At 40.4% G+C, this 51,923-nt stretch overlaps 1 protein-coding gene across 1 annotated transcript; it reads right to left on the bottom strand.

The window, feature by feature from the left end:
- Positions 1–11,547: 11,547 nt before the first annotated feature.
- On the bottom strand, positions 11,548–40,938 carry PCSK1 (proprotein convertase subtilisin/kexin type 1). The gene is made up of 14 exons (XM_042866212.1): positions 40,759–40,938; positions 39,817–39,921; positions 36,616–36,726; positions 34,475–34,621; positions 33,962–34,038; positions 30,984–31,072; positions 26,778–26,950; positions 24,108–24,320; positions 22,821–22,921; positions 21,603–21,836; positions 20,089–20,246; positions 18,028–18,161; positions 16,088–16,249; positions 11,548–13,330 (listed from the first exon to the last, which is right to left on the bottom strand). The coding sequence occupies exons 1-14, from the start codon at positions 40,936–40,938 to the stop codon at positions 12,968–12,970; spliced, it is 2,247 nt and encodes a 748-aa protein (XP_042722146.1). The 3' UTR covers positions 11,548–12,967.
- Positions 40,939–51,923: the final 10,985 nt, after the last annotated feature.

Genomic DNA, 51,923 nt, shown 5'->3' with positions numbered 1-51,923 from the left:
TCCCTTCCCTTCCCTTCCCTTCCCTTCCCTTCCCTTCCCTTCCCTTCCCTTCCCTTTTCTTGTGCATGTGTGTGTGTGTGTGTCTGTTAAGTGGAATGGCAAGGGACATAGTTAAGGCTTATGCAGCTGAACATATTGAGAAGTGAGCAGCCATCCAAAAAACAGTGTAGAGCTTTCCTGCTCTACACTCCATTGGTGCGGCTTCACCACAAGTACTGTGTGTAGCTTTGGGCACCACAGTACAAAAGAAGCATAGAATGATTAAAGAGAGTCTGAAGCAGGGCAACAAAGGTGAGGAAGAGTTTGGAGGGCAAGGTGTGTGAGGAGCGGCTGAGGTCCCTGGGTGTGCTCAGTGCAGAGAGAGGAGCTGAGGGGAGCCCTCATGGCGGCTGCAGCTCCTCACAGGGAGCAGAGGGCAGCGCTGAGCTCTGCTGTGTGTGCCAGCGACAGGGCCGAGGGAACGGCATGGAGCTGTGTGAGGGGAGGGCAGCTGGGGGTCAGGGAAAGGGGCTGCACCACAGGGCGGTGGGCACGGAACGGGATGCACAGGACGGTGGGCACGGCCCCAGTGCTGGAGTTCAGGGAGTGTTGGGACACTGCTCTCAGATGTAGGTTTGAATTTTGGGTGGCACTGTGTGGAGCCAGGGGTTGGACTTGATCTTTGTGTGTTCTTTCCAACTCAGGATAATGGTTCTGTGAGTCTTTGATAAGCATTTTATCCTCCTCTGCCGGTTCCCTTACAGATATTATACCTATGCCAGGCTAAGGAGCAGCATGCTGCTGAACTCCAGCACAGGAGTGAAACACAGACTGTCCTCTGTGATTTGTACCACTGGCATTTCAGATAGTCACAAACCCCTGAGCAGCAAGAAACAAGTGTTGCTTGGTGGTATTATTGATTTTCTTATTTTGAGAGAGTTATCAAATTAGCACCAGAGGGCAAGGTAGGAGGGGATCAAAAAACAGCCAGATTTGTACTGCAGCAAAATACTTGTCACGTTAAGGAAATTTCCTTCTCACAAATTAATGTAAATCATGCTTAGAAGGAATGGTCTCATTTTAAAGGTGTCTGAAAGACCACAAAGAGAATCCTAAGTGACAATATAGCAAACCGAGATAGTTTGTTCAACAGAATAGCAAAGGGATAGGTGTCAGAACTTATTCTATTTAACATCCTCATTAATGATCCAGAAGAAAATAACAGTATGTAATGAAATTTGATACTTGGGAGCATTATTTAGCACTGGTGAAAGCTGCAAATTAATGCAAAGCAACAGACATCTGAATCACAGGCAGAGAACAACAAAAGGCATGGAGCACGTGGGTAGCAGACAAATCTAATAAAGGGAAATGTGAGGAAGCTGATGCCAGAGGAAATGCCGCTGCATCACAGGCCCGGGGGAAAGCCTGGCAGCTCCCCTGCCATCCTTTAGCTTGGCAAAGACAGGCTGAGTGTGGCTGTGGGGCACAGCCACCCCTGGTCAGAACAGGTCCAGAAAGGTGAAATGTGCCCAAACAGCTGAAACCATGGCTCTGCCTGCCAGGTCAGGAAAATGCAGCACAACACCTTCCAAAGGGTTTGGAAATAACAGCATTTGGGAAAGTGAGAACAATTTCAGCACATTCTAGTGAAGACAAAGCCCTACAAAATCTGATGTTCTTAATGAGATGGTAATAATGTAACATTAATAACTGCTTGAAAGTAATCAGCCAAGATATATATGATAAAACCCGGGTTCAGAAAGGCAGTGTGATACGACCTGGGGGGGGGGGGGGGGCGCTTACTCCTGTTTGTTTATGGCTGCCTAGAGTCTGGACATATAGCTCCAGAAATACAAAAGGCTTTCAGATGCCTTGCAAGCACTGCCTCAGCTGCTGTTATGAAACAGCACATATTAAATCTCTTGAGGAGCTGTGGATTTCAGCTGTGTTTCCTCTCTCATTGTTCAACCTCACACTCAGTTAGTCTGCAGCTCTCTACTCCATCCACTTTGCAACACTGCAAACCCTCCTTGGAAGAGTGGCTTTGAAAACACTGCTGAGCAGCACCCACAAACATATGGGACTGTGCTGGGAATAGGAGACTGCAGGTACAGGGTATCTGAAGTCTTCTGTGCAATTTGCTGGGTCAGCAGGGCGGAGACTTGAGATGAAGCAAGAATTAGGTGTTGCTATCCCATTTTATTAGGGCTATCCCATATTATTAGTGTTACCCAGGCCTGTTGGAGCATGTCCAGAGGAGAGCCTCAGAAATATTGGAGGAATGGAAAACCTCCCCTGTGAGTACAGGCTGAGAGAGCTGGGGCTGTTCAGCATGGAGAAGGCTCTGGGGAGACCTGATAGCCTTTCAGTGTCTAAAAGGAGGCCATAAGAAAGAAGGAAACAGACCGTTTAGCAGGGTCTGTGGCGATAGGACAAGGGGAAATGTTTTAAACTAAAAGAGAGCAGATTTAGCTTGGACATAAGGAAAAAGGCTTTTACAGTCAGGTTGGTGAGGCACTGGCACAGGTTGCTCAGAGATGTGGTGGATGCCCCGTTCCTGGAGACACTGAAGGTCAGGCTGGATGGGGCTCTGAGCACCTGATGAAACTGTAGGTGTCCCTGTTCATTGCCAGGGAATTGGACTAGATGGCCTTTAAAAGTCTTTTCCAACTTGAACGATTCTGTGATTCTATTCTGTGATTATATGTTCTCTTTGTTAGAAATGTCATTAAAAGAAGTCTTCCTGACAGCATTATCAGATAATTAAGGTGTATCATAAGTTCCTTTCTAGATATACACCTTAACTGACTCTGTTCTCCATTTCAACAGTACAGCAGCATGAAAGCCTCAGCAGATACTCCACATGCCCATGCACTTGCAACAAGATTAAAATGATTAAAAACTCTGACAGGAAGGCAGAAAACCCGTGAGGTATTTTTTATCTCAACAAGAAATAGAATTAGAAGCCTAATATGAAGTAATCCATTGATGTTCACAGCAGAAATTAAGTAATGCAGAGAGGTAATTCCCCCACCTAGTGTGGCCGTGCGGAACAGCTCTGAGCCAGTTATTTGCAGTGTCAGAAATGCATGTCTGCCAGCCGACTGTGCCATGGCATGGGTACAGATGCAATGGAGAGGATTGGGAGTCATGCCAACATGGAGCCAGGCCTCAGCCTGTCCCGAGCAGAGAACATTGCTATGTGGAGGAAATGCTGAGCAGCACCCAGGAACAGAATCCCTCTGGGAGCTAGCAGCTTCCTGTCAGTCTTTCAGTATTTCTACTTTGACCAGAAGAAAGCTGATAATTTCTGACCATATTCTGAAATAAAACTTCTCAGGCTGATTGTACTTCTTTGGAAAAGAAAAAATGTTTTCTCTGCATGTAAGGGATCATGACAAGAGTACCGAAAGTGAATGCCATAATCACAGACGTGGTCTTTGCCACCACAGATTGTAAAGAACAGCTGTTGGTTAATGGGACAAACAGGATGAACTGTGATTATTGTGATTATTGCCAGGCTGACTGGGGTCAATGTGCACAGAGAAATCTATGCCAGAGCATGCCAGTGTTCCCTGACACTTGCATCTCCCCTTTCCCTTTCATCTTGCTGCTTTTTGCTCCTGACTGCAATCTACGCAGCAGCATGACATAGCTGCTGGCTGTCTCCTGCAATACAGCTTTATCTTTGTCATTCTGTTTTTATCTCTACAAACCCAGAGTATTATTAAGCACAGAAAGTAGCTGCTGTGGCTTCACATAGTACCTAAACCTAAAAATACCACGAACACTTTAGAATCTGCTTGAAGGTTTTCCACATAACCTATTTGTTGACAGCAATAGTTGGAGCACATTAAGAATAATCCAGAACCAGAAGGTTTTGATTTGTGTATAGATGGCACAGCAGGTACTAAGCATGCCATGTTCCTGAAGATGAGTCGGCCATTCCTTCTTTCAGAGTAAACAAAAGGTGATCTTGGCTCCCCTGCAAAACTATTCCAGCTAGCTGTGGTGCTAGTGTTTACCTCTCTCCTCACCATCTTCGGACTGGAAAAATTTAAAACCTAAGCTGGTGGGCAGAATAGAGCTGTAGCCCTCTACCCTTCCATTGTTGTTTACAAACAAGTATAAAGCATTGTCAGTGAAGGAAAACTGATGCTACCCACAAGAGGAATTAGTGATGCTTATCTGCATAAGGTTTATATTGTTTATGCATTGATATGTCTGTGTTTGTATGTATATATTATCCAGTAATTCTAAAGGAGAATGGCCATTATCTTCTAGCTGGGCAGTACTGTTTCACATCTCAGCTCTTGGCAGACTGGCAGCTTTCTAGTCCTGAACATACCCTTATTTCAGGTTGTTACCATCTACAGTCCTCTTTGCCACTAATGAGTCTTGATTAGGAACTGATAAATTCCTACATGTTATGGGACCTGCAATCTTTCACACAATGTGTGGATTCCATTGACAGTAATGGGACATAAATGCATGAGATAGTGATCTTCGTAATTAAATTTACTGTATCAAATATGCACTGCAGGAGTAGAGAAGCAGAATACATTTGCAGGCTGAGCCTCATTCTTGTTAAGAGAAAATGGTCGTGCTCTTACTAGTCCATAATACTCTAGCCACATCTTGCATCCTACACAGGGATATTTGTGCCAGTGAGAAGCTGGCACAAATAGAGGTAGAAATAGAGGGGTTGAAAAAATTCCAAGAGATTAGAATACTCAGGGATTGGAACTGGGTACTCAGGTGCATTGAAAGATGAAGAGAGTTATGCCCCTTCCTCTCCGTGTCTCCTTTCAGAGTTTAAGCCATGACAGACTTCTTCATCAACTCATAAGAACAGTATGTTGAAGGCATGTTCCACGTACAGGCTTTCTGAACTGAGCATAGAATCATAGAATCATAGAAACATCTGGATTGGAAAAGACCTTCAAGATCATCAAGTCCAACCTGAACATATATAACTGTTACTAAAATCATCTCTAAAGACAAGAACATGTTGATGAGTGTCCCTAAAAATGGATAAAGGCTTGAACTCCCGGTTGATGAAAAATTACAGGCACGAAATCAAGGAACTAAGCTGATTAATACGAAGCAGATGAACCTTGAACATGTGGAATTGCTGTCCTTTGGATTCTAGAAACAGCAGCGGCTCCAAAAATAATGCCTTGTATTTTATTATGCTGGCCCACAGCATCAGAGGCAGATCTTGGTCATATGGTGGTAGAGTTTAAACCTTCCCACTGATATCCCATTACTTCATTCACCACTGGTGAAAAGTACAACTAACGGTAGTGACTGTATTGAAAAAGTGTGTTTGGTAGCTGAGAGTTTGCAGTATCCAACTGTGTCTTTGTATCTGTTGCAGTCTCCACGGAAATAAATATAAGGCATTATTTTTAGTCAGACTTATGTAGAATTCTGGTAGGGAGGGAGGGATGAAAGATCAAGAAAGCAATGAATTTTGTTACGAAACAAACCATATCTGACTCATCAGCATGAGTAGCACAAAGATCCTTATAATTTCTCCTTAGAATACAAGGTAATGCAATTGAAAACTGCTTGAATAAAGAAATTAGAAAAGCACAAAATTCAATCTTTCTTAACTTCCATTTCTCTTCCTTTCCACAGCTGTGGAGTAACACCTGACTCATATTATTTTTGTCTGGCTCACTTACATGAGACATTTGTAAAAAGCCTATAAAGACAGTGGAATTATTATAAACTTATGTCAGTGTAAGTAACAGGGCTCATCTTCAGACTCCTTTCCAACCCCAATGCACTTGAATAGCAATGTAATACAAAACTTTAATAAATAAACTTACCAAATAAAACTCAAATAAATTAACTGCGTGTTATAATACACACCAGTCTAGCTTCTTGTTAAAGGGATGGGATTCTCTGAATTTCTTAAGAATGCTAAGGTCACATAAGTCCTAAATTTCCAAACACTGGAAATATTTAGTGGCAACATGGGACTAACCTGCATAGAAAATGCCAAACACACAGGTCTTGCTTGGGGCTTTGTGAATATTATTTCCCTGATAAAGAAGGACTTGTATGCACTTCCCTAGAGGAGAGTGATTCACCATATTAGTTGAGAACCAGTACAGTGCAGTGCAAGCACACTGTATGGAAATCCAGGCATGACTCATGACACTCAATATAGAATCGCAAGCAGACATTTGCAGTAACTAAGGAGGTCTTTAAAACTGCATCCCTTTGCTCTGTGCAGAGGGGCCCTGACAGAGCAATCCTTTTGGATTCAGCAAGGTGCTCAGTAAGGTGCTCAATACTGTATGTATGCTTACACAGGACAGGAGAGCAGTTTAAGGGAGTTAAGTTGAAGCATGTGTTTAATGTTTTTACATCACCTACAGTATGCTCTTATACAACATGCTAAACTGGAGACAAAAATGGCCAGCATTCCCCTCCCAGACTTTTCCTTAAGCTTGAGGGTCACACAGGGTATTTACAGACAGCAATATTCGACTGAAATCTCATATCCCTGTGAAATTTTCATTAGTGATCACTAGATAGGAGCACATTGTTATCTGAACGGATGCTAAATCTGGCATAGCTTCAGTGTGGCTTCTCAAAAGCACTGAGCAGCTGCATTGAGACGTGCTCAGCACCACTCACTGACAGACTTGGGGGCAGGGGGTACATAGAGCTGAGGACAACTCTCACCCTGCCTAAGTTTAGATGTGGAAATGCAGTGCCTGGGGTAGGCTCATGATTCAGAAGGGAGCTGCTTATGTACCCATGAGACAGTCAGTCTCCTCCACAGCGTGATGCAGAGAAACCTCTGAATCTCACAGCAGCTCTAAAGGTGGCCATTTCTATTAGTTGTAAAGAAGTCGAAAAGGAACACTCATTCTACAAATAACTTTCCATAAAGAATTTCAGATATAAAGCCGTGAAGGAACTTTAACTGCAGTGTTTTCATGAGACACTAACACCCAGCTGTTACAGTGCCTCACACAGGTTTTACCCACTGTCTTACAAAAGCGGTGTTACTGAACTGTCTGAATTGCTCAAAACTCCCTGTACAATTATGACCATTTTTTGTCTAAGAGCAGGTTTATTTGTCCATTAATGCAAGTGCAGCCAAACAGGATTCTCTGGAAAACTGTACTCCAGATGTTTATTTTATAAATAAATAAAAATCCCTTCCTTCTCTGCCACTCTCCAAAAGAGCTTGCAGTATCTGTTCTACTTTGATGAAAAATCTGAGTAGAAATTTAAATTCTGCTCTAGCAAATAAAGTCTGCATCTTCTTTCATTCTGTCCTGCTCAGAGTTGCTAAGTTCTGCCTGTCATGGTTCTATTTTTTTTGTTTGTTTTTTGGTTTTTTTGCGGGGGGGGTTCAGTATTCCACATCAAAACATCATGTAGTGTGCGGGGCATTAAAGTGTTAATGCCCTAATTCCAGGTACCTATCCCTGTACATTACAAAATAGTACAAAATAGAACCATGACACTGCCATTAAGAAGCGTTTAGACAGAATCATGTAGAACATGTATGTAATCTTTCTTTATTAATTGGTTTCAGAAAGTCTGATATAATTACTGGTTAAACAATATTTTCAGTATTTACAAGTATTTTTGGACAAGCCTCATGGTGAAATTGCTCTAAGGCAGAGTAATTGAAATACTGGGTAAAAGAGGAAAAGCTGTGGGTTTTTCCTAGATGTATCTTTTTTAATGTCTCCTACAAACACACAACTGCACACAGGTAGCTGAGTTGCTTATTGAACCCTGGTACTGAGTGTTGCCTTTACTTTCTGGATGTTTGCGCTGCTCTGCATTGCACTATCGCTATTCTTCAATGTAGGACTAATTCACTGCAGCTAATGGAGCTGACATATGGCTTTGCTCTTTGTCTAACCTTTATAGGTCCATTTCACATCAGCACTTCATGGACTGGCATATGCAAAACTGCACTTTCTTAGCTCCAAGTTCATTTCCTTATCAGAATATATGGCGCTGCATTATGCCGTATGTTCATGATTTGAAGCACTGACTGATAACACAGGCACAGTCAAACAAAATGGTATGGGGAATAGCAAGCAATTCACTTGTTTTGGGGGAAGAATATGACATCAGAAATACAGCCATAGCCCAGCTAGATTTGATTGGATGTAGGCAATTAGCCAAAATTATAAAACCGTTAAGATATTTTTTTCCTGATAACTACCCATATTTAAGTATTATTTGTTTATTTTTTTTTCTGGTATCTTGGTGTAACTTGGAACACATTTGACATTATTTTCCAGTGTGCATTTACTGCATTGTTGGATGTAAAATTTCTCCTTTCTGGTTACACTATCCTCATAATTTGCAATAAGAGAAGCAATATTTTTAATGAGTACTCATGTCATTAACCATAGAAGTGTTTACTGAAATGATTTCTAGCAATGTCTGTTAGGGTTGGAGTTTGAACCTTTTCAGTCTGCAGTCAGAAATATTTGTTTGCTTAATAACTGATTCAGGGAAAAAATCCATTTTTTGGATTTAGAGATGTGCCTTTCTGAAACTCTGATACAGTGGGAGCTTTGGACACAGACTTTGTGAAAAAAAAAAAGGATGTGATCAAACACAACAGTTTCAGGTTGTGTAGATATTCTGTGTAACTGCATGAGTGCTGTTGCATAATTAGAAGCTGAAAGTTTTTCCTCTAAGTTTTGAATTTTCAGAACTGGAGTAACTGACTTGCCTTGTATTTGTAACATCTGAAAACCTGCGAAGGTAGCAGTTGGTTTGCTTTTGCAGGAAGCATTTAAAATACAGCACTACTGTGATATACAAGGATGTAAGCATGGCTGTCACTCTGGCAGGGTGCGATCTGTGCACAAGATATGTATTAGTTCATAAGCAGTGTACAGATGCTTTTTTATAAAGAGATTACATTCACTCCTAAATTCTAATACTAACAAAATTCCAAAGCCAGTAACATGTTCTTTACACTGAAGGTGCTTATGATTGTCTTCAAATGACTTTAGGAGAAGTAAGAGGACACATTTTCCAACACCTCATTTTCTGAGGTTAGGTTTACATCAGTCTGAACAGAAATTCTGCTTTGGTAACTCAGAACAACTAATGCTGGAAAGCTTAAATGCAACATGACTTTTAAAAATCATGCCATATTTTTGAGAGAAAACCCATTGTTTAGTGTGGAAATTAGTTAATATGGCTTGAATGTAGACTTTAAATTTATTTCATTTATGCTGCTTTGGAAATGTATTTTCTGCACACATTTACTTCAAAAAGATTTTTGCTGTGGAAGCGTAAGCTACTGAAAGCACAGAAAGTATTTTTATTTTGACAACATAGGAAGCATTTGATGAAGCACGATTTGCTCTGCAAGCTGTAGTTAAGCAAGACCCTGGGAACAAACCCAAGGTGAGAATGACTGGTAATGCTTTCAGAAGCCAAAACTCATTCCTCTCCATGCAGAGAAACATTGCCCCAGCACAATGTCCTCACATAATGGTCTTTGGTGGAGATAGCTGCACCTCTTTGGGCATCAGCACAGAGCTCAGTGCGGGCCAGCAAGCATCATCCTCAGAAGAGCAACTCTACTGCTTCCATATATGATTGATAGTACGTTAAAGGTTTTTTTCTTACTTTGTTGAAATGTGTGTGGTGGGGAAAAAAGGACACGTGTAACTGTTGAGGCTCTGATGCAAGAAAACGAAGATGTGAATACGACTCCATGACTGATTCTTCTGTACTATTTCATTGTAGTGCTTGTGACACATCTGTATGTGAAACATGCAGAATTTTGACTTTTTGGCACGCATCAGTAAGCACTGGTGCTGCTGCTGTCAAGCAGCAGTCCTCACTCCATTGCAGTCGTGAAAGACAGTGTTTCTCCTTGTGGAGAAATTCTCTGCAGTTCTTCTTACTCAAGTAAGGACACGCTTTCTGCACCCAACCCATTATTACTTTCTAATGCCAATGCTTTCAATTCTGAGCTATATTTCCTTGTCATTTTAAGTCAGTGGTTTGACGTGACCTCTTTGTTTTCTTTACAAATGTTAAGACCACACACTCTGATCTCTGCTAACACACTGTATTATGCTATTAGACAACTTTTAACATCACATCACATACATATTGCAGTTGCTGTTGGAACATGCCTTTAAAAAATACCTTTATTGGATGAAATTGTCTCTTCCCCAAGAAAAATCTGGTTCTTCAATATAATTTATTATGCCTTTTAAAATTCTGTCTGTTCAATAAAATCTTTGCTACAATATAAATGCCTGTAAAGAAAATATAATTTAAAATTCTGAGAGAAAACATTTTTTTCCTTCAACATTTTTCACAAAACCCACACAGGCACCAAGGAAAGACTAACAATAAAAATAATTTACTCCTGTACAACCTTCTCTGGGTTGGAAACATTCAAAAGAGAGACTTCAAAGTTGTCCTCTGATAAAACTTTGGCTACAACATAGGAAACATCTCAAAACAAAGGAGAGTCCTATGTTTTCCACCCGTTTAAATCTGAAAACATGTTTTCTGAAAGCTGATTTGAGTGTTTGTAGTACTTTCCTCACTTTAACATACTTGACTGACGACTGGTTAAAATCACTGTTATCTGACAGCCTCTGCGCAGGGCTAACAGTGGTCCATTATCACCAAATGGGATTATAATGGTAAAGATTACATTCCCAATTCTGACAATTAAATGTTAATAGATACAAGTTAGTGCTCTCACTAACTCCTACAGTAGCAGCAATTAGAAATTTTAACATTCTGCTTGTTCAGTAGTTATGTATCACCCAAAAGCTTGTGTATTAAAGGGACAACATAAAAAAGCTCTCTTATTGCAAACAATTAGCTTTTTTTTTTTTACTTCTCATTCCATTCAAATGCCTTAGTAGAGAGTAAACAATTTAAGTGTAAGATACATTTACTCTTGCAATTGTTATCTCTGAAGTATGGACAGAAATATGGAATAATTCTTCAAATCAACTACGCTACGTCTATCTAAAGCTAGCAAAAACACAGACTGAGCCACAGGTAGACATCAAACCACTAAAATCAAAGCAAAGGTTTTTAAATCTTAAGTTCAGTAAGATAATTTTTGAAGTTACTTTTAAGCAGTGATTACAGAATTTAGTGTGAAATTTGAAAAATCTCTATCCAAACAGATGAAATATGAACACAATGTTAAACTCCTCTTTTAGAGACACTTGGATCATTTCAAGAAATAGACAACAAAGGAGGAACACATTTTTCTAGAATACTTGGAAAATATTTCCAGTCTACGCTTCTACAGCAGATGACAGAGAGAAAAAAGTGAAACCTAGTCAGCACTTGTTTGGATTATGTTTAGCACTGCAACTAGACACTAGGAGCTTTCATTTCCTTGTACTAGATCATGCCCAATTTCAGAGCATCCAGCACTGCATTGTTTGTTGGTGTTTTTTTGGTTTTTGCTTGTTTCTTTGTTTTTTGTTTTGTTTTGTTTTAAATTATGAACAACAAAATATTTCAATCTTTACTCTGATTTTAAAGAAGTATATGCAGAAAACTACTTGTCTAATATGCTGCCATTCATACCACTCCACTGTGTATGACAGCACATATAATTTTTTCCACTTTAGATAGGGTGATAGATCTTTCTGACCAGTCCACTTCTCCCTTCACTACTTGTAATTATACTCCAGAGAAGCCTCACCACTATGAACTTTCCTTTTATCTTTTCATTCTTATTTTCCTATCACTGCTGCAGGTAAGCAGCAGCCTGTCCTTGCTGCTGATACTACTTTGTTCCCCACTCCATCACATTCTTCTTCCTTTCCTCTCCCTCTTCCACATCCTATTCTGTCCTTCCCTCTATTTATGACTCCCTTCTGGGTATTTTTTTTTATATTACACCTCCCTCCATTAATTTTGCCTTGACTTCCTAGATACTTGGGAGGTGTTAGAATTCACCAGACACTTGAAGATGCAGTCATAGGTTAAGGATGGGACAAAACAATCCCAGCTTTGTTGTCCTGGCTGCTGCGGACATGGACATCTCAGAATGCATTTATATCACTTAACTCTAGAAATCTGACAGAGGCTCCAAAGGCAGGAGGTTGGTTCTTCAAAGTTCACATAGTCAATAAAAATAGATAGGTACTCCACATTATGTAATTCTGAACCAGCGCAAAAACTGGTCAAGTGCTTTTAAGTGCTATCTGTCTTCATTAGCTACATACAGCCTAGAAAAACTAAGCTCATAATTCAGGCACTTCATTTAGGCAGTTTAAGTTAGGTGGTGAGAATCCCCATGGTCTGGAATGCTTTGTTTGGAGCTCTTTTATGTTAGAATATGACTGTCTCTAGTCTAAACCATTAATAACTTAGTGATGCTCCAATTCAATTCCAGTTTCCCAACTGCTCCTTTACAAGAGAACAGAAGGGTAAGAGTGCATTGTTGTTCAGAAAAAAAAAAAAAAAAGAAAAAAAAATACTATGAGGGAAGAGGTACTTGCTGCAGGTGTTAAATCTTCAGTAAATGCCAAATATAAGACTGCTCTACTCATTACGAACACAGAGATGAGAGTATCTCCCCATAGCTTCAGCTGTTGTGTTCAAAACTGCTTGGCAATTCAGATTTTGAATCCTACTGCAGGCTAAGGGAGTAGGGTAGAAGAATAAATAATGTGAAAATGTTTAAAATAGAGCATTAGTATTTTCAAGGGAATACTGCTGCATTTCACGCCTGAGGGGGCAAATCTACTCTGATGGTAATGAAGAAAGTCTTTGAAAAAAGCTATTACTAAAAAGCATCAGCTTACTGCCTTATCATCCCACATTCATTTTTTCTTCCTTGAAGTTTGTGTTAAATATGAAGCAAAGCAGCAATCACACAACTAGAGCATACAATAGAGTTCTGAAGAAAAACCCAAATAAAATGGAGGTGGGGTGGGATAATGAATATTTCCAACTCAATGTCATATCCTATAGTTTAGTTTCCTTCATTTATAATATCAACCAAGGCTTGCAGCAGTCTGTCATCTCTATGCTTGTATGGTTTGGCATTGTAAAAAAGATCAACATAGTCACTGTACAGACTTTCTTCTGAGTCTTTTAACTGGGAGGGCTTGTTTAATTTTTCGAGGGCTTGATAGAAGTGCTCATATGGAATGCTTAACTTCTCACTTGCAGTCTTCTTCGGCAGTCGCTTCTGAGCCATCTGTCTGCTAAAAGCACTTCGCAGTAAATGCAGCATAGCCTCTGATGGGAACTTATCTTCTGCTTTGTTCCTGGTGCTACCGATATCTTGTGTTCCTTTGTTTTTTGCACTCAAATTTTCCTGTGTGGTACGATCCTGGAATGCAGATTGGCATAAAGGAGATTAGGCATCACTGGAATAAGAGTTGCTCTGATTAGTAATTTTCATGTACATGTTTGTAGATGCTATTTTTTTCAGTTAGGAGCCACTAGCATCTAAAAAAGAACTAAATCACTACATGTCAAAAAGGACTTCAAAAGGACTTTACTGCATAAAGAACCAAATCTCTCCACAAGTTATGAAGATCCCACAGTGGAAGGATGCAATTTCTAATTTTACAGCGACATTTGTCTCAGTCTCAAAATACTCCTAACGGTGCTATGAAAGACAGTTCCATGGCCATCCATCTGGAGGAAGTACGCACTGTGGTGATGGCAACTCCAGATGTGCCATATACCCTTTGTGGAAAGGACTGAACTAATGTTTCCATGTTATCTGCTCCACAGTTGCTCTTGCCTGAGAAGACAGTGAACTTTGGCTTATCTGTGGCCATGACAGGTAACTCAGTAAACTTTGGAAGGCTAGTGCCAAGTACAGATGTACAGAGAAATCAGTCATGCACAGCCTCATTTGAACACTGTTATGGCTCAAATGCTGTAGAATGAGCCTGTATGATGTCTTTCTATTGGAACATTCACTTCATCTTGAGCTGATTTTTATACATGTTTCCACCAAGTTTCTTCTACAACACCACCTGAATCCAGTTTTATTTTTCTTCAATTTTATTTTACTGCATGTGGCTGCCACTATGGACACTTAATTTTATGCCTTTAAAGTCCATAATCATGTTTCCCTCAATCTTCTTTGTAACCTCGCTGAAGAAGGTTAATCTTTTTATACGTTATGGACGTTCTAATTAAAGGGGAGATGAATAGATGGGATGTAATTAAGTATTCTGCAGACACTGACATAATCAACAGTACAAGGGCTGCTTCAAAAATAATGCCTCCTCTTTTATGATGTTGGCCCACTACATCAGAGACAGACAGCGGTGCAGTCATAGAGGCTGAATTTCCAACCAGTATCCCTTCACATGTTGTTGCTGTGTGACAGATGGCAGCAAAGGGGCAGTCTGACAGAATGGCAGCTGAAGTGGAAGAGACATGAAGTAAAGGTGAGTCACTGAATTCCTCCACTGGGAAAAATAGTACCCACTGACAATCACTGATGCTTGCTGAACAATGATGGAGACCAAACAGTGGATGTGATCACAGGGAGTAGACAGGTCATGCATTTCAGCAATAGTGACAGCAACGTGAAAGAATAGCCATGTTCTGGCTGGCCATGAACAGCTCTCACACCGCAAAATGAAGAGTATTTTGATCAGTTCATCTGCACAAATTGGAGGATTACAACCAGAGAACTATGTAAAGAGCTGAATACTGGCTTCATTGCCAGTGGCAACATTGGGATAATGCAAAATCTGCACCAATTGGGTGACACAAATGCTCACACAGGAGCAGAAAGAACACTGTACACAGGTTGGTCAGGACTTACTGAATCAATATGATGTTTAAGGTGACATTTTCCTGCATCACATCACTACCTGTGACAAGACATGGTGTCACCACTACTACGTCAAAATGACAATGCATGGAGTGAAGACATGCAAATTCTTCATTGAAGAAAAAGTTAAAGATGCAGCGCTCAGCACATGAAGTGATGTTTTTTTGGGACTGACAAGAAAGCAGTGATCCTTCTGGATTCCTGAAACCCAGACAAACCATCAGTTTTGACTGCTACACCATGACACCGACTTAGCGGAAAGCTCGAACTTCCTGAGTAAGGCCAGAGAAGAAGATTACCTTTCTCCTGCAACACAGTAACTTCAAGCCCTATAGCAGTTTGAAGACTGTGGAGCATGTTGCCAGGCTTGGTTGAAGTGTTGTACCACACCCACCCAAGTACAGTCTTGATACAGTGACTTCTGACTTACACTTTAGGCTGATGAAAGATCAACTGTGTGGGCACATATTCTTAGCAACATATTCTTAGCAACAGCGCTGTCATAGCAGCTGTGAAACAGTGGTTTACTTCTGCTGATGCAGATTTTATGAGCATGGCATGCAGGCTCTTGTTCATGACTGGCAAAAATGCACAGGTAATGGTGATGACTGTGGTGAAAAATAGTGTTTTGTAGCTGAGAAGGTGGTCCATCAAACAATGTTATTGTAGTCTTTGTATTTTTTATCATTTGTTCTGAAATAACAGAAGGCACTACTTCCAGAACACTGTGAATATTTGCATTCAGAAAACTACTGCTATTCTCAGAAGCCTCAAATACATTCATTTTCTATGAAATGAACTATGCCTCAAAGTTATGAAGGGGTGAAAAAGGAGATGGCAGCTCCTTAACTGAACTGTCTGAAGTGTTCTAGCTTTTGTGATGTATTATGTAACAAACCTGCTTCAAAACTCCCTAAAAACATATCAGCAGATTCTTTTCAGATTCTATATTAACTTTAACTAGAATTACAAAAATTTACTATGCATTCCTCCCTCCTGTACCATTCAACTGCATAAGCTGTTGAGTTCAAAGCTTTAGTATCAGCATCCCCTTTCAATACTAAAACTGTAAGGTATTGTAGTATTTGAGACTAATAAAAATATCAATTGTTGATATGTTGACAAAATTACAATACTTGCACAACTCAAAAGTGTTCTGGAGCTAGAGAAAATAAATGCAAAATGTGTATGTGTCTTATCACTACAAAAAAGGAAAAAAAAAAAAAAAAAGCTTAATTTTCTTACAAATTTGAAAATACGTTAAGAAAATGATTAATGAGACACTACCTCTACAAGGTCTGTCATCTTCTCCACTCCTCTTCTGTCATTTTGCACAGCATTGTAAGATGTGTATACACGTGGTTGTTTCATATGTTCAGGCTGGGTATCAGTGCCATGCAAAATCAATTTCCAGTTTACAATCCTTCCTTCATTTTGTATTCTTTTGGACTAAAGGACAAGACAGCATTAGCATAGGTTCTCAGAATATAAGAGGAATAAACAGAGGATATTTGATCATAAAGAAGTGAGAATTCACTAAAATAAAAAAGGACTCCATCAGTATATAAATTTAGACCATGATTTGTAAACCCCAACAGACTGACACATTAAGGACAGAACTCACCAGAAGGTGGGATTTAGTACAATGGCTTGACTAGCAACATGTCGACAAAACATAATTATTAATTAGCCTTATAAGCATCAATGGAATTTCATAACAATACTAAAATTACTGAAGTAGTATTTTGTATTATTAATGTTAGTTCACTAAGCCATCAAATGACAATTTTCTTTAAAAAGTTACCTATAAAATGTTTGGAATAACATTCTGTTGTGATGTACAACAGCATTCTGAATCACAGCTTGTGGAAGCAAGAAACAAATGCTTTGTACATTAGTTTTGACACTGATCTTTAAAAAGTAGAAAGTGGAAGAGACAAGTACAGAAAACAGTGAAATTTTATTTTTCCAAAGCTTCTTTCAGATTTTTTGCTTCTTTACCTAGTGGCTGAAGAGAACCTTCTTTACTATAGAAAATTTATACCAAAGTTACATATGAAAGTTGTATGACAACTCAATTATCAGTAACTCTGCATGGTGGTCTGTTATTCCAATTAGTCATTAATGGTAAAACTTATTTCTGGAACCAAAAAACTCTAAACACTGAGGAATAGTGCATTATTTCTTGCGGACAAAAGTTTGCCATACTGTAGGTTTCAAGAACTTACTGCAATTGGAAAATGAGAGAGAATCAAAACCAAAATACCCTTTTTGTTTTTTTTTCTAAAAAAAAAAGCATCATTTTAGTTACAAAGAGCAGGATATCTGTAGCCATAGGGTTATCCGTAAGTCCACACAGTATTACCACTATACAGTTGTCAATAATATTTACTTCTACTGCCTTGTCCACCTGTTCAGTATTAAAGCCATGTTTACAATTCGAGGCCAATAAGGGTTGGAGACTCAGTGTCTGATAGGAAGCATTCAGTTTCTTGCATGATCTGATCCCTAATGACAAGCTGATTAACAGACAGTTTCAATGAAATTCTCCAGAGATGAGTGAGCTCTTATTCTTTGAAAAGAATGATTTTTTCACCTGCCTATCAAACAGCACTCTTCTGATTTTAATAAACTTACTTATTTTATATCTGCAGATTTCTTGGCTTTAGTCATTACAGGTTTTTCAGCAGTCATTACTCTTGAGAAAGAGGTTAGGGGAAGATATATAACAGAATAGTTCCCCAAGGTCATCAGAAATTCATTAACTCAGAAGGTTTTGAGTTAATGACAATTATGCCCATGTACCAAGAAGAGACTAGGTATATCCTGTGTGCTTTTCTGCAGAAAAGAACTAATTTGCAGTTAATCATATGCAAATTTGATTACATACTTCACACCATGAATCACAGAAAATTACATGAAAAACTGATCTCTTTCAGTGACATACAATGTGAGAAAAACATAGGCATGAAATGTCTTTTGACAGGTACATGTCAATGAAATGAGTACAGTGCATTGCATTCGTGTAAGAACAAGAAAATCTGTCTGTCTTTTTCTGCCTCAGATGAGCCTTTAATCTTTAATCCAATGGTTACTTAGTTTAAATAAACTCTTGTTGTAGCTTGCTTAATGCATACTCAGTATTCAACACATTTGATAGTGGTTGTGATAGGGTTAGCGATGAGTTAACTTTCAAACTTAGCCGGTTGGCATGCAGACATACTTACCACATCAGTAATTCTTAACACCCAAGTGCCTGTTGGATTCTCTCCCCATGTGTGCACAGACATGAAATCCCAGTTCTTAAAGCCATTGGGAGATTTATCTCGCTCTCTCTCAGCCAGTAATACAGTGCTGGTCCCTGTGTTAGTGCAAGATCAACAGTAGAGACTGTTCATGTTTCCCCTTCAACTTTCACGTTGTTTGTTTGCAAATTACATAGTGTAAAGGTAACCTGAAAAAACACTATTCAGCAGTGGCTTGGTGAACGTGGAATGTGCTAGTTCTGATCGCTGGTTACTTCAACAAATGAGCTTATGCAGTATACACCAAGGCCCTACCCTGAATTTATCACTGTATATTTTTTGGTGAGTGTAAACCGTTACAGTCTGGAACTCCAACAGGGTGAAACGTATTTGCATTTTTATTACTATTACAAAAATGCTGTACTTCACAAAGCAATTCTGCAGCAGAAGAGATTCTGCTGGAGAGCAGATTTGTTGTGCTGATTTGTATGTAAGCAGAAAACAAGGGAGGTCTATTTTATGTAACAAGGGGAGCAGAGAATCGCCAGAGAGCCTAATCACAAGATAAAAATACATCACATTTGAAAAGTCATGGCTGTCAGGCAAAGACCCCGATGATTGGAAAAAGGGAAACATCACTGCTGTTTTTAAGAAGGGTAGAAAGGAAGACCTGAGGAGCTACAGGCCAGTGAGACTCATGTCTGTGCTTGGGAAGATCACAGGCTAGATCCTCCATGGAGCAGATGGAAAAGATGTCAAGGCACATATGAGATGAGGTGACTCAAGATAGTCAACATGGCATCACCAATTGCCAATCTGGCGGCCTTCTACAATGGAGTGGAAGAGCAACTGATGTCATCTATCTGGACTTCTGCAAGGCCTTTGACATGGTCCCACCTCACATCCTTATCTCTAAGCTGGAGAGAGATGGATTTCAACAGTGGACTACTCAGCAAGAGTAGAATTCTTTGAGAGCATTCCACTGGAGAAGGACCTGGGCTTTCTGGTGGACAAAAAGACAGATGTGAACCAGCAGTGTGTGCTTCTAGCCTAGAAGGGAAACTGCATTCTGGGCTGCATCAAAAGAGTGGTATGTACTGCATTCATATCTAGGGATCCCAACACAAGAAAGACATGGAAGAGGTGGGACTAGGTGGGCTTTAAGGTCTCTTCCAAAACATTCTATGATTCTCTTATTCTCTGATTAAAGAGAATAGTGTAAATATAGAAATGGAATGACAAATTTGGTAGGAATGTTTCACAGGAAAGTAGAAAAACAGCAAGAACTAAGGGAAAGAAGAGTCAGATGAATCCACGATAAGGTAGGGTGTCTAAGTATACTATACGTACAATACCTTAACCTGCTTTGAAGTGAGGTCATGTAACAACGATATGAACAAATCATTACTTATTTATTGTCTGTGAATTACTAGATTAGCCTGATGTTTAAATTCATATCTGTTTTCTTTTGTTTTTGAATAATATCAGCTGAACTGACTGAAGATCATACTTTCAACAAAGTTGTTTATACTCATTCTCCTTTATTTTTCTTCCTCTCATCATGTTATTTCAATGCACCATAAGGATAGCTTGCCATGTTGCAGTATGTTTTGTAAAGTTGTACTAAAGTGACAAACAGAGACATACTTTTTTTTTTTTAACATACACCAGTGGGGAGACAAAGTCAGATGAACTCTAGGGAGTCAGATTTCCTCAGTTTTCCATTAGGTCATCAAATCGCAGTAAGGTTAATAAGCATTATTAAACTATAATTTGATACCACCAGGGGCTCTCAATTTTTAAAGGTCCTGCTGCTTGAAGGCAACATATTAGAAATAGTGCCTTCATCTCTAAATCATGATTTACTTTCACCTTACAAAAATAACCCAAAACACAAGAATGAAAGAGGGATTCAGAGAACCAGTTCCTTCATTTCCAGGATGCTCTGTTCTCACACTCCTCTGTTCATTGTAACTATATTTGTATAATTATGTATTTTCAATCTACAAAGAACACACAGATAGTTTCTAACGCTTCCCATACCTGACGGAGACACCAGAGTGACATGAAGATCTCCTCTCCGGGAATATTCAATAGTTGCTTCAAGCTGCACATGCTCCAGAGATGCAATTGAGTTCTCTTGACCCTCACAGGCTTTTGTAGGAATTTCAATGATGACCTCCTCATTTGCTCTTAATAACCTGGCAAAATTACAGAAGTTTTATTTACAGAAATATATGATTCTGGATTAATATGTGAAGTGTAGAGATGAGTTTAACAGTCATTCTAGAATGGGGGCACAGCATAAGCAAGTGTTTTGCAACCCACCCTGGAAGCAAGCAAGCAGGTCTGACAACTGAGTCTCTCTCTGTATTTTATTGTCACACAGAGACTACAAAATTAAGTCTTTGCAGCCAGATACACCACATAATTGTCAGACCTACACATAGTTGCCTCACTGAAATATTCAGGAGAACTGAGAGTTAAAACACTGCAAGAACCTGAGTGCTTTTAAACTTTTGTAATTCATGTCATCTCTAGAATAAAAGCATTACTTATTCTGTACATTCTCAGAGCACTGTGCATAGTATTCTCTTCACATTTTCCATTAATAGTAATGAGAATGCAGTATCCAAATCTCCGAAGAAATGATTCAGAACTCAGTGTATTGAGATCTTTGTTTTATAATGCAACAAAGAAGACAGCAATAAAAATGCATAAACAACAGATATAACATACATCACTAGATCAACATTCTATGCAAAAGAGAGGGCTCATAAAAACAAATTGATAGTAAAATAGCATAAATAGTAAGGTTACCGAGCAGTTACAATCCAAAACAAAAGGCAATCCATTTCTACAGAGAGATTTTTAGTGCACTCACAGTGTAATTTCTATCTTTGAAATACTGTATTTATTCTACAGAACGAACATACATATGAACAGGTAGAAAAAGAAAGGTCTTACTGATTAACTAGTTTAGTGACTTCTGATATAAGCTACCTGTACATTGAGCTCAGCTTAGGCTTACTGTGCTGCAATCATTAGTGATTATGGCTTGTCACTCTTTTCAGCGAGCCTTAGAGACTCTTATTTTTCATAAAAGCAGTGCTGTAGATGGGACTAAAGCTAAGTGTATCATCCTGGCTTACATTATGCGTGTCATGTGAGAGAAGTTGCTAAGACTTACTACAGATATTCCTTTTAAAAACATATCTGAAAAACTTTGGTATCTTTTTCTTCATCCACTGATAGCAGTCTAAACACTGCTACTTGATCAGGTTTGGTCTCACAGCATTATCCACCCATACACTGGCTGTATGAAGAGCCACAGTGATCTTATCCTATGTGAGGGCTCATGCTATTTATTTTAATCAGTCTTACACTAAAAAATAGCAAACAAACAAATGTTGCTTTCTCGACCCTGGGGAATGCAGCTGGGCAAAAAACCAAATCAGAGACCAAAGATACACCTTAATTTTAATTTGTTTTAGAGCAATCTGTGTGCAACACTATCTTTCTCGCTTTACTAAGCCTAACTACTGCTAATGTCTTACCTTGGTTCAAAGCTTCTGTCTTTAACAATACACTCTCTCTTTTCTGGTACACCTTTCCATCTTTTGGGATCAGCTAAATCCACCAATGCATTTGCATTGAGTAGTCCAAATCCAAATCTGCTGTTCACCATCAGCCCCGCTCCGTTCTTCTTCCATCCTGGATTGACAGCCAGTGGATCATATTCCGAGGTCCACACTACCAAGTGCTGCATATCCCTCCATGTTAGATTTGGGCTGTTGAGAAAATGATCCTGGTTAATTGTTTTGGTACTAACCATCACTTTTCTCTTAGTTATTATTTTGCAATATAAAGTTTTGGAAATGTACCTAGTACTGAATTATTAAAAAACAACAACAACAACAAAAACAAAACAGTGCATGCTTATGCTGACAACACTTTGGGTAGACAAGATTTCTATGTAAATTAAGAACTGGTATCTAGCAAGATTAGAGTCCAATCACTCAAAATCCCGTAGGCATTTAAATTTATCTAGCAAAAGCAGTATTTCCCACCAGTCTTTACAGAAGTTGGGTGTGAATATTCACTGGGCATTTGATTCTATCTATCTGTGATTATACTCCAATCCTTAAAATATGGTCCTAGGTATCATGGCTTATATCATCAAAGGAGTACACAATAGCATATGGAGCAAAACACGTACTATTCAAGTGCTAAGCCTACATCTTAACACCTGAAGTGAAAAGGCCATTGCCTTGTCTTGTCCTGTCCTATTCTTTATCCCCGCCTCAAAGTCATACTATCTAACTATCAGGCCTGCAGGGCCTGAACATATCTTCTCTCTTCTTGCTTTGAAAGTCAAACTTGTGTACCTTCAATTATATGTCTCATCATTGCCAGAAAAGATTCTGCACATTGATTAAACATTTCACTCATACTTCTGCATTCTACCATCTTCAAAATATGCTCTCTTGACAGTACAGCCTCAATTCTTTTAAGTCCTATTGATTGACTCAACAAACAATTATCATCAATGCACTAAATGGACTGAAATTCCTTGGTCATTACATGCTGCTTTTGTAGGTTCTGATTTGCTAGACAGGTATTGAGGCAGATAGCTGTTTAGTTTTGTCATCAGGTAGAGCAAGACTAACTGACAAAAACTGGAACTGCAAAGTGATACGGTTTAATTTGAAATAAGCAGCATTTGAGGGAAGACAGTAGGGAAGACTTTCAATTGTAATTTTATGACATCTTACTTTACTTCCAGAGCAAGAGCAAAAATTCCTGCTGCCAATGGTGCAGATGCAGAGGTCCCAGTGTGAGTCTCTGTACATTCATTGTGAAGATCAGCACTTGTCTGCCAGAAAAACAACAAAAAACAAATTGCATGAATAAGCAGTAGTAAATACAATCATATCCACACTCACAAACGTAGCCATGTATCTTCCACTTGGTGCGTATTTATACATTCCTTACCAGCAGAGGAAGGGATGTTTAAATTTGTTCATATTTCATTCTACTCTTTTTACTTCAACTATATTTTTTGTATCAAAATGTTTTGCGTTTGAACAAAATACTCCCACACTGAGTATCTTTTTTTATTCTAAGGTTTCGCAATAAGTGTTTCAGGCCTACTGGTGAATCATAAAAACAGATCATTGTGTTGGGCCTAGAACATTTAAAATTACTGCTTGCTAGAAAATTACTCATAGGATTAGTATTAGTGTTCTGCTCTCTCTTCAGCTGAAGAACTATAATTTGCAATGAAACATGTGCTTTATTTGGCAATTAAATACCAAACTCATCTGCCCATGTATCTCTAGAAACAGAAAGGGAAACACTGAGACCTTTATAACTCAGATCTGAAGAGTAATCTCTTAGGAAGTATCAGTTCCTCAGCTAAATTGCAATGACACTGTTTTAATCTCCACTCATATAATTCATTCTAAAATTACCACCAACCAGAGCTGAAAAAAAATCATAGGTCCTTCAGTATTATTTAATCACAGCAAATTTCTTTCATACAAGTTATTTCTTGCACAGTTAATGAAGGTACAGGCTGATCTGTCCACTTACTGGGCACCTTTTATAGGTCTGCAAGCACCACTGTTGTTGTCATTCGGAACATTAGGAACTGAGGGATTAAAAATATTACAGAAAGTGTTCGAGTGACAACATGCACAGAGATGCTAACTTGTACGGGCACATAAAACTCACTAGTTCTTTTTGCATATACTCTATGTCTCTCTTTGTGATAAATGGAACCATCTTCATGCAGAGACATCTGTCACACTCAAATGTCAGAAGATTTCAGCATGCTAATTTAAATGCATTGCTACAACAATTAGCCAATGTTTTACAAAATAGTAGGTGTTCAGAAATACAAACATGTTTTGTACTATAAACTCCTCACTGTCTGAAAATGAAATCACTAAGCATATGAAAAGTAAGCAGTAGAAACAAAGCATTTAAGAACTCTAATTTGTTAGTTACATATATAAAACATTTTTATGTTTGTTCTGAATCTGGTAAAAATAACCTACAATTCTTTGGTCAGTATAGTCCCCGCTGCTGTACGCTGTGGCCAGAGTTGAAGAGCACTTCTCTGCATACCAGGGAGAAAGGCCTTGCTGAGAAGCACTGCTAATGGAGATAGTGTAGATACTATCAGTGTAACCATCACAGTCACAGTTGTCACCCTGACGACCTCCATTCCCCGAAGCCCACACAAAAATGGAGCCTTTTCCATTTCGGCCCTGAAGGAAATGAAATGTGAGGTTATAAAAGAGATTTCCATCGTCATAATACATCCTTAACAACTCCTCTTGTCTCTACCATGAGACCCTAACACATCTAACATTTTCAGGTAGAAAAAGACAATCTTCTATAACATCATAGAAGACATATAGAAAAAAAAAATGCTACTTGAGGTGTTCTATCTCAGATCCCATAGCACATCCTTTGTTTGTCTGTATCTTTTAGATTGACTGGTCTACATTTAGTGTCCAGAGACAGTAATTTTCCTCAAAACAGGCATTAATGTTAAAAACAGGTTCTGTGATCAACAGGTAATTTTCCCCACTTGTCTGCATTTAGTGCTGAACATTTGTAGGAAGAACACTCTTTTTATTTTTTCCTTTCCTGTTTCCTTTTTTTTTCCCTTTCATTTTCCCTTTCCCCATCCTTTTTTCCCTTTTCCCTTCCCTTTTTCTTTTTCTTTTTTTTTTTTTTTCCTTTTCCTTTTTCCCTTTCCCTTTCCCTTTTCTTTTCCTTTTCCTTTTCCCTTTCCCTTTCCAGTTCATCAGGAGTTATTTCACTTGCACTTGAATTGTGGGTAACCAGTGAAAACAATATACTTAATATGACTCTTCCGCCATTATTTTTGGAATAAAATCTTTCACTGTTAGTGCTTGCTGAAAACCAGAAAACCAAAAAGCACATCTGGATGAAAATCCTCCTTTCTCTCACAAATCCATGAACCAGCACCAGCAATCTCAGGATGTAATCATTCTTACTCCCTTCTTGGGCCTTCAGTGTGTAATAAGGCACCAACAGCTAACGACTGATGCTGACAGCTGACAACAGAGTGCTGCAGCAGCATGTGAACTATCACAGCTATCAAAGAGAAAGCACACACCAGCTATTCAATTCAGTCTTATGCTGAGATAGTCCTTTAGAGGAGACAATACATTTTGTGTGAGGAGCAAGTTCGTATTTTATTATTTGTTAATATATGTATATTCACTGGAACCTGCAGTTGAAATACACTCTCACTCAGATGAGATTTATTCATGCAAGCACTGAGTGATACTTGCAGCATTTAAAACATTAAAAATAAAGAAAAGAAAACAAAAGCTGCACTCTTTTTGATACAGTTGCAAAAATACGCAGGACAACCAACATCCGTTACAGAAAATGAGATAATATTTTGTTTTGAGAATCAAGGCTGCAATCCAGAAAGGCAATGATATATGTAAACAGGTGTTTGATTCCTGCTGGAGTGCTCCTAATGGTGCACAGATGTTTACGGCTATGCATATGCTTAAGTGCTTTACTGGGCCAGCAATAAAGGGGTCAGGGATTAAACTTAACTTTGTTGGCAACCCCATCTCTAAGTAACTTGATGGGGAATGAAGCGCATTCAGATCCTTGCCAGAGGAAGCCTGACAAATTATGGGTAAATTTGATCCCCTCATTAAACAAAAGAAGTTGGGAAAAAAAGAAAAAAAAAAAAAAGTACATTCTTTATCAAATAACCTGTTTTTTTTTTCCAAGTAAAACCATTGAACACTGGTTCCCTAACTGCTGCTTTTCGCTGTTCCTCTTTTCTTGCCGTGTACATACTGGATGCTTGTTACCATAAACCCATTCCACAACCTCCACTCTTCCCTCAGAGCATGTCACCTGTCAGACTTGCCTTTTTTTTTCCTCTCCTGTCTGCTCTGTTTCCAGTATCGTCTTTTGCTCTGCTCCTGTCCTTCATGCATTCTCCATTTTCCTTCTTTCTTGACCTTGATTCACATTTCCTTTCTACATTAGTGCCTGTCCATCTTTAGATATCTTTTTATCTCACTGGCAAGAGCAAGAGCAGTTTTTTTGATAGATCCCCAGTAGCTCTGTTAGTATCCCCACTCATCATCCAATGAGATCAAAAAAGCATAACAAAAAAAAACAGACCTACTTGTAAAACCACTGTTTCCATTACTCTTCATTATGCATTTTTGCTATCTTCACTTTAATTGTAATGTGATACGCATTTATTTATGAACTAATGCAACTAACACAATACAAACCCATCCACAGGGCGCTAAAATGCATCAGTATTTCATACAGCAAAATATTCATGAAGCAGAAATTTTGTATTAAATTTTTATAGGCTTTCAGTGCAGAAATCCAATTACTGTTCAGTGCAAAATAAGCGGCAGAGAAGGGTGGGGGCAGGGTGAGACAGAGGCAGCAGAAGTAAGGATGGAAGAAGAAAGCTTTTCCGTGGAGAATACCAGCTAAAACAAGCTTAAGAAGGCTCTAATCGCACCTTTTTGAAAGTCATGTTCTAGCTGGCAATTTCGGACCAGTACTATTAAAATGTCTGTTCTGCTTTTCAGTTATGTGAATAGAGCACAAATCATTTTCATTTCCTGCCTGAGACAAACCACTTTAAAATTCTGTCCTCTGTCACGTTTTATTGTATTTTTTTTTCATAAGTATAATACCTGTTTTATCCCATATTCAAAAGCTTTCTGTGCCAGTCTCCCAGGTCCCTCAACAGTTTTACCATCATCATTTGGGCCCCAGCTTGCACTGTAAATATCCACGTGTTCCGGATTGAAACCAATTGAACTGGCCTCAATAGCATCAGTGACTATTCCATCCAGCATGCGTATACCTTAACAAAGAAAAACAAGCAGATTGTATTAACTTTCTGTTTCCCTCTTCCTCTTTGCTACCTCACTGTTGCACTTCCAGCAAAATTAATCTAAATCAACTTCACCATAGCCTATTGCTATTTATTTAAATAATACTCAGGTCAGTGCAAAACAGTATACTTACCCTTTTTGCAGAGCTTGGGGCTCTATACACACTGGGGAAAAAAAAAACAAAAAACCACTAATATCTTGATTGCACTTTAATGACTTCTTTTTCTCTTTTTGCAGAAAGCCAAGAAGATGATGTTTCATTTAGTGTTCCTGTTTTCTTGTTATTACATTGAGCTTTTTTTACTTCATTCCTTTCCTACTAAATCTGCAAAAGACTTCTTCACTGAAATGGCTATTTTATCGTTAAAACTACATAGGTTTTACCAACACTATTTTTAAGAGTTAATTATGACTGTGCCAACTGATACACTCAGTCCTCTCTGCCATTAAGCTTGTACTGTCTTTGTGATCCTATTTCACCAATTCTTCATTTTTATGACAAAAAATTCTCAATGCTGTTTTACTACCACATTTTTTCCGACTGTGAGCAATCCAGAGAGACTAGTGATAACAAGCCATTAACATTTTATTGGGAACTGCCTGATCTAATCTTCAGAGCAAGCTTGAGATCAGTGGTACTTAAAATTCAGCAGCAGACAGTGGCTCATCTGCAGTAGATGACTCGCTCTGCAAACTCTAGCCTTCAATAGGATTGCTATCACTGTCCAGGACTGGATGAGAAAAGAAACAGCAGCAGTCTGGCAACCTTCCCACTGTGGTACCCTTCTCCCAGCAACAGTAGCAATAGATGAGCTACAGGAGTCAGGACTCAGCCCATTTTCAACAAATAAATATTCTCCTGAACCTGCCAAGCTTGTACTACAGCAGTGTGAGTACTACAGAATTATGTGTACTCATTTCCGAGTATTTTCCACTAAATGGGAATTTTTCCAAAACATGTCAAGAAGAATGTGACTGCTCTAGAAAAATGAAAAAGAAAAAAAGCTCTTCCACTTGCATCTATGTGTGTCATTCTTCATTTTCACTACCAATCATTAAAAAAGCATAACCTTGTGCACAGACAGGAACTCCAAGACTCCTCAAATCATTTGTGAGAAAGCTGAGCTTGATTATTTAATAATATTTACAAGGGGAACTTACAAGCAGGAGGGAGAACTACTTTTTACACAATCTGGTTGCAATAGGACAAGAGGGAATTATTTTAAACTAAAAGAGGAAAGGTTTAAATTAGATGTGAAGAGGAACTCCTTTACTCAGAGGGCAGTGAGGCCCTGGCACAGCTGCCCAGATAAGCTGTGGTGCCCCTTCCCTGAAGGCGCTCAAAGCCAGGTTGGATGGGGCCCTGGGCAGCTGAGCTGGTGGGGGGCAGCCCTGCCCACAGCACTGGCTGGGGCTGGGTGGGCTTTATGCTTCCTTTCAACTCAAACCATTATATGATTCTATGGTTATTTCACATTAATAAGTGGCAAAAAGAGGCAAGGGAGTTAATTTGCTCAACTACTGATACCACTATCACTCCTAAAGCTGAGAAAAGAATCAAGGTATATCCTGTGCCTCAGGTTCTAAAAATACCACTTACCCTCCAGAGGCTAAAGCTTGTAACATTTTGAGCACTCCTATTTCAGGTGGCTTAGAACTGTGAGATGCAGTCATAGCAGTGCACTGTGAGCAAAGATCTGCCTGTGTGAAAATGACTGAAAGCTTTCGGCACTGGGTTGTAACACATCATGAGATAGTGGGAATGCAGAGAACAGTATACAGATATTTCCCAAACAAACCAAGCCAATGCAACTGACAAATAATGTGGTAAGGAATAAAACAACATCACTGGTAACACAGTGATAAAAATGGCTCAAGAAGAAAAATAAATCATTGCCTTATTTTTGTAATCTCCCAAAACGCTGCACGTTTAAGCCAACCCAGAGATTTGATGACTGCAGTAATATTTCCCTAAGCAGATTCCAATGATCTTCTCTTGCATAAATTCTTCCGCATGCCTTCTCTCATCATCAGTACCATAAATTGACAAGCAGGCAAAGCCCAAGGTAATTTCAGAGATGTATACACATTTGCATGGCAGAAGGTTATTCTTAGCAACACATCACTGTGTGGGAACTCTCAGCCCAGTCCTTTGTAATATCGAGCTTCTTCATCATTTGATTTCCATGGCAGCACCAGAGAAATGCTGTAGCATGGTGTGATGGTTAGATATGTATGAAGATATATAAACCCTGCTTTACTCCATATACACACGTTTCTCAACTCTATCCAAAGCAAGAGGTTCATGTTAAAAGAAACTGACCTTAGTAAGCATTTGCTTCACACCATACACAGAAAAGCTGCACAGATACAAGGTCTTAAAAAGACTCGTGCAGATTTCAGAACAGGGCCAGACATTAACTTGACAAATTAGAACACTCAAGATTGTTAGTACTTTCTGTTATTATCTTCATGGAAAATAAGGAATTATTAATTGACTATTTTACATCAGGACACAGTTAAAGCAGTCTCTGCTGTCGAAGGTCAGAGAACAGCATACTCCAAGTGTCAGTCTCCTTCTTTAAAGCATATATTCCTGACTATCAGAGAGAATACAGTGGCTCTGGACCAATGGATTCATGCAGCATGGCAACTGATACAAAGAAATAACTGCTTAAAAAAGCCATCCTGAACTGACATCAAATAGAAGTGTGAAATGCATCGTTTCAAGCATTTAATAAGAAAAAAAAAGAACAAAACCTGTAAAGAAATAAATCCTGTGTAGCTCCCATCTCAAAAAAGCCTTCCAGTGACCACTCAGAGCAAATCCCAAATGTAGCTAATCCTTTGAAGACTCCTCCTATTGCTCTTCAAATGAGTTTTTGTTCAATCCCTAACATAATTGAGGTAGTCATGCAGGCCAGCTTACTATTTATTTCAATTTTCCTAATTTTCACCTTCCTTGTCCAATTACAAGCAGATTTCTGCAATTTGGAGTGCTGGATTGCTTTTCCTCCTGTTATTTTCCTTTTGCAGACAAATCACCCAGTACAGAATTCTAATACGCACTTGCAAATGAAAACTGTGGAAAAACCTTCTGTGTAGATGTAAGTACCTTAAAATAGTGACACAGCAGGAGTTCAGACATCACTGCAGCTTCATCCATTTTGCCTTGCTTTGAAAATCTGGCATCTTCATCTTGTGAGTGAGATATTTTATTTAAACAGAGTATGACAGCATAATGCATTGTGGCAAAGGTAGAATGCAAAGCTGACAGCTCAGCAAAGTAAATGGGAACCTATGAAGGTAAGACTAAAATGGTGGGAATGGCAGTTAAAGGTGTCAATTGCCACTTAACATCCCTTTGTTTAAAAGAAAAAATGGAAAAACCAGGACTGTAACAAGTATCTTCCTCTGAGCTAAATAACCATTTACCATTGATACTTCGATCATAAGTATTTCATAAATCACTAATGGATTAAACTTTTAACCACCTCTTCAAAAAATGAAAATACTGACTGATGGACAAGAATAAATATCTATTTTCAAAATTAATTTATGATGATAATAACCACAGCACTATGAATATCTGGACTGACACGACTTCTTGAAAATAACTGTGTTGATGAAAATAATATGCTATAAGCAAAGGTGGGTATAAATTTGGATGTATTTTCTTCTGTTCTTCTCAAATCATTCTCCTCCCCCATGCCATCTTCTCCCAAAACAACCAGCTATAAGAAGTGGATCTGTCATTCTTTTAAAGAAACAACCTTCTCTCTGGGTACAAAACAGATTGTTTTTACTACCCATATCATTTTCTAGTTATTATTTTCTTGTTACATATTATGTGATTTACCTATATTGAAGTGAAAACCAGAATCCAGAAAATACGTTGGAATTTAAGAAACAGTGTCACTCTATCCTCTAGCCTGTAACCGCAAGAGTGATGCCTCCTGGTTTCCATTCACATCACACATCTAACTATTCTTGGCTTCTTACCTCCAACTTTAGAATTGTAGGCTACTCCAACTCCACATTTTCTATTGTTGGCTTGCATGGCAATTTCTCCTGCACACCGTGTTCCATGCCTGGATAAATATAGCAAGAATAAATGACTTCTCATAACCTAGACGTTTCCATGTAACACATACAAAAACTCATCAGTGACTTTCTTGATGTGGTGGATGTCTTGAACTGAATGTAATGCAGCTATTGAACAGCTTTGGTATTATATTCACATTATACAAAAATATTTGTTTTGCCTTAGACTTCAGTCTCTATAATTTTACGTATTTAATTGTCAAATAATCATCATGACGAGATGATAAATAACTAATCTAATCTCACTAACCTATTAGTTACACTTGTTTTAGCAGAGCACAAGAGCAGTGTAAAATTATGTGGCAAGGTCGTTAATTTTTTTCAGAACAAAACATGAAAGAGACTTCTTCAACCACATTTTTAGATATTCTCTTTATTTTTTCTAAGGGCTGTCTTTATTTCCTTATTTAGAAATTTATTAAGAAAGCCTGTGAAGTATCTTCACCATTGCTGAATTTTTCTTGTAACTATGTACATACTATGCAATTTTTTTTATTATTTTTTTTTTGCTACAGGCAATTCTGTACTCTTTGATACAGAAAATCTTCAGGTAAAGATAATTGTACAAGAGTTTTATTACTTAATACTACAGATTGTTATTCAATGAGCTGTTTAAATGCTTCTGGGATGAATTCCATTTATTATTAACAAAGATTAGTGATAATACAGGTAGGTCTAAGAGATAATATCATCAGAGCAAGAGGATAATGTACTCTTGCTCTTAAATAATGTTGTAGTAAAGTAGAAATGTCATTTTTCAAAAGACTTGTTCATTAGACATTTATCCATTGATTGTTTTTTTCCCCACACCATGATTGATATTGTTGTGGATGCTATCATACTCTTTGACAGACAATAAAGAATCAGTGCTTTGGTTTCTTACTGCATCTTCATTGAACAGTGGCATCCCAATTGGTTTAATAAATTGACTTATTCTTTGCACCAGCTTTTAAACAGTTCCACTCTTTTCTCCTTCTGAAGGACAAAACCCTCACAGAACTACTATGAATACTCCCACAGTAACAGATTCACTGTGATGTCTCACTGAGTACCAGAGTGGTAGATCAAGAGAATTCCCCACTCCTTCCAAGACACACAAGTCCACAAAATGAACTGGCTGGTGCCTGTGTTCAAACTTTCTGAAACTTCCTAAGTTATCACCTTGAAGACGCTCAGGCCAAAACTGCTCTACAATGCTTCCACACACACTTTTTACCTGAAAGATTTTCCAGGAAGTGAATGTAACCTTCTTCACAGTCACAGCCATAGAAGAGGATGAAGTCAGAAGCATGGCTGCACCTGTGCCCATTTGCACTGAGCTAGAACACATGCTATTAGCCCAGAAGGTACTGACAAAATCACAAAGCTAAGCTACAAGAAATGACGAGGTGGGATGAGATTTTTTGGGCAGGTTTCTAGATTCCTCTAAGAAACAGTATCTTACAGAGTCCTTCACAAGAGATGTATTTTAAGTTTCCCAGTGCAAAGCAGGGAAAGTCAAAGTCTGCTCAAGCAGATATTATTCTACAAACAGACAAGGGGATCTGAACAGATTTTTCTGTTCAACTTACAGAAATATATCAGACTTTACACATACTATGATATGGAGAAGTTCATTACGTGAAAATTTAATTTCTTTAATTTCCAGTGTCTGTGAAAACATTTGTATGAATGAAAATACTGGCGGCTCTGTCTGAGCATTAGGAAACATTTTTTAATGTGAGTGCTTCCTGAACACTGGCACAAACTGATGAAAGAGGTTGCAGAGTGTCCATCCTCGGAGCACTCAAAAAGCTTCTGGACAAAGTTCTGGGCAACCATCCCAAAGGGCACCTGAAAGAGCAGAGCTTGTACTAGACTAGTCCAGAGAATCCTTCCAACCTCAACCATTCTCTGATTCTGTTGCACAAATTTTCCGTTCATATATAATTCATCAGAGGGACCTCGACAGGCTGGAAAGCTGGGCTCGGGTGAACCTAATGAGGTTCAAGACAGCAAAGTGCAAGGTTTTGCATTTGGGCCGGAGGAACCCCCGGCACCTGTACAGGCTGGGAGGAGCGGTCCTTGAGAGCAGCTCGGCAGAGAAGGACCTGGGGGTCCTGATGGACGAGAGACTGAACATGAGCCAGCAGTGCGCTCTGGCAGCTCGAAAGGCAAATGGGATCCTGGGCTCCATCAGGAGAGGGGTGGCCAGCAGGGACAGGGAGGTGATTGTCCCTCTCTACTTGGCTCTTGTGAGGCCCCATCTGGAGTACTGTGTCCAGGTGTGGAGCCCTCAGTACAAGAAAGACGTAGAGATTTTGGAAAGGGTCCAGAGGAGGGCGACTAAGATGATCAGGGGGCTGGAGCACCTCCCCTATGAGGACAGGCTGAGGGAGCTGAGCTTGTTCAGCCTGGAGAAGAGAAGGCTGCGGGGTGACCTCATTGCAGCCTATCAATACCTGAAGGGAACCTACACCCAGGAGGGGAGTAAACTCTTCAAAAGGGCTGATAACAGCAGGACTAGGGGAAATGGATCCAAGTTGAAGGAGGGAAGATTTAGGTTGGATGTTAGGGGGAAATTCTTTACAAGGAGAGTGGTTAGGCCCTGGAACGGGCTGCCCAGGGAGGTTGTGGATGCCCCGTCCCTGGAGGTGTTTAAGGCCAGGTTGGACGGGGTCCTGGGCAACCTGATCTAAATGTGTATGTTTGGTGGCCCTGCCAGGCAGGGGGGTTGGAACTACATGATCCTTGAGGTCCCTTCCAAACTGGGTGATTCTGTGATTCTGTGATTCTGTAATTGCAATAGAGGCCATAGATACTTCCACACTTGCATGTTGTAACACACAAAGTACTGCACTGTATGGTTCTCTTCACACGACTGGGAGGTTACTCACTTGTTTTCGTTTGTTGGGTCATATCTAGGAAATGGATCGTGGTCATTGTCATTGAAATCATAACTTGCCTTCGGATCCTGCATTTAAAATAACAGAATTAATTGGGACAACTAGGAAATAGATATTTAAATGCATTACAAAATGGGTTCTAGAGCCTGTATTTATTCATTTGGTGTGCTTCATACTGCAGCAATCAAGTGCATAGAATTTGATGAACATTAACAATTCCATAAATTTTTCATGGAGCTTTAATAATTCAGCATTAAACCACTGTATACAAACATGTACACAACTAAATCCACTGAGAGAAAAAGAAGTTACCTTTGCTAAATAACACTGAACTTCCTGTGACACAGATCAGGTTCCAAATAATACCTGAGACAAACATTTCATTCTCTGTAATATAGGAGCTACCTTACAGAACAGAGAGCAAGACAGAGACAGCAAGAGCATCTGCATATCAAATTTACAAATAGTTAACCTATTCAACAGCAATCTAATACCCAAACTTACATAGTTAGAGTAGATGTCAGTGTGATTCCATTCCAATCCATCATCTAATACTGTGATGACAACACCCTTGCCTGTAATCCCTTTTTGCCACACAGGAATAACGTGGAGATCCAGTTTGGGAAGAGATGGAGTTATTCTTGTATCTTGCTGAGGAACAGAATGGATTACAAATGCATTAATATTTCCATCCACTCACAACACACAGATTCAAAGACATATTCTAAAGGTTCTTTAAACCATTCCAGGCTGAATTTGTGTATCTTGTTCAAACTTCAAAGAAATAAAACAAAAACCTGTAGTATGTTCAAATACCTGTAGTATCAAAAGACAGCACCCCGGTCACCTAAGCTTCCACCTCTGAATAAAAAGCACCTTGTATTTATTAGAGGACACAACAGAAAGATGGGGATAGTAGAGACATAGCCATGATCCTTGGAAAGCTGAGTTAATAATCAGACCTACTAACTGTTCTTTTATCCTGATGAGAAGACAGTAAGTAGCCCACAGCACAGTAAGCTGTATTTTCTCCAAACGTGTTTTCTCCTGTGATGTTCAAGTTAGCCAGAGCAGAATAATTAATGGCTAAAACAATTAAGGCAGCCGTTTGGCTAGGAACAACTGTGCTGAATCACAACTTTCTGTTTACCACCCTCATTACTGTTCCTGTGGTAAATCAGCTGAAAGCGTGAATCATCTAGAGCTTTCCTTCCCACAGCAAGTGGAAGTGCTCTCAGAAGAGCATTTCCTAAGCAGGTCATTTTTCCTCTCTAATATTAAATGTGCAGTACATACATTGAATTTTGAAGCTTTACTTATTACACTATAAAAACAGAGACATAAAACCCAGCACTTTGTTTTTTCCTGTGCATATTAACTTAGTTGATCACAGGTTTTTAATTTCTTTGTTTCCAAGAGAATATTGGAAACATATTTGAGGCTCAGAGAAAGAAATACGTTATGGCAATTCTTTCAATTTATACTTTATTTTCTGACTGCTGCTATGGGGGAATTTTTGAAGTTTCAGGTTTTGTTCTCTAGAATCCACAAAAAATCATTTTTTCCTGGTGTTGGTTGAAGGCACATAGAAGTTAGAAACTGTTGTCATCAATCAGATAATAAGAAATTTACCACAAGGCAACAATAGATTTTGGAAGGAAATATTTGATGCATTTATGCATTTAGTTAGAAAAAATCAGTGTGTACTGCAAACAAGAGTAAGCATCATGCTTTCTGTTTCTCATATGGGTAAACCGGAGTGAAAAAAGGAGTGAAAATAACAGGAAGGTGGGTGAAATAAGAGTGAAACTCTTAGAGAGCGGGATTTTGCTTCTTTCGAAAAAAAAAAAAAGAAAAAAGAAAACAGAAAAAGAGTTTTTGAACTCCTGTGCTTGTGCTTTTGTCCATTAGTCCATTACAGACATCTTGGATATCTCCTGCTTCCTATTAAAAGCAGGCAAACAAGCAAGCACATTCTCATCTTCAAAGAGAAGTAAAATTCTTAACCATTTTCCACGTTGAAAAGAAATCTGCAGTAATCTTCAAGGAAATATGTTGTGCTATGTGTTTTGAAGAAAATAAAGTACTTCTAGTCACTTGGGTTGTGTTTGCACTTTGAACATCTTTCTTGCTATACACCTTTTAACCTATCCCCATCCAGAGTGCAAGAACTGACATCTAGACTGAAAGTACAGTGAGATGCCTTGTGGAAATACAGACTCTCAAAAGAAATTGTACAAAATATAAGTGATTAACTGTATTTCTGACTTGTCATATTCAATCTAGAGAGGTCAGGAGATTTCTTTTTCTTGAGGGTTTGAACATGTGAGCTACAAAGAATCTTTTCTACTTACAATCTTGACCAAGAGGTTCAAGGTGCCTGTTATATGTGCACGCATGCCTTTGTTTTCTGCTGGAGTATGCTCTCCACACTATCAATTTTAGTGAAGGAATATGCACCCAGCTTCAGACGTGATAAAGGAATTCTTACATGCTGACAACAAACATTTTTAAGCTAAAGGTAGATTTTAGCTAATGTATCGTGTTCTACTATCAAGCCCTTACTCTGTTACTAGTAAAATAGTACAGATGATAGCACAACCGAAATCCATTGCCCCCAGTTCCACAATAAGGCAAATTCTTACCAGATACCACTGCTTATTCCACATAGGATCGTTGAAGAGATTCTCTGCCGAGTCTGTCACAGCAGCACGCTTAGTTCGCTTTTTTTCATACTGCTGCTCTGCCCATGACACCTGCAGTTATTTACATAGATGCGAGAAGTAAGCCATATACACAGGGACTTTCTTAGCCTAAAGGGTAAGGGTTTTTCTCACACAGAAAAATACTGATGCCTAATGCAAAAAAAAAAAAAAAAAAAAAAAAAGCAATGTCTGATGCAGAGAGGAAGATTATTTATTTTGTAGTACAGTGCACTTTAGAAAAGGGGATATGGTGAAATCACAATGCAGTGCAATTAAAATCATTAAGTTAGCAGTTGAGTCCCAGTGAATGCCAAGCAAAGCTGGCTTTTATATCAAATGTGCTGTATGGTGAGAAGGTTATTTAAGAAGCAAATGTACAGCCTGCTTCTTTATCCTACCTTCATTTTAATGCCTATCGACTACAAGTGGGAATTCAAAGAAAAGATGAAAGATTATCTCAGGTTTTAGTCTAACAGTCATATCTACAATGTTATCCACAGCCCAGCTGGACCTTCAACTCTCCTTCCCATTTGTGTTTTGTATGATCAGTTATTAAGCTATGAATATGGGTCTAATTTCATCATGTAATTCCACTTAAGGCAACTGAGCCAAAACGTTTCAGTGTGTTTTGTTAATGCATCCTTACACCAAATTGCGTAGCATTTGCACATGAACACAGCATTCTCTAAGTCACAGAGCTACATTTTAAAAATGTTTCTCACTCTTGTTCCTTTCAACACATTACTAAATCCAGTTCAAAAAATTCTGATACCCATGGTAATAAACGTTACCCACTGCTGGCATGTGGACAGTCACTCTGACACAGACCCAGGTGATGTTTTCCCAATTTCCTAACAAGCAAAGCAAGCTCGTGTTCAGGAGACTGGCAAAGTCCTGCTGTGAGCCTCAGATGGAGACTGCCTTGATTCTAAACCTTTTGCTTTAAACACCGGAATAGATTTCAGCATTTTTGTCTGCTGCCATGCCATAACTTTATGCTCCCGACGTCTATCACCGAATATAACATGAGTGAGTTGGAAACTATTGTAATAAAGATGTACTGATTTGATTTAAATACTTTTTTTTTTTTTTTTTTTTTTAAGGAGAACTTAATGAGAATTCACCACAAGAACATAAACTGTTAAAAAAGAGAAGCTACACCAGGCACGTATACTGAAAGCTAATGACATTCCCTTTGCAATATATTTAGAGCAAAAACCCCTAAAAAGCACCATTAGTCACAGAAGACGAATATGCTAGTGCAGGTGTAAGCATTCTAAATTGCATTACTAATACACAAGGCTGTGTGTACTTGTGCCCAGGTTACAACAATTACCTTTATCCCTCCTCCATGCCCACAGCAAAGCTTGGTCTCTTCATCAGCGAACAGTAATTAAGAATTGACAGCTTCCATGCTCACCATTTTCTGATGCGGACAGCTGCTCTGAGAGAAATGAGCTGGAACTACCGAGCACATATGTCTGACAAACAAGCCAAACGTTTGTCACTCAGCAGCTGAGCCAGGTACAGGCTACCCATCCACTGCAAGAGCAGACGGCCCTCTGCCAGATCTCCACTCACTGGTACATAAAGCAGTGAAAATGATTGGGATTCAGGTCCCTACTGCAAGAAGTGAGGAAACCACATAACTGTATCCTTTTGAAACATTCATTGCCATCGCCTGTTTTACTGTAACACTGGGATGCCCATAGCAGATATAAATGTTCAGGTTAGAGGCAAGCTTTGCCCCCCAGCTGTCACTCTTAACGAGCCGTAAGAATCACAAAGGCTCTACACAAAGAAAAGCAGGACTGTCTTCTTTCCCCCTCCCTTTTTTAAGAATGAATTTTAATCTTTTTAGTGGGCTGTTGCTCTTCGGAGGAAAGGTTCGTGTATAACTACACAGCACTGCATGATTATTTTGTGTTTGTATATTTACATAATGACATAATTACACCTAATTCATTCACATCGTTAATTTGCATATTAGATGGTAAATAAAAGGGAAATTGGAATAAATTTAACAAATCATCTGCAGTACTGCAAAGCCACTTTTGAAGTCTAAGTATGTAAGTATAAATCCCCCCAAAAAGACAGAACATCTCAACTTGAAAGGGACCCACAGGGATCATCCAGTCCAACCCCTGGCTCCACACAGCACATCCAAAAATTAAATACTGTGTCTGAGAGAGCATTAATCAAAATGCTTCCCAAACTGCAGCAGCTTGAGGCAGTTGGTAAGAATTAGAAGACACAAACTTTATTGATGATTACTTATACTGGAATATGGCTTTGAACATGCCCATTTTAGAACGATTTCACCTCAAAGATTGTAACTGTTACAACAGTGTTTGAAAGGAGGTAGATGGGAATGGGCAGCTTGAACCAGAACATGCAAAATAAATACACAGCCTTTACCCCTCCCTTAATTCTTCATAAAATCTTTTCTCCCAGGTGACATTTGCATCCAAAAACTTCACACAGATAACCAATTATTTGCCATCAAGTGATTTGTCCTTACATGACTCAAAGTGCTCACAATGGAGATACTTGACATTTTGGACCACTGCTGCAATAACGCTGATCTGAAATTCAAATGTCAGTGTTCTGATATGTGTCTGATATTGTTTGACAGCATCTTGCTCTGTTCCTTAAATTTGCCACCCACTGCATTTTCTCACCACGTTTACAAGCAAGGAAACTTCACTCTTAAGCAGAGGCAGAGAAATGGGGAGTCTGCTCCATGGGTCATGCCTTAGGTACACAACTCCTTTTTTTTCCCCCCAGTGTTCAATCACATTAAATCAAACCTGATTTCCATAGCTATTGGATTGCATCATTGTTTTTTTTACCTTAAACTCTGTGGTTCCTCATTTATATTTTCATCAGCTACAGATCTGAAATTCCAAACCTCTGCAGTGCTTCATATCTGAAATCTGCAACTGGAAAGCACTTGCAAAAAACGTGTTGAGAGGATCAGACTCTGCCTATTAATGACAGAATAATTAAGTACTATTCAACACAAGCCAAATGCTGAATGCAACAGACTTGCAAAGCGAAGAAGGTCTGCCAGTGACCTCATCAGGCAGTAGTATTACACTGCCAGAACGGACAGAGGAGAAGAAGGGATACAATACTCACCCGCTCATCATCAGAAAGCCTCTTGGTGATGTGAATGGCACTTCTCCGGGACCGTCGTGGATGGCTCTTATGTCTGAACAGATAGTGATTTTTGAGCGACCCAATCTGCAAGACAGAGGCGCACCTTCACTCTGGAAAGGTGTTTCCTTACAGACAACACATACCAGTACTCACAACCAACTCTGTGCCTGAAAGGGCAAGGAATCAGCCTTCTGCTGTGTTAATCTGAAGTAAAACCTTACTGAAGTACTTTGTGCTTATCACAGCCTTATCACAGAAGGTATGGAGGAATAGTTTTATTTACAGTAACGAAGTTGCACTCATTAGTAACAGAGCAGTCAGCACGGCAGTGCTGCTCCTGCAGTAATGACCAGCACCACCACAGACAGACTGAATGACTGGTAAGACAGACCGACAGACTGACTGACTGACTGACTGACACATTGACAGACCAACCGACAGGCGGACCGACGGACCGATCGACCGACCGGCTGACGGACCGACTGGTATAGTCGCACTCCCACAGGAGCACAGTTCCACCCGCGGCACTTCGCAGGGTCGCCCCTGCCCGCGGCTCAAGTGCGAGAGCTCCTTGCGGCTCCAGTACCCGCGCCGCTCCGGCGCTAGCCGAAGGGGCGCTCTCGGAGCGAGCTGTCCCGGACCCCGGCCGGAGGAGGGACAGAGCCGTCAGCGGTTACTCATCCCTGACAACGCTGACGTCACGGCATCCCGAAAAAGCGCCGGGAGGGCCTGCGGGTGAGCGGCCCCGCGACGGCGCTCCGGGGCGGGGAGTCGGGGGCCCGGGCCCCGTCCCGCCCGAAGCAACCCCCCCCCCACCCCCCGAGCTGCTTACGGGGACTGCACCCGCAACGTCCCCGAGCTTTGCGGGCACCGGCCGGAGGGCAAAACCCCGGGGGTCCCCGACCCGCCTCCCGCCCCTACCTGCCCCACGAGGTCGTAGTCCAGCTCCTCGGCGATGGCTCGGGCGGCGTCGGGGCCCGCCGGGACCTCGGCCGCCCACTCGTTGAGAAACTGCCGCTCGGCGCGACCGCCGCGGGCCAGGCAGCAGGCGGCCAGCAGCGCCAGGGCCGCGCAGCGACCGGCTCGGCAGGGCCCGTCCATGGCTATGGGGCGGCGGGACGGCGTTGCTAGGCGAGCCCTGCCCGGCTCGGCTCGGCTTGGCTCGGCTCGGCGCGGCGCGGCACAGCTCAGCGCGGCGCGGCTCGGCGCGGCTGCCCGGGGCTGCGCGGCTCCCAGACCCTCCGGTGCCGGAATGGAAATGAGTGTTTACACGTCAAAACGACGACAGCCATCCTGACGTCAAGTGTACCTGGCCCCCGAGTGGGGTGGTGATTCCCCACGGGGCGGGCGCTCGGACGGGCGGCGGGGGCGACGCCCCGGGGCCGCGGGGGGGGGGGGGGGGGCGCCCGCGCCGGGGGGGGGCGCCCCCCCCGCGGGGGGGGGGGGGGGGGGGGGGGGCGGGAGTAGCCGCGCTCGAATCTCCTCACGATCCGAGAGAATGGAACGTGTGTTTGAATGGAGCTCCCGACCCGGGACTGCCGGACCGAGCCATGGGCGTCCCTGCCTCCGGCTCCCATAGGGATGCGGCTCGAATTGGCGCTTGCTGCCCAGCCTGGCGGGATGACAAATGTCTTCCCCCTGAAATGGGACTGCTCTCTGAATTTAACTGTTGTTCAACTTTTAAATTGGACGTTTGAATGTCAGAGCTTTAACGCTGCTTACGGTAGAGTAGCAGGTACACCTACCCAGCTCCTCGTTGGCTTTTAGAATAGGAAGAGCGTGGAAAACATAAATGCGAAGCGAAGACAAGTGAAAACAAGGCACTTTTAACAGGCTGGCGTTCCAGCAAGTGGGATGGGCACGGACTGATAGCTTCGGGAGGGTCCTCCCTGTGCTCCCGCTGCGAGCGCTGCGGGTGGAGCATGGGCAGGGCACCCATGGAGCAGAACTGAGTGGGAGACCGAGAAGGGCTCGAGGGAAGCGTGTGTCCAAAGCACCAACATCGCTGAATGTCAGTACACAATGTCCATAAAATTACGCTACACCATCCTGACATTCAGCAGCACTCGCTTTCTGCAGCATTCTAAGGGCAGCCCGGGGTTTGTCAAAGTCAGGCTAGGGACTGGATGTGTTTTCTGTTCAATTCCATTTATTGTATTCACCACAAGATTTTCTCAGTGCTTACTGCCAAAAAATGTATTTTCGTTACCTTTCTGGACAGATGCCATATAAATCCCTCAGCTCCACTTCTAGCTGTGTTCCTGAGGCTGCCTTTAAGTGTGCTCTTCCTGTCAAACTGTCTCTGGATCCATGCAGGCTTTTTTCCTGTGTCAATTCTGTCAGTACTGTTCTACTCAGAACACAAAGGAATTTTCACCTCTCAGTTCTCATCACTGTTATTGCACTTTGGCTTCAATTATATATTTGATACTCTGCACCTACGTAGAAACATCTGTATACAGAAATGAAATGAAAGCCATTTATCAGGATAGTGATGATTTATATTCACAAGACTCCCTAGGACTGCCTTGAAAATCTGCTTTTTCTTTTCCAAATTCTTCATTCATTTCACTGTGCTTTATTCACGGGGAAAATCATTTTGTTCAGGCCTGGAGTTAGGTGTGCACAGATGTCTGAGCTCTGGAGAAAACAAGCCACATGCTCTGCAGACTTGGCTGTCCTATCCATTAATGAGCGCTGCTGTCCAACCCTCTCTGCTCCCATCTAATAATAGCACAATGAAAGGAACAGCTTGCTCAGCAGCCTCAGGTGGAGCCAACAGTAATTGTTCCATGCTCCACGAGCACTTCAGGTTTGTTGTTTACCTCTGGAAGATACACGTAACTCCTAGTCCACCCCATATTCCAGTGAGCGCAAAATCAGACATAAGAACAATTATAAAAAGATTATTTCTACAGTATCGCCTACATTTAACTTGGTTTTCCAGACAGAGTTACTTCTAAGTGAGTTGGCTTCTGGTAAGGATTTTTTTTCTTCTTGTGGAGAAATGTTAGCAAAGAAATGCTTGGTTTTATTATCAATGTGATCACTGAGTGGGAATCACTTGTTGATATTCAGGATTCTTCCCATGCAGGGCACCCCCCACCTCGAGGGTATTTGGAAGAGCTTCTGTTCATGTTTGGCTCTTTTGTATTTAGAGAAAGACGATAATGGACATCTCTTCATACATCCTGGAACCCCATTAAGCTACTATAGGAGACAGTCACTATACAGATACTATTTCTTGGAGCTTAATTGGTTTTGTGTGAATGTTTGGGGATTTTTTTTCTTTCCTCCTCCTTCTCAAGAGGCTTCTACGATTTCAAGCTCTAGCTGTATGTTCACACTCTGATTTCTGATCCTTCAAAAAATGTCCATGAGAGAGGGAGACAGACCAGCTTTGAGAAGCCAAGTGCATACACACAAAGTTCTATTCTCTGCTTTTTAGTAGGGCTAAAATACTTACACATGATAGCTCATGTTCGAGCCCCAAGGCTGGCACTGAGGAACATGGTTGGTGGACCATGGTGAGGATAGGCTGACGGTTGGACTAGATGATCTTAGTGTTTTTTTCCAAACTTGATGATTCTATGAATCTGTTACTATTTTTGAGCTTGACTTGCTGCTTAGCTGCATCATTCAAGACACCTGGTTCTGTTTGCTGCAGCATGTGCTGGTGAGTAGACTCTGCTGGATGCCTGGCAAGCAGGAGCCAGGAAAGGAGCCGTGGCTGGGGTTTGCTCTCTGCTCTAGTTGGTGCTGATTGTTTTACCAAATTCCCACCGGTAACAAATCCATCCTGCCACATTTCTGCTTGGGATCAGTCAGAGCAATGCAGATACTGTTCTGCCAGATGAGGAAAGGCTGGAAAGTTCAGAAGCTTCATCACCTCTGAATGGCAGCTGGTATCCAAATAAAAATATTGATTATAAGGTAGGAAGCACAAGCACAAAACCCTGAGACTTGTGAAGTGAGAAAGCTGTTGCTCAAATGAAACTTAAAAGAGAAACTTGTATTCCTTTATTTTTGTGCACCTTGTAGAAGAGGATCAATTGTCTTAGACAAACAGAGAAAAAGCAAATGTAAAAAGGAACAGATCAGGTTGGAAACTCCATCATTTTATCATTTTCATATTTGAAAGATTTTTTTTTTCTTTTTTTATGAAGAATGGAGTTGTGTAATTACATTTGCCAGAGAACAAATTCATCTCTGATGTCACTTCCTAAAGCTGGCCTTCTGATTTTTCAGAATGAAACTAAGCACTAGGACCAGCTGGGAGCCACCCAGCTGGAATGCAGCCTGGAAGAAACTGACCAGGGCATCCTGGTGAACACCAAGCTGAGTATGAGCCAGAAATGTGTCCTTCCAGCAGAGAAGGTTGATGATGTCCTGGGCTGCAGTAGGCAAAGTATTGCCAGCAGGTCAAGGAAAGTAATTCTCTGCTCAGTTTGGTAAGTACAGTGCTGTCACTTGGAATACTGTGTTTTATTTGGGTTCCCAAGTAGAAGACAGACATGGACATACTGGACAGAGTCCAGTGTAGGACCACCAAGATGACAAAGGGAATGGAACATGTCTCCTGTGACAAAGGTTTGAGAGAGCTATGATGTTCTGCCTGAGGGGAGGGTGCACAGAGGACAGAGCCAAGCTCTTATCAGTAGTGTCCTGTGCCAGGACCAGAAGCAATGGGTGCAAAAGGAAACACAGGAGGCTCCCCCTGACCATCAGGCAGCACTTCTGTGCTGTGCAGGTGACGGAGGCACTGGGCATCCTGCTCTGGGTGTCCCTGCTGGAACTGGGGTTGAGCCTGATGGACACAGAGATCCTGCCACCCTCAACCTGTCTGGGATTCTGTGATTTTTTGTTTACCTGTAGAGCTTTCTTTCAGTAAGCATAACTAGGCTAAAATATTGGAAGTTCTTCGTGAGTAAACAAAAGTCATCAATATAGTAACACTTGAAAACAGAAGGAATACATTCTGGAGGCGTTACTGCTTCTCTGCATTCTGCTGCTACATTAACAATGAAAGATGAGACCAGAGCTCCATGCTCAGGAATGCTCCATGACTGACAGCTGGAATAGAGGCCTGCACATTGCAAGCTCTGTGCTGAAAGAAATTGGGGTGAAGTGCAGGGACACTTGCTTTCAGGGAAGAGCTCAGTGCACAAGGATCAACAATCAACTCAACCTGAGTTTGTTTTGAATACTCTGTGCATTACAGGCTTCCATTGTGTATGAGTGCCTTTGTAGGCTTCCCCTGGACAGCACCAGATCTGCAGCATACCTCTGACTTTCACCCTGACCAGCTGGCAGAAGCAACTCCTCTTTTGTCCTTCCTCCTTCTGTCACTCATGCAGGTGTATTCATCGAGAACAACCCACTGTAAAACGTGTGTGTCATAGAAAGCAGCCACTGACATTTCTACCTGCATCTCATAAAATCATGCCTGCTGGTAACACTGCAATACCATCAATCTTAGCAGCTATCAGGAGCTCACTGGTTCTGCAAGATGAAACTTGAGACTGCACAGCGTAAAAGCAATCTACTAGAAGATGTCAATGTTATTTTACTGGTTCTGTGTGAAAGCTCCAACTTGGCTGGGTTGACAACATCTAAGTGGCATTTTGCGTTGCATTTGGTTTTAACATACTAAGTCACACACAGTACCACACTTTAAAATGAGAATTGCTGGAAGCACGGTTTGATGGCTAAAGTAGCTGCTGTGGTTTAATATTTTAAATGCTGAAGAGGGCTGCACCATATTTAATTTGGCTGTAGACCAAAGAAGACTCTTGAAACCCACTCTTTTTTGGTAACGCTATTTCTTTTTCAGCAGAAGCCAGTGCTCCAAAGTCACTCAAGTACGATATAAAAGCCCCATGTGTAGGCAATCACAAAGAATATGGGAAACACCTGTTTTTCCTTCAATTACTGCCTGCAAACTAGTGGGGCATGTTTATTTTGGGGGCATTACATTTGCTTGGGTAATAGTGCATGACACATTTTCAGTGTTACTGCAGACGAGCTCTGAGAACAGCTAATCTTATCTGTTCAAATGAAACGCAAACATGCCCTCCCAGCCATACGTGCAGCTAAACGGGACTAATGACACCACACATTACCCGCTGTGCGCGCTTATGCAAGCAGGAAGCAGTTGGTGAACAACCATCCATTTGTAGAAACCTGGCTAATTCTGTTTACTGTATGCCTCAAACTAATCCAAGCAAAAAGCCTAGAAAATGCACAAGCAGACCTTGAGAAGACAGAGAAAAGTCTGGAAACACAGCAATAAAATGAATTTTTGGAGGGGAAGAAGAAACCCCAAAGTAGTATTCTTCTGGCAATAGAGAAAGAAGGCTGCAAGTTCATGTCTTATCTTAGTCCTGATAGCAAAGGTGATCAAAGAAAGGAAATATTTTAAGGAAATGCTTTATTAATTCCACCTAAATGGATAGAAAGCCCAACACTTTAAAATTCTACATATCAGGGTTTTACTTTTGTCAATATTTTTATTGCGGTGAAGGACCTTATTGTCCTCACTCGCACACCCTTCAATAAAGCCTAGGTGAGGACCAATACATTGTCGATGTATTTTAATAACAGTATGAATATCATTTGGTGTTGATGAAAACATTTCTTAGAACTCAATGTTTTCACTGCACATTTAATTTGAGGGGGACGTTTTTCTAGAAGCTTTTTTAGAAGACTAAGTACATTGATTAATCAATTAAAAACAGCTGTTATACAGTGTTCTCCATTTACCATTTCAAATGTGCTTTGAAAGGGAAAGACAGGAAAGAACAGAGAGCATGAATGCATGAGATAAGAGAACCAATACGCAGGTAAACAGATTGAGCTACATTCAGAGGAAACTGGAAGCTATTTTTAAAAAGTATATACATTTCTTCTGAATTTTTTTTTTTTTTGGCAGTTAGTTAGCAAGCTATTACATACATGAATTGTGATTAAGTAACAAAAGGTGACAACCAGCAACGATTTTAGGTTAAAAATCCAGAAAAGTTTTCCTCTGTGAGATAATGTCTCACTGAAGTAAATGAGAAATCAAATTACAATTTCCTCTTGCCAAAACACATACTGGGCTCACAGTGTGAGCACATAAGGGAAAAGAAGATATCTTTTAGAAACCACACATTTTGTTACCTTTCTGTGGTAAGTAGGAGCTCTTTTTCCACGTCAACATATTGCAGAGAAGAGTGCCATACCTACCACCTACCTGTGCACCATTTGTCATTAACCAAGAGCAGGTGAGCATCTATCCATCCCCACAAGACTGCTTCATGACCGACCTGTCCAGGCTCTGGAGCCATCCTTGTTTCTCATGGTACTTGATTCCCCTGATGAGGCCGTGCCAGTGCCTGAGGCTGCCTCAATAGGACATGCACTCAGCCCTACAAAAAACTTGCAAGAATTAGGCTGATCTGCTCAAATAGGGGCAAATTCCACTCTAGTCATTCTTTCAGTTTAAAATATTTTACTTGGGCTTGGATTAGGTCAATGAAGAATAAACCTAAATCTTGGACCTTGAACTGAAATTAAAATGCCCAGTGTTGGATTGACAAAAACAACCAAAGCAGCATGTGGCCATGCATAAACTTGTGCCTGTTCTTTGCTCTTTCTCAGGGCAGTATACAAGTGCCTATGTTACCTAACCAAGAGACAGCCACACACAGTGGTCTTGAATCAGTGCTTCCAAGTGCAACCTGAGTACTTTTGTCCAAGAAGTCGAATACTAGTTTACATCAAATGAATAAAATCCATCTGGAAAAGGTGCAAATGTTTGAGTTACTAGAGCACCACTGCATGTTGGAAAAGAGATTTAAAACATTAGTTGAGCTCAGGTTCAGCTATGATAAAGCAAGAGCATTTCAAAACACATCAGTCACCCTTGACCACAGCTGCTGTTCACGTGTTCCAGCACTTTGTGCATGCGTGGCATTTGTGTTAGTAGAAGGCATTACTAGCTTTCAGTGGTGTGCTAGCCAAAGCAAATGTAATAAGTAGGGATAGGACATGCATTTTAGACAGTGCTATAAAGATGCACTAGTGAAATCATAGGTTTTATGAGAGGTTCGCATAGGAATAGATGTCCTTCATCTCATAATGTCCAATAGCAGGCCCTTACACTTTTTAGAATCATAAAAGCCATTAAGATTGGAAAAGACCTCTAAGGTCACCTCCAAGGGACGGTGACTCTACCACTTCCCTGCGCATCCTGTGCCAGCACCTCAACACTCTTTTTGAGAAGAAATTGTTCCTAATATCCAGCCTGAACCTCAGGGGTACTATTTACAAATTATTTTCATTGGCAAAATAGAAGCAACTTGAGTAAGAATAACAATTACTTTCCATTTAGTATCAAGAGTTCCAGTACACAGTAACACAAGTACCTTTTAAGAGAGATCAGACAGAAGGTTTATTTGCTACGGCTGCAGTGAGACAATGCTCATCTCCCCTCTGCAATCCTTTGAACAGTCCTTTATATGTTGATGAAGCCTAGTACCTGTGCCTGGGAGGGATTAGCTCCTTACTAGGCTGGGCACTAGGCTGCAGCCTGGCAAGGAGGAGTAAGAATCTAGTCAAGAGATGGAGATCAGTACGGTAACTGGCAGAGGTAGCATAAAACTGGGCTGGACACTGTCAGAGGATGGGATGACTGTGTGGGAGCCAAGAAAAGGCACAAATTCTTTCCCAGTCTTTACTGCCTTCGCATCACATGCTGGAGTCTGAGAGAGCTAATCTCCACAAGCACTTTATGACTGGTAGCCATCTAAGGAGAAATGGGCTCCTTGTGCTGATGGGGCATGAAGGGAGTCACTACCTTCTTTAAATGGACAGGAAAACTAACCCTACAGCATATGCATCACTACTACTAAACTGAGCATGTAACCTGAGCTGAGCCCTGTGACTGCCTTTTTGCATATTAAATGACACAGGGTGACTGTAAGTCATTTGAAGAACTATCACTTCCTTTAAAACTTGTAAGAATAACAGTTTGTCACTAGATTATTTATTCTCATCCTGTACATGAGGGAAGCCATTAAAGAAGGAAAAGGAAGTATTTATTAAAAGTATTCTTTTCCTAAGCCATCTTCCTCATGCCAAATATTCTTAAAAGTTTATTTCTCCCACATACAAAAGACATGCTGTGATCTCTTTCTCTACTGTTGACAAGTGCAAGAGAAAACCTAATCTCTTCACTAAGAAAATACAATTCAGGAAGAGTAGAATGTCATGGGGTGGGTATGTCAAGACTGCAGAGCCACACAGAGCAAAAGAGGTTGATTATGTAAGCAAAGAAAGTACATCACACAACAGACTAAGCTTAATTCTGGTGACATCTGAAAACACTATATTCTGCATCTTCCAGAATGATCATGTCTCACCACAGGCAAAATTATGCTTTCTCGGGAATGCACTCATTAGAAAGGGAGATAGAAAAGGTTACCAAAATCAAAGAAATATTTGCTTCATCTTAAAAATTATACCATGGTTAATAAGCCAATTTTTTTAAAATGGGTCACTATGGATTGTTCATTTTTCTAAGATGTTTTCCTTCTCCCCAACTTTTTATTCTGTCTTCTGTTGACCATGATATACACTCCATATAAAGATTTATTTAAATGAAATCAAAGCCTAACTCCAATACAAAAATGTGATTACAATAGTTTCCCAGTTTATTCTTTTATTACTTGAATGTTTATATTCAGTAACACTTCAACACAAGATTGACATCAGTATTATTTCTAGATCAAGCTATGCCAAATCTTCTGCCCTCCCTTCCCTGCTTCCCTTCTTTTCCTCCTTCCTTGCCTTCTCTCCTTCTCTCCCTCCTTCCATCTTTTTAATTTTTTACAACAGCAAGAGGGTATTTGCAGGTTTCTCTAGATTTTTATGGAACCAGCATTAAGCCCTGTTGCTAAGCAGGAAGCAAAATCAATGTAGAATGCAATCCATACCATCTCATCTTTGAATTGCTGTAGACATTTTACATTTTTCTTTTAACAGTTTTCTTCATTAGAAATCTGGTAAGATTTTTTAACTAGTATGTTGCACTCCACTATATTTCCAGACTATAACATCATGCTGTTTAACTTAAAGGTTCCATTCTGATGAAATTGCTAAGACAGCTTCTGGTATTAAATGACCATTTCTGAATACAGAGTGAAGCACACTGAATTTTAAGCAGATTCCTTTCACTTACCTGCTGGAATTTGTATGGATCTTTCTCTTTTACTCAAGTCATGACAATGAAAATTTCTTTGGCATCAGAAATTCTATAGCATTGTAAATTGCTTACATTCACTGTAGCAAGAACTGCTTAAAAGCCTGCTCTTTGTGTAAAGTCAAAAAAAAAAAAAAGAAAATCTTCTTTTCTTGCATTCCATTTCCTGTTATTCAGTTGTAAAGACTCCACTAATAGTCAGCCTACTGCCCCACTGCCATGAGAAATGGGGATGTCTCCTAGTGCTTCACATGCATCTGAAAAGGACTGTGCAGAGGCATGAGGCTTCTTACCTGGCAGCTCATCCCTTCTTGCAGTGAGTCTGACAGCAGCACCTAATGCAGGTCAGCACTCAGCATGCAGGTCCAAAGCAAGCAGGACCAAATCTAGGTCCCCAGCAGCTTTAGTGTCTTCTCCTTCAGTGGGAAATCTGTATTTCTGGATATCTGTTGTGCAACTTTTGCCGCTCATCCCAAGCAGAACAGTAAGTACATGCCAACCTGTGTCAGTCAGTGGAGCTGGGAATATATGAGAGTGTATTTCTCCATGGTAATATTGGATGTTCACTATCTCCCAGATTTTTAACATATTTCTCTTCATCCATAAAGCAGGAATGTGCTATTCCCCAACTTACAAACAGATAGAAGTAGCCCAGGCAGATTTGAGCCCTCTCAACTGATTCGCAAGTGCAACATGCATGCCTGCCTCAGTCATGCTCACAAATGGCACTCTGCACTGCATTCTGCATTGTAGAACTGTTTTAAATGACCTGTCACAATTCACAGTAGAACTGGCAGCTGCATGATGCAACAAGGCTAACAGACAACCAGAACAGTCAACTGCATCCCATTCGAGTTGATGCCACATTGTGAACCAGTTGTCTCATCAGCAACAAGGAGACTTGATGGACTTATGCTCCTATTTGGTGTACACATCCAGACTTTGAATTGTAGGGCACTCATGCTGCTGTGCCTGTGTACCTCAGTGTTATATAAGTGAAGCTTATTTTCCAGTGAAGCTCTGGAAAATGCAAAAAGCAGAAGCAGCCCCACTTTCCCACTCTATGGCACAGTACTTCTGCTAAATCTTCTCTGCACTGCTGTCTGCCAATCTAAACCAAACTCAACAGTTTTAATTATTAAAGCTGGAAATTCCTCTTGACAAAAAAAGAAAATACAAAAATATTCCATTTTATTCAGCATCCTGAACACCCAGGATAGAAATAACTATCTTGTGATTGAACAGTTATAGCACAGCTGTTGCTGGATTAAAAGGATGATTAATTCATACACTTTATACTTAAAAGTTATTTTGGAGAACATGTGAACAATATATGCCTGGAAATTCCCAATTAGATTCAAGAGCATGTTGGAGTGAGTAAGCACACACCCACTGAAGCAGATGTTTGTTTGCACTATCACAGTGCATGTATCACCTACTCAGCTGACTTCAGAGACGTGAGGGGGTGGTTTGAAGATGCTGCTGAATTCAAAATGTCCCTGTCATTCATTTTATTATTACACTTCTCCGAATTAAGAGTTTTTGGAGAAAATTTCAAAACAAAAGTCAAGCAAGAGAGAGTAGACAGCCCTAAAACTATTTCCTTTAGCAGGGGATACTTTGCTCTTCCCCTTCCCTCCCTCTTCCCTCCCCCTTCCCCTCTTTCCTTCCTCTTTCCCTTTCCCTTTCCTTTTCCCTTTCCCTTTCCCTTTCCCTTTCCCTTTCCCTTTCCCTTTCCCTTTCCCTTTCCCTTTCCCTTTCCCTTTCCCTTTCCTCTTCCCCTTCCCATCCCATCTCATCCCATCCCATCCCATCCCATCCCATCCCATCCCATCCCATCCCA

Source organism: Lagopus leucura, unplaced genomic scaffold (assembly GCF_019238085.1).
Source record: "Lagopus leucura isolate 7727_CA_CO unplaced genomic scaffold, USGS_WTPT01 Super-Scaffold_810, whole genome shotgun sequence".
Taxonomy (NCBI): Eukaryota; Metazoa; Chordata; class Aves; order Galliformes; family Phasianidae; genus Lagopus; species Lagopus leucura.
The sequence above is the reverse complement of the archived record's forward strand: the minus strand, read 5'-3'. Positions and strand labels throughout refer to the sequence as shown.

Coding starts and splice junctions, on each gene's coding strand:
- PCSK1 (XM_042866212.1), bottom strand. CDS start 40,938: ATGGACGGGCCCTGCCGAGCCGGTCGCTGCGCGGCCCTGGCGCTGCTG. Junction 21,837..22,820: donor GCTCTTGCTCTGGAAGTAAA/GTAAGATGTCAT, acceptor TTTTCTCAACAG/CCCAAATCTAACATGGAGGG. Junction 16,250..18,027: donor TGTTAAGAATTACTGATGTG/GTAAGTATGTCT, acceptor CTTGTCCTTTAG/TCCAAAAGAATACAAAATGA.